This window comes from Gymnoscopelus braueri, assembly GCF_963280865.1.
Source record: "Gymnoscopelus braueri genome assembly, chromosome: 17".
NCBI lineage: Eukaryota > Metazoa > Chordata > Actinopteri > Myctophiformes > Myctophidae > Gymnoscopelus > Gymnoscopelus braueri.
Window position 1 is genome coordinate 51855822 of NC_137617.1, and position 72089 is coordinate 51927910.

The 72089-nt window shown below is 41.3% G+C and overlaps 1 protein-coding gene and 1 long non-coding RNA gene across 2 annotated transcripts; both read left to right on the top strand.

The window, feature by feature from the left end:
• Positions 1-15116: 15116 nt before the first annotated feature.
• Positions 15117-19661, top strand: LOC308104443. Its single transcript, XR_013934823.1, has 4 exons — positions 15117-15232; positions 18159-18220; positions 18587-18740; positions 19606-19661. It is a non-coding gene; the product is annotated as an uncharacterized lncRNA (long non-coding RNA).
• Positions 19662-22085: 2424 nt separating this feature from the next.
• LOC308105229 (transient receptor potential cation channel subfamily M member 5-like) lies at positions 22086-45441 on the top strand (the record flags this gene model as incomplete). The annotated part of the gene is made up of 21 exons (XM_080455865.1): positions 22086-22100; positions 22134-22302; positions 23107-23171; positions 25121-25312; positions 26897-26996; positions 27925-28052; positions 29577-29822; positions 30779-30877; positions 31927-32058; positions 32350-32479; positions 33889-34031; positions 34806-34918; positions 35155-35401; positions 36917-37032; positions 38307-38439; positions 40288-40456; positions 40817-40970; positions 42186-42409; positions 42976-43099; positions 44202-44272; positions 45311-45441. 21 exons carry the CDS (start codon positions 22086-22088, stop codon positions 45439-45441), a joined length of 2901 nt encoding a protein of 966 aa, XP_080311991.1.
• Positions 45442-72089: the final 26648 nt, after the last annotated feature.

Consider the following 72089-nt stretch of genomic DNA (forward strand, 5'->3'; position numbering starts at 1 on the left):
GAGAGAACCTATTTTTCAGCTTCAAATCTATAGGGTTCCAAAAGAAAAGTTGTCACTTCTGACACAACTTGTTTATCCTGTACGAGTTCTCTGTCCTGACTGTTAGGTCATTCTGACCTCTGACCTACACGTATGTTCTGTTTACTAAAGACTGTAAGTCTGCTAAATGCCTAAATTGTAAAGAGCTGGAGAAATGTGGAAATGCCTGTTCTAAACAATCACTTTGTAGCAATGATTACCCAGTGAAAAAACGGTGTTGTAACTGTCCCAGAAGGAGAGACGGTGGTTTCAGTTATAATTATATATATGTTTTGTTTATGTCAAATTCATGTAGGCCTACACACTGGGTTAAAAAGATTCATTTCAACATGAATAAATAGTTCTAAAAGGTACAATACATATATTAAAAAGGTCTATATTACAAGGGTTTAAGGTCAAAATGCTGTGCCCTTTGCCTAGAGGATTTGTGGTAATCACAGAGTCACATGATCAGAGTGAAGCTGTCAATCAAAGTCAGAAGCAAGCTGAGTTGATCCAGAGAGGTCACAGAGAGGTCACAGAGGTCACATTTAAGAAACTCCAGAGAGAGAGAGAATAATATTCTGCACATGGTTCAAGAGGCGCACACGGTAAATGCTTATTGTATTTGTGCCTTTCATTGATTTATTTGTCTATTTGTTGTGTTTTATTGTAATGTACAAGTTAAAGGAGAATTCCGGACATTTAAAGTGTTATCTTTGATGTGTCGTTACTCACCTACTGACGTAAAAAGTGGCCTTGTTTTTTTCCATAGATTCCCCTGTCGTCATATTTTCAACCCCCTCCGTTGTCATAATGGGAGCGCGTGGTTTAGGGAAATTCGTCTATTATAACCGATGCAAAGTTATTTTTTTCACTACTACTACTCATTGTAGAGTCTCATGATAGTCAAACATGCGCTGAAAGTTCCTGAGAGGCTACCGCTAACCGCTAACGATTTAACACTGGTTGCTTGTTTTTTTACCTGGCAACACCAAGTTGCCAGGTTCTGGCAACTTGGTTGGTCTGACTAGTGGCTTCCGCGTGCGGTTAGGGTTAGGGTTAGGATTAGGTATAGGGTTAGTAACCGTCGGAAAGGCAACATGTCGGAAAGCCGACATGTAACCCTTGCAGCCCATTACAGAAAAAAAGCCTGTTTTTCAAGTATCACTTTCTGATAAAGACCCGCTTTCTGTTGATGTAAGTCAATCTAGTTGTATCGCCCCATCCTTTTACTTTTCTTTTTTTTTTCAAGGAACCCAGGGTGGTGAAACAAATATTGATTCAGATGTGGAGGAAATCCCTACCGAGATGTTTGTGATGACGTCAAGGAGAAAATGGTGTGTGTACAGTGTTGTTCATGTATTATTTACTAAATCAAAGACCTCTGACATAAGCCACCTCTTGTTCTTTAGCAAACCTGCCCTGTTTGTGAACAGCAGTTTCCACCATATTTGATCCTCTATCATGCAAGTTCATGTGGCGAAATCTGGCAATACGAGGTAATCCAATCTATTTGTATTTGGGAAGGTCCTCTTAATGTAAAATTAGGGATGGGCATACTGGCCAAAATCATTAAAATACTGTCCTGACCAGTGAAATTCAAATATTAAGGTTTATTGGGAATATGACAGACATGTTTCTTGTCCTCTTTCCATTAATTATTGTGTAGGCTGCCTGAGCTGAGAACTTGTTTGTGTTTGAAGTTGTTCCTCCTTATGTTTTTTAGTACTGCATATGCTAATGTTCTGTATATGCTTCGCCTATTCTACACAAGCAGAAAACATGGCACCTAGGTTACAGTGTTAATTTTGTCGACTGAAACTACGACGAAAAATGTGCTCCTCGGAGCACAGGTCTCCGCCAGGTCAGGTAGGTTATTGTGGCCTCCTGGTGGCGCTACAATAGGCCAATGTGAAAAGGGTGCCATTTGTTCTTAGGTCTTGCACGGCAATCGGACACTGCATTCATGATTTGAGGCATTTTGTTCAAACAAATTGTTTTGCTAAATTAGACCTGCTGGTGGCGCTATAACAGGCCAATGTTAAAAGGTAGCATTTGTTCCTCAACATAGTGTGAATGTGCGTGCAAAGTTTGACCGCAATCGGGCGCTGCATTCATGATGTGCGGCATTTTGTTCTAAACGGGCCACTCCTGCAAACTTTAGATCGGGATGGAATATGAAAAATTAAACAGATCCATCTTGATCACATGACTATAGACATCATGTGTACCGATTTGCATGAAATTTGGATAAAATTGGAAGGAGTAATGTAAAGAAATATGTTTTACATAAGTCGGCCTCCTGGTGGCGCTATAAAAGGCAGATGTGAAAAATGCAGGGCAAAGGTTTTTCCTTGACCTCTAGGGAGTGCGCATACAAAGTTTTACACAGATTGGTGCAGTTATAGGTAAAAACACAAATCAGGCTGTTATAGCGCCACCATGAGGCTGATTAGAAAAATCTCAAGTGGAATTTCTTCCTCGGCATAGTGGGAATGTACGTGCAAAGTTTCACGGAAATTGCATGGTGTGTTCATAATTTGAGGCATTTTGTTCAAAACAGAGCAGTCCTGCAAACTTTGGAAGCCATTTTTAGCCAATCAGGATCCGTTTTGTTTAATGACTATAGAGATACTGTGTACCGATTTGTGTGATGTTTGGACAAAATATGTAGGAGTACTGTGAAAAAAATGTGTTTTGCAAAAAGCGGCCTCCGGGTGGCGCTATAACAGGGCCATATGAAAAAATTGGGGCAGAGGTTCTGAATTGGCATCCAGGGAGTGTGTGTGCACAGTTTCGCTGCGATCAAGCCAACGGTGCGGGAGATTAGCTGTCCACAGACGGACAGACGGACAGACAGACAGACGGACGGACGGACCGACGGACAGGGGGTAAAACATACTCTCTCGCCATGCCTTTCGGCCTGGCGGAGACAATAAAATAAAAACTAAGCTACGATGACTGAGACTAAATATATTGACAATTTCGTCAACAAATAAAAACTAGACTAACATGTTAGTGAGGGATCTAGTGGAGAAGAGATCCAGTAGAACTAAAAGACAAGTCATTTTACGTTTGGTTGCGCTCTGTGTTGCGCTCTGAAAATAGCAGATCTACAAGCTCACAACGCGTCGCAGTTGTGAGCTTGTAGATCTGCTATTTTCAGCACGCAACCAAGTGTAAAATCAGCCATTACCACGCCATCAAGGCGACGCCAAAATACATTATAGTCGACTAAATCAACAGTAGATTTAGTCGACTATAATCTTATGATATTTACTCGACTAAAAGTAGACCAACAGTAAAACATTTCAGGTGACTAAAATATGACTAAAACTAAATGGAATTTGATTCAAAAGACTAAAACTGAATCAAAATTAGCTGTCCAAATCAACACTGCTAGGTTACCTGAGCAGCAGGAGCATGGGGGACCAAGTTGTCACGAAAACCCATAGGCCGTGGGCCGAGTGCCTCTATCTGCTTTAGTTTTTGAGTTGATGGTTGATCCCCATCAAGGAACTGGCTAATGTTTTAGTATTGTGTAGATTCCATTGTTTATGAACACTGTTTTGCCTTCTAGGCTATTGTCTGTCTTATTGTCTCCGCCAAACGTCATGCAAATCGGTACACAGTATCTCTATAGTCATGTGATCAACACGGATCTGTCCGATTCCCCATATTCCATCCTCATTGGCTAAGGTTCGCTTCCAAAATTTGCAGGATTGGTCCGTTTTGAACAGAATGCCTCAAATCATGAACTTGAAATTTCACACGCACATTCCCACTAGGCAGAGGAAGAAATGCCACACTTTTTCACATCGCCCTGTTTATAGCGCCACCAGCAGGTCTAATTTAGCAAAACAAATTTTTGGAACAAAATGCCTCAAATCATGAATGCAGTGTCCGATTGCAGTGAACGACCTAAGAATAAATGCCACCCTTTTCACATTGGCCTATTATAGCGCCACCAGGAGGCCACAATAACATACCTGACGTAACGGACCTCTAGTTTTAAAGTATTTTGTGTGTCTGTTTGTGACCCACTTTCCTTGATTGTATCACCTGTGTAACTAGCAATTGAGGGGTAATCAGTCTGCACCTGTGTGAGGGAGAGAAGGCAGAGACATGTTTGCTGTGCAGAGAGATTTAGACTGTGTGGTTTAACACTACAGAAGAAGCATTGTTTGTAAGTTTTATGTTTATTGAAATGCTGTGATGACAATTATTTGATTGCCTTTTGATGCCTGTACACATCATGCTTAATCCCTGACTCCGGTCTCTTTTTTGAATGGAGTTTGGCTGGCTGCCTAATTGTTGTTGCCTAACACTTCAATGAGGGCAGTACAAACACATTATCAAATGTTTCCAACCTGAAAAGTTGCTCCAGAATAATAAAACTTAGATATAATATCACTAGCTAAACACTACTTATTTTCAAAAACCTGGCAACCCCATGTGAAGTATAAACCAATCAAAGCTTGTCTACTGTATTGTGCAATTCAGTTGGCCAATCACGTTCTTCGTACCACTTGAAAAGCAGAACCAGGAAATACAGCTCAGATGGAATCAAGAAAACAACAGATAGAGGTAATATTTGTTTTGGGATGATTGTTGGACTTATTCTTATGAAAATGTATACAATGGATGCAGACAATAGAATGAGCCGTGTTGATGACGGCACATTATGATATTAAGCATCAATATATTATATCATTATATAACGTTAGTATTGCCAACAGCAGGATGGTTTGCAGATGCAAATTTCGTTTTAACAACTGCTGCAAATGCTTAAGATACTATTAAGCAGTGACCAATCAATATGTACCCCTTTATAAATGTCTCGCTCTGCTACACTATTTTGCCTCATTATTTTATTGATTCCCATCTGGTATCATTTCTGTTAAGATCTCATCACTGTGCATCTGTTGTCAAAGTTGGTGTTTAAATTATAGTTACGGTTGGTGATTTGTTCTTTCTCTCTTGACAAGTTCTAAGCTAAAGTTAACAGTTGTTAATGTATTTAGTTGGGTTAAATTACGTTTGTCTGTCAAGCAAATGTGTGTGCACTCATGCTGCATTCGTTATTTTGTACAGTGTTTGTTATCTCTATCTTATGTTTGTGTGCAATAACCACAAACACAAGCAAATCCTGCTTCATACATGTCCTGACTGTAGGTACCATTTCATAAGACCTTCAAAACAGTAGACAAAAAATATACATAATCAGATGCTAGTTAATGAATCAACACCAGACAAAATCACTTGAATAATATGAATCAGTGTTGTGAAGCTACATTTAGGCAGAATTATGCTCATCACAGAATCTGACTGGTTCTTCTAAACATGTTAATGGGACACAATGTATTGATACAGTATTGAATCTAGATAACACAGTTTTGACTTAAAATAATCTACAGAGCCCAAGTATTTGTGCAGAACACCTGAGATTAAATTCTATAAACCTAATTAGATGTGGCAATGTTTCCTCTTTAGTGACCTTTGATGTGTGTGTGTTGCAGGCTGTATGGAGTGGCTCAATTGCAGAGGTGCAAGAGGTGACAAACAACTGGATCTGGGAAATGAATGTGACATGTTTGAAGAAGAGTGGATTGTGTGTCACGTTTGCAGTCTATGAGAGATGGGTCGACATGATTATGAAGATCTATGTGTTAATGATTGTGTAGAAATTATTAAAATATATTCATAAGCTGATAGAGACTGCCCTCATCGACTTCAATGCATTCGAGTGAACTTCAGGTGCCAGTTTTCCTCACAGTGCGTCCATGATACATGCTATGTTATAGAACATCTGTCCTAGTGGTTATAGGGGAAGTTCAAGGCTGATCTGATATCCACTCAAATGCAGAAAATGTACGTATATGAAGTAATGTAGCTGGGCCACAGACAAGGACCTCATGGCATGTCATCCATCAATGCCACAGTTTGCTGCTGCAATGTGTAATATCTTAACTTTGAATAAATCACTCTAAAAAAAGTAAGAGAGGAGAGGCAGGCGGGCAGGGGTGCGGGCTAGACTCGCAGCGGTACCGTACAAGCCCGCTGTCCCCAGTATCTTCCTTGCAAACGCCCGCTCTTTGGTCAACAAATTGGACGACATTAGACTACGGATGACAGACGGACACAAGGACAGCCGGCTTGAAAGTTGTGTTATGGTGATAACGGAGACCTGGATAAAGGAAAGCACACCCGAAGTAGCGGTGGAGCTAGCAGGCCACACTATCTACCGAGCGGACCGCACAACAGACTCCGGTAAGGGGAGAGCAGGAGGCGTATGCATATATATAAATAACAGTTGGTGCACGGATACTTCTGTTATAGGAAAACATTGTTGCCCGGAAAACATTGTGGAGGGGGAGGGAGATGTCGGCAGCCTTTGTTATGGCTGTCTACGTCCACCCCCGTGCTAATGGAAAAATAGCTATGGCTAAACTGCATGCTGCTATTAGCGCACAACAAAATAAACACCCGGACAGCTTTTTTATCGTGGCCGGTGATTTTAATCACACAAACCTTAAGACTGTCCTCCCTAAGTTTTATAAAAATGTTCACATTGGGACAAGAGGACGCAAAATACTGGACCAAGTATACACGAATATACCTGGAGCCTATAGGGCCTATACATCAGCTGAACTGGGAAACTTGGGAACAGATAAACAATCTGACCATTTATCTGTTGTACTCATTCCAACTTACAGGCCTCGCGTCTGCAGAGCCAAGCCTCAAATCAAAATGGTGCAGACCTGGACAGAGGAAGCTTCATCAGCCCTGCAGGACTGCTTTGAGGACACAACATGGGAGCTCTTTGAACATGAGGACATCGAGCAGTACACCTCCACTGTACTGTCCTACATTAACTTCTGCACTGACAATGTATGCCCAAAAAAGCAGATTACAATACTCCCCAACCAGAAACCATGGTTCAACAATGGGGTGAGAATACTGCTCAGAGCCCGGGACACAGCCTTTAGATCTGGGGACAGGGAGGCTTATAGTAGAGCCAGATCAGCCCTAAATAGAGGCATTAAAAAAGCTAAAAATCAATACAAAAAACGTATTGAGGCCAATTTCACTGACAACAACTCCCGTGATATGTGTCAGGGCATCAGGAATCTCTCAGACTATAAACCGATCCCCAGTACCCCCCCCTTGACTGACCCCACCCTCCCAGACCAGCTTAATGCATTGTTCGCTAGATTTGAGAATAGCAGTAATGCAGGCCCGGACATTAACATCATAACAGAGGGGGGCCATCAGTGTCGACTCACTCTGCAGCCTTATCAGGTTAAACGGGTCCTAAAAAACATCAATGGCAACAAAGCAGCTGGGACAACAAAAATGTCAGTCTTTGCTGACATTTTTAACTTGTCACTTAGGCAAGCGACAGTGCCGACCTGTCTCAAGGAAACCACCATCATCCCCTTACCCAAATCCTCTGCCATCAACTGTATGAACGACTACAGGCCGGTTGCTCTCACGCCGGTTATCATGAAGTGTTTTGAGAGACTGGTGCTGGCCAACATCAAGACCTGCATCCCCCCCACCCACGATCAACATCAGTTTGCCTACAAGGCCAACAGATCAACTGATGACGCTGTGGCACTAGTGCTACACACAGCTCTCTCTCATCTGGAGAGAAAGCCTAATATCTACGTGAGAATGTTGTTTGTTGATTTTAGCTCTGCATTTAACTGCATCAGCCCCAGTAAATTGATCATTAAACTACAGATGCTAGGTATAGAACCACATCTCTGTCTGTGGATAAAGGATTTCCTGACTAACAGGCCCCAAAAGGTCAGGCTAGGCCAGCACACATCCTCCACTATCACACTGAACATAGGCGTCCCTCAAGGATCTGTTCTCAGCCCAATCCTTTACTCTCTTTTTACCAGTGACTGTACTGCCCACCATCATTCTAACACTCTGGTCAAGTTCGCAGATGACACGACTATAGTGGGTCTGATAACAAATAATGACGAGGTGGCATACAGGGAGGAGGTCAGTGCACTGACTGTCTGGTGCAAGGACAATGATCTGTGCTTGAATACAAAAAAAACTAAGGAGATAATCATGGACTGTAGGAGGGAAAAACCCAGTCACAGCTGTCTTAGCATCGGGGGGGAGGAGGTTGAGAGGGTCTCCAGTTTTAAATTCCTCGGCGTGCACATCTCGGAGGACTTGACCTGGAGCCTCAATACCTCAAATCTGGTCAAAAAGGCCCAGAAACGCCTCTTCTTTCTGAGGAAACTGAAGCGCAGCGGACTTCCACAAAACCTGCTTATCAACTTTTACCGTTCTACCATCGAGAGTATCCTGACTTATGCCTGCACAGTCTGGTATTCCAGCTGCACTGATGCAGAGAGGAAGGATCTGCAGCGGGTGACTAAAACGGCGCAGTGGATCATTGGTTCTCCGCTTCCACGCCTGAGTGACATTCACTCAAACCGTCTCCAAAACAGGGCCTTAAAGATCTTTAGGGACCCCTCACATCCTGGACACCACCTGTTTCAGACCCTCCCCTCGGGCAGGCTGAAGGTCTTTAAGGCCAAAACCAACAGGCTGTCAAACACTTTTTTCCCAAAGGCTGTGAAAGTGCTGCTGGGCTCGCATGCGCGCGCGCAGCCACGTGCACGCACACGCACACTCACATGAACAATTTGTGTGAGTTTTTATTGTCCATTTTATATATTATATATCTTATCTTATCTTAATTTATTTTCCTACTATATGCATTATGGATGTCCTTCTTATGAATTTTTGACAGGTGACTATGGACTGAACTGACTGACCTATTGAACAGACTAAGGGTTTTATTGCTCGAACAGTGTTTTATATTTTATATTTATCCTCTTTCTCTTTGTTGCTGATGCTGTTGTTATGGATGTACCAAACAACATTTCGCCGTATGTTGATCATGCAATGACAAATAAACATCTTATCTTATCTTATCTTTATTAATTTAGTTTATATTTATGTTCAGCAAACTACATACTACATGCATAAAGGACTACACACAACCGGTTAAAGGACATACTGTTTATTGCAAGTTTGATGATAAAGTTACTGGCTGGAGGGTACATCCATTAAGTTATTTTGTTTGGGTCAAGTTGTTTTATCAGGAGTCATTTAATTGGTATTCAAGTTTATTTTGTTTTGAGTTATCAGTTCTGAGGAGTGTTGAAGTTTAGATGGCTGGCCATGGAAAGGCCCAGCTGCTTCACATGTCCTTATAAGGAGCTGATTAGTAATTGGACTGCACCATGTCCCCTGTGCATAAGGGGAGGGGCAGAGATTTATTATAAGTTTGAATGTATTACTACACGTGTGAAGAAATGCATTTTGTAATTTCACTTGTATGTAATTTCTTTATTTAATATGAGTTAGTGCTGTAGTGGATTATGTTGTAGCTATTTGTAGTCTGTTTAAATGTTATTCTTTGTCTTCCCCTTTGTGTCAAGAGTGGTCTGATCACCCACTATATGTTCCCCTCATGTCTCATTTGGTTAGTTCAGTCTTGATGTCAAGTTCAGTCCTGTGTATTGTTTTCATTTGTTTTGGGCCAGAATGAATGTCTTGTCTTATATTTATTGGAAAAAGAAAATATAAAAAAAGACATTTTAAAGAAACTACACACTTGTCCTGGTGTCTCTCTTGCCGACCAACTCTGGTCCCTTACAATATCCATGAAATTCGCAATGTCGAATTCAGGGTTACTGGTATTGAGTAGGTTTATTGAACCTCAGTGTAATAGACTGCATTTGATACAAACCATTTATTTGGCTACCTTTCTAGTCTTACATGCTCTTGAAATGTGTTCTTTATTGGTCAAGAGAATGTAACTGGTTATGAATGAACTATTAGTAGCCTATGGTATAGCTGTTGCAAGTTCGTTTTTCGTTATTTTACACTCATTTTAGATTTTTTTGGACCAGAAGTTTCGGTTTTGCAGAATGTTTTCTTCCTGGTTGCCATGGAGATTCTTAGTAGCCCTGCATATTTGCCTGTTTAAAATTGCATTTTTTAAATTGGTCTCTTTCATTCTGGTGCACGAATCGAAGCTGGAAACATTTGTTACAGTACTTAACAGTAAGAATTGTATATGACTACCCTGAAAAAAGAATGCAGTTCCTGAGTGGGGATCAATGGAAGTCAGAATTGGAGCACTCGGCCCACGGCCTACCAGCAGCAAGTCAAGGCAAGCAGAGCGGGAGGCTGGCCCATCTCGTTTGACCACAAATATGAGTGAGTGATGAACTGTTTAGTCTTGCTTATACACAAATCCACAGAGCGCTGCCCTGCGAGCAGCCATTGCTGGGGTGTTAGACTCAGTCAGCTGCAGACACTGACTGTTCACGTTAGTCTTTTACCTGCTTTTTACTAACTTTTACTAACACTAACTTTGCAAAAATGTACAGAAAATGGGGACGAACCACCTAACGCCAGGTGCCAGTAGGCTAGCTAGTCTATGGCTGCTCTGCTAACGTCAACAGACGGGCTGAACCGCAGCAGCAGCTGACTGACGCCGCAGCAATGATTGCGCCCCCTACAGGGCAGCGCTCCGTGGATTTGTGTATAGAGAAAGCAGAAACCATGGCGCTATGTGCCCTGTCATCAGCTTGCCTGGTATTGCTGTGGTGAAAGCAATACTAAAGAACAGGGGAACTGCTGCGCCTTTCTTTGTCCTTTGGTGAAGGTTGACTGCAGGTGCGGTGGTCTCAAAAACATAAAGGTAAACTGACAGACTTTCATTGAATTTAGATAGATTGCTTTATAGCACATGTACTGTACTCCAGGGAACAGTTGATGCTGGACACTAAATAATAAAATGGTAAATGGTGCATTTATAAAGTGCTTTTATCCAAAGCGCTTTACAATGTGCATTACATTCACCCATTCACACACACATTCACTCACACACACATTCACACACACATTCACACACACATTCACACACACACTCCCCCCCCTGTTCTTGTACATATAGTTTTTTTCCCCCCTTTTTTTAAATGTTTTTATTTATTTGTTGTACATAGTGTTATCTTTTTCTGTATTAATTGTATTGATATTTGAACTGTGGTGCCACTATATATGTCTATGAGTTAAATACCAAGGCCCTCATTGGAAACAAGACCGCAAGGACTTTCATGAACGGACCTGTTAGACAAAGTATTTTATATGTAATTGTGCTGTTTTACATTTTAGTGTTCTTCCTCCACAAACCTGTTCGTCCACAAACCTGTTCGTCCACATACCAGTATCAACATGGAATGACCTCACTCTGTCACTACCCTCTGACCTGTCTCTCAACCACAGACAGTCGGGGAGGATAGACTACAGTCCCTGGACACAGCTCTACAGGAACACAAGTGATTACCATCGTCTGGAGAAAGTAAGTTCTCTCAAAGCTACCATATTTATATTATTTTATATTTATTCTAGATGGAAAGTGGGGTCCATGCACATAGGGTGGATTTATTTTCACCACTTGGTGTTTCTTATTCCTTGAAGTGTGTATTTTAAGATTCTGCCAGGTGACAGGCTGAAATAATGTCCCATGGGGTTCATTTTAACCCTTTATTACACATATGTTGTTATTATTTTATACACATTCGTAGCAGGTCAGTGAAGGGTCCTGGACATCACTATATGCTTCAAAGTGAGGCTCTACTTGCAGCACTGATGGACCAAAGTACTTGAGTCAAAGTATAGATACTCCTGGTGAACATTATTCAATTACAAACGAAAGTCGCTCAGTCAAACTTGTAAAGTTAAAGTATTGGAGTATGTGCTTTTAAAAATGCAAAAAGTATTAAAAAGTACATTTTACTAACTAATAGTGAATATAGCAGCTCTACAAGCTTAACTGTGATGCGTTGTGAGCTTGTAGATCTTCTATTTTATATATTTTTTTAATATGGCATAAGTGTCGAAATGTCCCTGAGCAAGCCACTTAAAGGGGAATACCACTCATTTTCAACATTGAACTATGTCTTTAATACACCTTAGAGCTGTTGTGTGGAAATAAGAAAAAAGCCCCCCCGCCCCCTTCTGTGTTGCCTAGAAAAGGATAATTGTTTTAGGTCATGTGATCAGTGACATACGCAGGGTGTACATTTGGCTCCGCCCCCTCAGCCAAAAGTACACCTTGCGTATGTCACTGATCACATGACCTCAAATCAATGATCAAGTTCTAGGAATGCGAGTTGACGTCACACCAGAGCTCACAGCTGCGTGTCTGCTGTAGAAAAGCCCAAAAAAAAAAACGTTTTTCTTTTTTTTCTTTTTTTTGTAATAGAATAATCGAATAGTGGTTTGATAGTCGAATATTCGAATATTCGACTATTCGGTGAATGCCCTAGTGTGTGTGTGAGAGACTTGTGTGTGAGGTGTGTGAGACTTTTACTTGTAACAAAGTATTCCTTGAGGGAGTTCCAGGGGGTCCCCAGCCAAATGATTGATAGTTAGGAACCAAATGGACTTTTGGGTCTTTAAGTCCTTTAACTCTTCATATGGGGTGTGTAATTGATATGAAATAAGTATTTTCTTGCGTGAACTACCTCTTTAAGAAAAACAAGGTGGCGGGAAAAAATCCACCCTATGCGTGTGGACCCCGCTTTCCATCTAGACTAATTATATCATTGCTGTTAACTCTGTTTTATTGTGTGTGTGTGTGTGTGTGTGTGTGTGTGTGTGTGTGTGTGTGTGTGTGTGTGTGTGTGTGTGTGCATCACGACAGCTTGTAGATCTGCTATTTTCTAACATTTTAGTACTTCTACTTTTGGTACTTTAAGTGCATTTTGATGCCAATACTTTCGTACTTTTACTCAAGTACATTTTTAATTCCGTACTTTTACTTGTAACAAAGTATTCCTTGAGGGAGTTCCAGGGGGTCCCCAGCCAAATGATTGATAGTTAGGAACCAAATGGACCCTTATGGGTCTTTAACTCTGAGAGTGTACACATGGAACCAAATGGACCCTTTTGGGTCTGTAACTCTGAGAGTGTACAAATTGATCCAAATGGACCCAAACGTGTCCATTTGGTTCCATTTGTACACTCTCAGAGTTAAATTAACATTGATTTTACAATATAAATTGGGGTCCCAGAGATATAAATGTCATTAAGTGGGTCCGTAGCTTAATGCATGTCAAACTGGGGGTCCTTTGACATGAAAAATGTTTGAGAACCACTGCTAGAGCCGTAAAAATCTTCTCTCATGGGGGTCCTTGAGGCATATCTTTTCAAATGGGGGTCCGCGGGCTAATAAGTGTCAATTTGGGGGTCCTTTGAGAACCACTGGTTTAGACCATGTTAAACCAATAAAACATCATCTCTGTCAACCTAGGAGGGAGAGAGAAGGAGCGAGGGGCTTGGTGGACATTTGAAACGTCCTTGAATCCACCAGGACAACAGAAACCATCATGAGTCACCATGAAGATGGGAGTTCAGTCTGTGTAGAGATGGACCCACTTCTACATGAGAGTGAGGAGGGGCAGCGCCACCATGAGGAGGCAGGAGGCACCAGTGAGGAGGGGCAGCGCCACCATGAGGAGGCAGGAGGCACCAGAGAGGAGGGGCAGAGCCACCATGAGGAGGTAGGAGGCACCAGTGAGGAGGGGCAGCGCCACCATGAGGAGGTAGGAGGCACCAGTGAGGAGGGGCAGCGCCACCATGAGGAGGCAGGAGGCACCAGAGAGGAGGGGCAGCGCCACCATGAGGAGGCAGGAGGCACCAGTGAGGAGGGGCAGCGCCACCATGAGGAGGTAGGAGGCACCAAAACATCTACATCTGAACAGAAGGTGGTTCTTTATGAAGACCTTTAACCAACACACTTTACTGTGTAAATACAAAGTCAATATTTAGAACAAACCAACATTATAAAACCTGCAGTTATATGAATTTCACCATAATTATGCCCAATACATTTAGATTTGTCAAAACTTGGAGTGTTTGTTTTCTTTGCAAGCTGATGACTTTCACTACATTTCAATTATAAATATTGTACTTTTAACTCCACTACATTTCAATATAAATATTGTACTTTTGACTCCATTACATTTAAATATAAATATTGTACTTTTGACTCCATTACATTTAAATATCAATATTGTACTTTTGACTCCAATACATTTAAATATCAATATGGTACTTTATAATCTGGGTGACATAGATTATCATACAGTTCATGGGTGTGAAGCCGGAAGGGCATTGTGTCCTTGTTGCTGTAATAGAGAGTCCTACTAGTCGGGTCACTTGTTCGGCAGACAGGGGAATTTGGTGAGATAGAATGAAAGTTGCATGTTAAGCAGATGTAGATTGTGTTAATAGCATCCTCAATCTTCATACGCAGATCTACTATTATATTGATACCCCTTCTCTCTCTTTTGTCTTTAAGAAAGCAGACACGGATACAAGATCCCAGACGGGAGGTGAAGGTATGTATCTTAACAGAAGACATTAACTACCATTAGGGCTCGAGCACTGCAGCAGTGTGAAGCCCTATTGAAGTTGCAAAGATTATTAATCAGGGGTAGACATTAAAGGGAAATACCACTCATTTTCAACATTGAACTATGTCTTTAATACACCTTAGAGCTGTTGTGTGGAAATAATAACCCCCCCCCCCCCCTTCTATGTTGCCTAGAACTGGAGAATTGATTGAGGTCACGCAGGGTGTACTTTTGGCTGAGGGGGCGGAGCCAAAAGTACACCCTGCGTATGTCACTGATCACATGACCTCAATCAATTACCCAATTGAGAGAGAGAGTCCTTGTCCTTCATTGGAGTTACTTAGCCCCACCATGATATGCGTTTAGTAAAATATGGTCCAATATTTTTTAAATTAATGATAAAGTAGGGTATGTATCTAGGGCTTCTACTGGTTCTACCAAGTGAAGAACCGCCCTCTTTGCGGTAAATTAGCTACCTGCATGGCCTGGTGGAGACCTGTGCTCCGAGGAGCACTTTATCTAGTAATAGACTCAATACTGATACATACTGTACATTTCTCTTGTTTTGTTTGCCAGATCCTTGCATGCGGCACCGTGGAGTGTATTGTGACGGCTGTAGCGGAGATATTTTCGGGATCAGGTATAAGTGTACAGTGTGTCCTGACTATGACCTGTGCTCTGCCTGTCAGTCCACTGGGCTTCATGAGGAACACAGTCTGAGGTCCATCCAGCCCCCACTCCAGGTCAGAATATAATCATTGCTGTTGGCAGAAACCTCATATCTCTGTATGTTAATTGTTATGTTTCCCCTCACCCCTCCTGTAAATTAAAGTCCTACTTCGCCATACTAGTGTCACACAGAGGAAGCACAAATAGCCAACCTGCAAGCTCACAACGCACAGCGTTGCAATGCGTTGTGAGCTTGTAGATCTGCTATTTTACGTGTATTTTTATTTTTTATTTACTGAAAAGTAGCGGTTTTGGACATCAAGGATTACACCCGACAATAAACGTTTTCATCTGAAAACCGTGCAGTTGTAACCTTTAAATAGCTCAGGAAATGTAGAAAAGGAACTAATGTTGAAAAAAAAAATGCAGTCACTGCCATTTCATCCTGTAATGTGGATGATGATAGATCTGTAGGCTACTTGTAACTTCCCTAGTTGCTGATGATATTTATATTTGACTGTCTACTTTATTCACTTGGATAATGTTTATATATATAAATATATATATATATATATATATATATATATATATATATATATATATATATATATATATATATATATATATATATATATATATATATATATATATATATATATATATATATATGTACTGTATGTATTAGAGATGCGCGGATGTGCTTTTTCGTCACCCGAATCTGCATGTAAACGTTCATTATCCATCCGCCATCCAACCGCATTGATTTTATAATCCTATTTATAGTTCCGCACCAACCGCACCACAGGGACGCACATGGGATTATATTCACCTCTGTAGTGACTGTATACAATACATATCCATGGTAACAGCAAGCCCTCCGTCTCCCATCACTTTCTCACATCACAACTTTTCATTAGACATATCTAGTGATCGGCAGGGTTAAGAACTTCACTAAATCACTCCCACACCAAACTGTTATTCCTCCCTTCTTCTTTTTTCTTGTCTCCGCCAGGAGCGAAAGGCATGACCGAGGCTATGTTTTGCACCCTGTCACGCAGTCCGTGTGTGTGTGTGTGTGTGTGTGTGTGTGTGTGTGTGTGAGTGTGTGTGTGTGTGTGTGTGTGTGTGTGTGTGTGTGTGTCCGTCCGTCCGTCGCCCCCTCCGTCTGTGATCAGCTAATCTCCGGCACTGTTGGCTTGATCGCAACTAAACTGTGCACACACACTCCCTGGATGTCACTTCAGAACCTCTGCCCCAAATGTTTCACATGGGCCTGTTATAGCGCCACCAGAAGGCCGCTTTTTGCAAAACACATTTTTTGACAGTAGCCTACTCCTACAGATTTTATCCAAACATCACACAAATCGGTACACAGTATCTCTATAGTCATTAAACAAAATGAGTCTTTCAGATTTTTCATATTCCATCCTGATTGGCTAAGAATGGCTTCCAAAGTTTGCAGGAGTGCTCCGTTTTGAACAAAATGCCTCAAATCATGAACACAGCATGCAATTTCCATGAAATGTTGCACACACATCCTCACTAGACCGAGAAAGAAATGCCACTTGTAAATGTTCAAATCAGCCTCATGGTGGCGCTATAACAGGCCAATTCATATTTTTTACCTATAACTGCACTGTAAAACTTTGTATATGCACTCCCTAGAGGCCAAGGAAAAACCTTTGCCCTGCATATTTCACATCTACCTTTTATAGCGCCACCAGGAGACCAATTTATGTAAAACACATGCTTGGATATTACTCAGGTTTAATTCAGATTTTATCCAAATTTCACACAAATCGGTTCACATGATCTCTATAGTCATGTGATCAAGACAGATCTGTTTGATTTTTCCTGCTTGGCTAATCTAAAGTTTGCAGGAGTGGCCCGTTTTGAACAAAATGCCGCAAATCAAGAACGCAAGGGTCCGATTGCGGTGAAAATGTGCACGCACACTCGCACTACGTTGAGGAACAAATGACTCCCTTTCAACATTGCCCTATTATAGCGCCACCAGGAGGCCGATTTTTGCAAAACATTTTTTAATATTACTCTTACAAATGTTGTCCAAACATCACGCAAATTAGTACATATGCGATCCGATCCGTCCGATTTCTAACATTCCAACCTGACTGGCAAATTCTGAACATTGCTGGCCCACACTAACCTACCTGACCTGGCGGACACCTGTGCGCTGAGGAGCACTTTTTCTAGTTTTGTTTTAAATCTCTCTCACTATAGCATTAGCTGCCTTTACCGGCAAGGGGTCCTCCTCCCGCTTCCAAACAACAATAACACAGTGCACGCAAAGCACGTGTAGGCGGCTAATTTGTGCATGATGGAAGATTACGTAATATTAAAATACTGCAAACACACTTTATAGCTTTTTAAAAGCTATAATAGGCCTATAGATAGATGTCATTCATTTATTTCCCGAATTATTTCACCCACGGTTTATCCAATATTAATTAATAATAATAATTGATTGACCCAAATCCACCTAAACTGTGGTTATCCGCGGCTAAAACCACGATCGGTGCATCTCTAGTATGTATGTTTTTTGCTTGTCCACTGATGCTAAGTAACCTATGCTAGATGGTTTGTAGTTCAGACACATGCTAGGTTTGATGTTTACCTGCTATAGTTACTTTATTTAGCACTTTTTAATTTTTCTTTACACTCCATTTACTTTTACTTTTACTCTTGACTTGTTGTTTGCTGAAGTTTACTCCGGTTTGGCACTTTGTAAATCACTCTGAGTTATAAGTTACATTACATTGTAACACGTTACATTACATTACATGGGACAAACAAACATTGTAAAACCTGCAGTTATATGAATTTTCACCATATGTTCTATATGGATTGGACGTTTGATTTTCCAAAATATAAATGTCCATGTTTTACATGTCTGATATATCCCATGAATAACATAGAAAAACATATTGATTGCAGTGAGCTGTAATAACATCCCATAATGTGTGTCTAATATGTTTTCAGAGATGGAAACCAGCAGACTTCAAGATAAGAGAGTGTAACACCTTCATAGAAGATTCTTCCAGGTAAACAAACCTCCATTATTACAACACACTAAACAGAACAGACAAGTTATTGGAAACAAAGTGAGCTGATTAGAATAGATAATGTGATGATTGAGTGACAGGATGTCTAGTTCAGTGCTACTCAATCATGTTCATGTCACAGCCCCCATGTGTAGCTGAGGCTGAGGACCCCCATCTGAAAATATATAGTGCAAAGTGTTGCGTTTTTCAGCTGTTCAAACAGATCAGCTGTTTTTGAATATCTGAACATTTAATTAGGGTTTAAGAGTTTAAAGTCTTCCTCATTTTGCTGGGGACCCCCTGGAACCCCCTCAAGGACCCCTGGGGGTCCCCAGATATTGATGTATTGTCCTGTTGTGTCATCAGTGATGGACGGTGTCAGTGTGGACGTCCCAGAGATCATCCAACACACATCAACACAGCTGTGGACACTGAGTGGACCAGTGAGCAGCACTCCTCTGAACGGCCCACTGATGCTTTTGGAAAGTTGGACATTGAGGGAGGCAGACGGTACAAACCTGTAAGTGTCTGACTGACAATGTGATGAATGTTCTCTGTGGTTCATGATACTCTGTCTTACATCATCTATTTAGCATTATTCAGTCAAGAGATGCAACATTAAAGTTTTCCACATACTGTAGTACCGTACATCAGAGTAAAACATATTTAGTTTGATCATAAGGTTGTTGTTGCTTTAAAGGAGTAGTTCACAAAAAAATTACTTATTTTTTATCAATCACAAACCCCATGAAGCCTTGAATTCAGGGAGATTATTTAGTTATTGACGCATTCCTGAGACAATATTTTGATGACTGTGTCTCCGGTAGGAGACACAAAGAGTCTCCTACCGGGGGTACATTAGCATCTTTCTTCCGGAACTAAAATTATTGTCTCAGGAATGCGTCAAAAACTAAATAATCTCCATGAATTCATGCTTCAAGTCATTTTTGGGGTGAACTACTCCTTTAAGGTCCCTGAGGATGATGTCATTGAATCCTCCAAATACACCATTAACACACACACACACACACACACACACACGCACACGCACACGCGTCGCACACACACACGCACACGCACACGTACACGCGCGAACGTACACGTACACGTACACATGCATGCACGCACGCACGCACGCACGCACGCACGCACGCACGCACGCACGCACGCACGCACGCACGCACGCACGCACGCACGCACGCACGCAAGTACAATTCAAAGCTGTACCCGCAGACACACAACTTAACTAACCCTAACCCTTTAGAATAGACAATAAGGCTATAAATGAGTGTGTAAACCCCGCCTCTCTTGATATGAAAGATGAGAGTGTATTTATGTTGATCATCATCACTGTCATCTTCTGATTTGTCTCTTTGATCACCTAGTTCCTGCGTCTGTCATCAGACACTGAACCCTCCCTTATCTACGACCTGATGACAAGGAGGAGGGGCCAAGATGATGGGTGGTGTTTGTGGAGAAGGTGGGGTTTGCCCACACCCCACATGGTGGTGTCTGTGGTGGGAGGACAAGGCAGTGCAGAGGTCAACCCCTGGGTTCAGAAGGTCATCAGACAGGGACTGGTCAAAGCCTTGGATAAAACAGGTGTGTGTGTGTGTGTGTGTGTGTGTGTGTGTGTGTGTGTGTGTGTGTGTGTGTGTGTGTGTGTGTGTGTGTGTGTGTGTGTGTGTGTGTGTGTGTGTGTGTGTGTGTGTGTGTGTGTGTGTGTGTGTGTGTGTGTGTGTGTGTGTGTGTGTGTGTGTGTGCCTGAGTGTGCACATGCGTGTGTATGTGCGCTCGTGTGACAAACTCATACAGGATGAACAAGTGAAACAGGAAGTGATGACACAAAGAAGTGAGCAGACAACATTGGATCTTGAACACTATAAAATAAAAAGCTGATGAATGGATTCTCTATCCTGAACTTCTTTGTGTCATCACTTCCTGTTTCAAATGTGTATCCTGTATGAGTTCTCTCTCCTGATTGGATTAAATTCGTATCCCAACCTGTTCATGAAAGAGCTGGAGAGACATGGAGACTCCTGTTACTGAACAAACACTCTATAGCAATGATTACTATCACAATATAGATCTATTTAACACTGTTACTGAACAAACACTCTATAGCAATGATTACTATCACAATATAGAGCTATTTAACTCTTAGTTTAACAAACAATATTGCACCTTTACATATGTCTGTCAGGATCCATATAGAATCTTATATTTATGACATAATATGACACATGTGGACAAAGGTTCAGCCTGAACACGGCTCCATTGACTTCCATTATAAAACTGAAGTTCAACATATAAGTATAACACAAGTGGAGAAAACAACTAGTGAAGCTACTTTATGGTCTGATGGCATCATGCATGATGCTGACCAGACAGACAGACAGACAGACAGACATGACTAATGACAGAAATTGTTATGAAATAGTGAATATTAAATAATGTATTTCACATCATTATCCAGTTAATGAATGGAGTTATAATTGTCTGAAGAGGTCAGTAGAATGTTGATGATGATGTAATGATTGATACAGAATTCATCCTCATTCCACGTATGTTAAAGTTCTGTCTGTCTGTCTGTCTGTCTGTCTGTCTGTCTGTCTGTCTGTCTGTCTGTCTGTCTCTCTGTTTCTCTCTCTCTTTGTCTCTCTCTCTCTCTCTCTCTCTCTCTCTCTCTCTCTCTCTCTCTCTCTCTCTCTCTCTCTCTCTCTGTTTCTACCACCAAAACACACTAACGCTCTCCCTCTTTATCTCATTGACTAACATATTACATATTTCTCACACACACACACACACACACACACACACACACACACACACACACACACACACACACACTCACACTCACACTCACACTCACACTCACACACACACACATATCCAGGAGGCAACAGCTGGATACTGACAGAAGGCTTTGATGAAGGCGTGGGGAGATGTGTAGGAGAGGCGGTGAGGGACATTGACAGGGTCCGTGCGGTGGGCATCACTCCTTGGGGATGTGTGAACAACAGAGACCAGTTGGTCTCTCAGGTATTTATACAAACACACATACACTGTTTACAAAGTGTTTTCCTCCACCTAATTAATCATCTTCATAAAAGTATCATTCTATCAAACTCTACTATCTGTACTGTAACTGTACTGTATCATACTAATATATACTGATATTAAATGTCCTTTTTATTATGTTTCTGCCACTCTCTAATAATAATAAATACTGTTATCATAATGTGATTTCATTGTTTTTGAAAAAATGAGTTAGGATCTAGTTTAGTAAATATGGAGCCTTTATGAATTAAATATACTCTTAACTTCCTGTCTTCCTGATCCATATTGAGTCAATTCAGCCTTAACATGTGACCCCCCCCCCCCCCCACTCCCCCCTCCCCCAATCTTAGACTCACCAGAAGCACATCGTCACCTTGCTAAACTAATGGCCTTTTTTTAGGAAAATGATATATTAGCCTAAGTCAGCTCCTCATGACACTGGCCACCTCTGGTAAATGGCCCATCTCCTTATCTCCTAATTGAAAAGGATCATGCTGTTCCCTCCCCTTATAATGGCCTATCTCCCTAGTGTGACTTAGGCTAAAATAGACAATTTTTTTGGCCTAAGTCACTTGTTTTTGTGTCTTGGGCCAAAATAATTGCAGGTTTAATCCTATTTAAACCTATATAAATCTCTTATGTTACATAATTGACAGACAGTGTTATTTTTATGTTAATAGTCATAATTTGTTATAAACGTTTTGGGTGAAATGATTAAGAAATATCATATAGTTTTGTTTTGGATCAGTTTTGAATTTTTCCTGAAAAAAAATGACTTAGGCCATTAGTTTAGCAAGGTGACGACATGGATAACAAGAAAGTGAGATGTAATTCCTGTTTTCTTCCATCTCAGAGCGGAATAGTTAAGTACTCTGTTGAGAACAGAACCAGTGATTCCTGTTTCCTGGAGAAGAACCATGTTGCCTTCCTGCTGGTGGATGATGGGAGTGAAGGTCACAGAGGAGGAGAGAAGAACTTCAGCGTCAAGTTAGAGGAACACATCTCTACACAACACATCGAGGGTAAGACATGATGGACGTAAAGGATGTGTTTGTTACTGGAATTAAATTAATATTGGTATGTTATATTCATGTTATATTCATTCATATATAACATGGTAAAGTTATATTCCATCGATGAAAGTGACAGGAGGCGTTCAGGCTCCAGTGGAAACTAATGTCTCCACAAAGTGAAGATAATATTTAATGTTTCAAGTCAGAACCAGGTTGCACTGTACACTTCCTCTTGATGCCAGATTAACCATTGAGGTCAAATGTACACTTGAGAAATCTAATAGAAATTACAGAAATATAATAATAATAAGGGTAATAATAATAATAATAATAATAATAATAATAATAATGATAATATTTTATTTATGATTGATGATATATTGATTTATACAGCACTTTTCTAAGTACTCAAAGTCGCTTTACATAAAGAAAAAGAAGGAACCAACTGTATTAAGAGGAAAAACAATAAAAGATAAGTAATAAGCTACATTAAAAATAAAAAAGGTTAAGCATGGGTTGGAGAGGCATCTTAACCAGACATCAGCTGGGAAAAGCTATCTTGAAGAGGTGGGTTTTGAGTGAGGTTTTGGAGGAGATGAGGGAAGGGACATTTCTGAGGTGGTTGGGGAGTGCATTCCAGAGGGGGGGGGGGGATATATATATGGATATATTCACATATGAGATATGTAGAACTATGATAGTGTGATCAGTGTGCTATAGCTATAAATGAACTGTACTGTACATAGAGCAATGAGAAAGGAGATCATTTCCCAGTTGAGTTATGATTTAATCAAATTCATATTTTTCTTACAGAGAGCAGCAGCATTAACATTTCTGTCCTCAACATGTTCATATCAGGAGAGCTTTCCATGCTGGAGGTACATTCACTGCTTCTTAATACAATATTCATTCATCCAATATCATTTACATGACAATTAGGGATGCACCGAAAGGAAAATTCTTGTCCGAAACCGAATATAGGAAACACTTGGCCGAATACCGAAAGGCCGAAAATGATTAAAAAAAAATAATATATATATATATATATATATATATATATATATATATATATATTGTACCATTGCTGTCATGGCTGTGCCTCTGTTGTAGAGCTACATGATTATGGCCAAGTATCATCACTATAATGGGTTTATATTGAGATCAGTTATTTAAAAAATAAATAACATAAAATAAATACAATATGTCTGAAAACATTAGCATGCCATACAGTTGAATGATTGCAAATTAAAGAAATATTAATTCAACACATTAAAACAAATATTGAATAGCCTAACAAAAGGCAATATAATGTCTGCAGCTGCATTAATGCACATAGTCAAAATAAATTAATAATATTAGGCCTGCCACTGAGAAGTTACTTTCAGTTTCATTTCAGAAAGACAGAAAGAGAGAGAGACACACACATTTTAACAATCTATTTATGTCCACACAAAAGGAAATGTATACAAGGACACAAATATTACGGTGCAGCAAAGGTTACATCCACAAAGTCAAGTCATATGTCCTCATGATAAAAACAAGCATGTCATGTGTCCCAGCCAGTGTTGCCAGATTGGGCAGTTTGCTGCCCAATTGGGCTATTTTAAAACTCATTGGGCTGGAATAAATAGCCTTGGGTGGGGCACATCAAATTTGGGCTTGTTTTTAAGTTAAAAACAAGCCCAAATTTAATTTAAAAATGAAATGAAATTAAATTAAAATTGTTAACATATTTGGCGGGTTATTATTAGCCTCACGTCACCAGACTTCGCATAATTAAAGAAATAACCAAATTAAAACCGAAAAGAAAGTACCAAAAACCAAATTAGACCCGAAACATTTCGCACGCGCGCGGGTCATGCACGCACATGCGCCCACCATGTGGGCTAGTTTTTATTGAAGTGGGCTGGTTTTAAGTTGTGCTTGGGCTGGAAACTGTCATTCAGATCTGGCAACCCTGGACCCAGCCATCCATGGGCACAAGCAAATGTTTGATTTACATTTTTTATTTTTTTATGAACGGACCTGTTAGACAAAGTATTTTAAAATGTAACTGTGCTGTTTTACATTTTTTTTGCCTAATAAAATATTCAATCAATCAATCAAAAGCAGCAGTGTCTCCACATGGCGGCTGACAATCATAGCAGAGACATCACAACACTCTGCCAGCCCTCCTGCCTCGTTTCTGGGCATCCCAAGTTTTGGAACCCCGCTCTAACAACCAGTCTGTGGGCATATCCCAGGCTGGACCACCAGAGGAAACAAAAGTTCCCAGTCCACTGGTGTTAATTATCTTGCGCCACGTAGCCTCTTAACTAGCGCTGGTTAACCTACTAATGTTACACCCTCTGACATGTGGATTCTAGTTTGGTTAATTCAAGATGACAACAGCAAAGCTTGGTTACAAAGTTAGTAGGCTATTCCTTCAAGTTGAGACGGTGCTGTCGTGTGTGTGTGTGTGTGAGGGGGGAGGGGGAGGAATGTCAGCTGGGCTCAGAGAGAAGCAGCTCCTCCATACAACAGTGTGTGAGAGAGACGCCACTGATGTATACTTCTCTCTCCCTACAACGTTTTTTTACCTATCGCCGATCGGATTGTGCTGTTTGTGTATGACTTCTACACATTCTGTGATATTTTTTCGGTGATAAAACTTCAGCCAAAAATGCATTTTCTAACCATTTTCGGACAATATGTTTCCATGGCCGAATATTCGGTGCATCCCTAATTACAATGATTGTATACAATATAACTTGACGTTTATGTGCCTGGAGCATTACAAGTGTGTGTGTGTGTGTGTGTGCGTGCGTGCTTCTCATATCTTCATCAGAGGGTGGGCGTGTCTTTGAAGAACTCCACACCCTGGTTGGTGCTGGCAGGTTCAGGAGGTGTGGCTGACCTCTTGAGTGACATCTTGGAGAACCAATCACCTGCCTCTGATAGTGTTGATGTCACTAGAGTGACAGAAGTGATCAGGAAACACTTCCCTTCTGAAGCCCTGACAGATCAACTTGTTGAACAGGTAAGAGCATAGAGTTAAAAATAATAGAGAGGGCACCTGAAATCCCCTCCCATCCACTTGCATTGAGTTGCTCACTCAGCGCATGAAGCGAATTCACCCCTTCTTCCGGGTTGGAAAGTGTGATGGGCGTAGCCTATTTGGGGTTAGTGTTACTGTGACACGTTCTGCGTCACAGAAGTGACGCGTTTTACGTCACAGAGGTGCGCGGCCCCGTGCGCAAGCTCGTGAGTCGAGCCCATTGGTCAAAACAGTTTTCGCTCGTACATTGTGCAGTGGCCCCGTCCGTTTAAGCTGCAGTACCTACGAATGGCCAGCATGTCCATTTCGCTTCAATGCAACCACTGGGTTCTGGGGGCTTGGGTAAGAGCAGTGATTGGTTCACAGTGATGAGGCTGAACCTGTAGCCAATCACAGGCAGATAATTATTTGTAAATCCACTGGGGAGAGCGGAGGCTGGTGGCTTGTCGGGTGAAACGGGCGTTTTGAAATGGAATCTAAATATTCAGAACAGAACTATGTTATAGTGATGGGGGAGGGTCTTAGGGGGGGCGGCCATAGCTGAATGGTTAGTGAGCCTGCCTAGGGAGCCAGAGGCCCTGGTTGCCCCAGGTTCGATTCCAGGCCAGATTAGCATGTGTGTCGATGAAATGAAATTTGTCCCTGAGCAAGACACTTAACCCCTAATTGCTCACAGGTTCTCATTGGAAACAAGACTACAAGGACTTTCATGAACGACCTGTTAAAAGGAATTATCCTTATCCTTAATAGAGTGAAAACAGTCATCAGATGGATAAAGCTCTGGACATTTATCGGTTTAGAGAATGTCCAGAGAAGGGTCAAAGCAGGAAGGAAGTAATAACTGGTGTTCCACTGTCTGTGACACAAGAAACATATCATACATTACATGTGTGTGTGTGTGTGTGTGTGTGTGTGTGTGTGTGTATACTAGGGCTGTCAAACGATACAAAAAATCATCATATTAATCACAGCTTAAACATTAATTAATCAATCAAGAATATACACAATAATACCAAGACATTTCATCGTCTCATTGCTATTCCTCTAAACAAGTGGTCCGGGGAACACCAGTGGTCCTTGAGGGGTTCCAGGTGGTCCCCAGCTAAATAATGGAGAGTTGGTAACCAAATGGAGCCTTATAGATCTTTAACTCTTGAGTGTAAAATGAAACCAAATGGCAGTGGTGTTAAGTAACTAAGTACATTTACTCAAGTGCTGTACTTAAGTACACTTTTGAGGATGCTTTACTTTACTGGAGTATTTCCCATATTGAGTACTTTTACTTCTTCTCCACTACATCTATTGTACTTTTACTCCACTACTTATTTTACAGCTTTAGTTACTAGTTACTTTGCAGATATAAATTGTGTGTGTGTGTGTGTGTGTGTGTGTGTGTGTGTGTGTGTGTGTGTGTGTGTGTGTGTGTGTGTGTGTGTGTGTGTGTGTGTGTTATTACACTAAATGCCATCAGAATATCATAAAGTCTTACAAGTTTCTGTTTACAGTTGATGTAATTGCAGAAATTTTTTATTTGCCCATGCTGTGACCTTTGACCTTGACCCTCAGGTTCAGAGCATCTACCAGAACAGGAAGCTGATAACTTTCTACCATGAAGAGGAGAAACCAGAAGACTTTGGTAGAGTCATGATCAAAGCCCTGATGCCAGGTACAATATAGAACAATAATTAATATGATATTTAATAGTCTTTACTTCTGGGAGGTGAAACACTGTGGGTTACAGCACATTTAGTGCAGGAACAAACACTCAAAAAGGGCCTTTGTTTTATAGATACCTCTCCCCACGGTAGGAAAAAAACTAACAATGTTTCCTTTAGTTCTACCCCTGATAGAAGAGTAGTAAAAGTAAAACAAGTGCCGCGCCATGAGCTTGTACATCTGCTATTTTTTGAAAAATGTGTGCAACTCTTTCAACATGTATACATTTTAAACTCAAATCTTTGCTTCTGGGGGGTCCCTGGAACAAAATATTTTGAGATGTGGGGTCCGTGGCCAAATACATATAATTTTGGGGTTCCTTGACATGAAAACGTTTTGAGCACCACTTATAGCAACGTAAGTTTTTTTCAAAAAACTGACATTTGTAGAATACCCAGAAGCAAAGTTTTGAGTTACAAATGTTCGCTTTGAAAAATATACATATATATATATATATTGAAAGATTTGCACACATTTTCATGATTAAAAAAAAATAGCAGATCTACAAGCTCGTAGCGCGGCACTCGGTGCCGCGCTATGAGCTTGTATATCTGCTATTTTTGAATAGCGAAAGAAATCTAAAATGACACAGATGCGTTCCCGGTTTAAATGGGTCAAAGATATGAAAAAACAATGTCACATTTGTTCTACCCCGGGGAGAGGTAGAGTCAACTTTTGGGCTTTTGGTTCCTCCACTAATTATGATGTTCATTTAACATTGTGTGTGTGTGTGTGTGTGTGTGTGTGTGTGTGTGTGTGTGTGTGTGTGTGTGTGTGTGTGTGTGTGTGTGTGTGTGTGTGTGTGTGTGTGTGTGTGTGTGTGTGTGTGTGTGTGTGTGTGTGTGTGTGTGTGTGTGTGTGTGTGTGTGTGTGTGTAGCCAGTAAGCATCGTGCATCAGGTAGAACCTTCCCTTACAGTAAGGAGCTGTTTCTAACAATGAGATGGAACAGAGTGGACTTTGCCCGCAGTGAGCTCTTCAATGATGACATCAACATCAACTGGACGGTGAGAAACAACATCACAACATACCTGCAATGGTGTAAAGTAACTAAGTACATTTACTCAAGTACTACTTAAGTACAATTTTTAGATGCTTTTACTTAACTGGAGTATTTCCAATTTTCAGTACTTTTACTTCTACTCCACTACATCTCAGAGGCAAATATTGTACTTTTACTCCACTACAATTATTTGAAAACTTTAGTTACTAGTTACTTTGATTATTATTACAAAACACACATTAACCACTTCAGCCCTATACATTTTGTCCATTTGAAAACAGCAGATCTACAAGCTCACAATGTGTCGCATCGCGACGCATTGTGAGCTTGTAGATCTGCTATTTTTAAAAGATTTTTATACATTATTATTTAATTTTTTTTAAATGGGACATTCAGCATAATGAGTACTTTCTACGTTTGGTACTTTAAGTACATTTTGATACCAATACTTTTGTACTCTTACTCAAGTAAATTTTTAATTCTGGACTTTTACTTGTAACAGAGTATTTCTACATTGCAGTATTGATACTTTTACCTAAGTAAAACAAATTGAGTACTTTTCCCACCACTGAATACCTGAATGTTGAAGTCACACATACTGTACAGGTATATTCACTGTATGTGAATACTGCCACCTAGTGGTTCAGATATATTACTACTGTAGATTTGAAATGACTTACTGATAGACACACACACACACACACACACACACACACACACACACACACACACACACACACACACACACACACACACACACACACACACACACACACACACACACACCAGTGGTTCAAAGTAACTAAGTACATTTACTCAAGTACTTTACTTAAGTACACTTTTGAGGATTTTTTACTTTTACTTTTGAGTATTTCCCATTTTCAATACTTTAACTTCCACTACACCTCAGAGGCAAATATTGTACTTTTACTCCACTACAATTATTTGAAAACTTTAGTTACTAGTTACTTTGCAGATATAAATTATGATATTATAAAACATACATTAACCACTTTAGACCTATTGTATACCTAGGCTATTTGAAAATAGCAGATCTACAAGCTCACAACGTGTCGTGAGGCGTTGTGAGTTTGTAGATCTGCTATTTTCAAACATTTTAGTACTTTTACTTTTGGTACTTTAAGTATATTTTGATGCCAATACTTTTGTACTTTTACTCAAGTAACATTTTGAACACAGGCCCTTGCAACAGAGTACTTCTACATTGTGGTATTGATACTTTTACTTAAGTAAAAAATGTCAGTACTTTTTCCACCACTGAGACACACACACACACACACACACACACACACACACACACACACACACACACACACACACACACACACACACACACACACACACACAACACACACACAGAGATATTTTGTGCATATATTTTAGGATAAGGAATTACACAGAAATGTCAATATTGTCTACATATTATTTTCCCTTTTTAGTTTTCTGGTCTACAGCTTAAAAACAGTTAGATAACCTGTCCCTGTTTTGCCTCCACTGTGTCCAACAGGATGAAGACATGAAGGACTGCATGACGTTCGCACTGACCTATGACATGACACAGTTTGTACGTCTGTTCATTGAGAAGAAGTTCAACATCGAGAAATACCTGACTTATGGCCTCCTGGAGAAACTCTACAGCAGAGTGAGTCCAACGACTGCTGATCCACTGATCTACAAGCTGCTACTGGAACGCCTGGAGGAGAGACTGGGATCCTCAGACCTTGACTCTCTGAAAGAGATCAGCCTGTTTGAGGTGGGTTTAGGTTTAGACTAATCTATATTATAATCCTTGATCAGTGGTTCTGAGGAGATGACCTTCACTCACTACTTAACCCATTAAGACCGGGAACGCATCTGTGTCACCACTTTAACCATCATTTTATACTTTAACTTTGGCTATTTAAAAACAGCAGATCTACAAGCTCATAGCGCGGCACTCGGTGCCGCGCTATGAGCTTGTAGATCTGCTATTTTTGAAAACTTGTGAAGATTTGTGCAAATCTTTGAATATTTATATATTTTTAAAGCGAATATTTTTAACTCAAATCTTTGCTTCTGGGGGTCCCTAGAACAACATATTTTGAGATGGGGGTCTGTGGCCAAATACTTATAATTTAGGTGGTCCTTGACATGGAAAAGTTTGACAACCACTGATATTATGACAACATATGTTTTTTCAACAAAAAGAAAAATTGTTAGGATTTAGAAGACATTTGTAGAATCCCCAGAAAGATTTGAGTTAAAAACGTTCACTTTTAAAATCAAAGATTTGCACAATATTTCACTATTTGAAAAAAAATTGCAGATCTGCAAGCTCATAGCGCGGCACTCGGTGCCGCGCTATGAGCTTGTAGATCTGCTATTTTTGAATAGCCAAAGGAATCTAAAAATGACACAGATGCGTTCCCGGTCTTAATGGGTTAATGTTGTAAGTTTGGTGGAGGGGGAATTAATCAACAACAATCTACTTTGAATATAAAGCAAATCTGTAATGTATTGGTGAATAATGTAATCTTTATAATTCTGTTGAACATAATATGTTCAACAGAATTATAAAGATGACATTATATAATATACTGTATGAATATTTTTTTCTGAAGAAAAAAGAAAGAAAGCAATAGTTCAAAGCCACTTGATTTGAGAGGAAATGTGTCCTTTGTGACAGGATTGTCTTATTTCCTCTTCTTTGTCTCTTCTCTGTCTCTCCAGGTGTCAGGTGTGTTGAAGAAGTTAAAGGTTGATGTGAAGCCTTTCTACTACACTGTTCTGGGTCTAGAAGACTTCACCTCTGACAAGAAGGCTCTGGAGGTATTCTTCTGAATATATAATACTGTTATGTTCTTTCATCCTCTATTTAAACATGAACACTAGTGTCCCTGTTCTGGTTGAACCCTCAGCAGCAGATCTACAAGCTCACAACGTGCAGTGTTGTGGCATGTTGTGAGCTGGTAGATCGTCTATTTTCGGTGAAGATATTTAGTGTAGAGGTAAATAATTAGGGGGCTCTAGTAATGACCCCTGGGGGACTCCGGTAATAGGGTCTAAGGGTTAATAGCAGTTTAATAGTTAGTAACCTCTACTATGCTTTAATATTATAATAATCTGTTACACAGTTTGTTTTATTCAATTAAATTAAATAACTGCTTTCTTCAGTTTAAGTCAATGAAGGCCTGATCAGTGATATAAATGATACAATTTCTAACACTATAGACAACATATAAATGATTTCTAAGCTGTGTTTTCTGTATTCTGTTTAATGTTTGTAAACATTGGAGTAAAACATACATATATTTTGATTCATGATGGGGTTAAATATTTGCAAATTTTTCCAATTGCAAATCAAACTGTTTAGGAACACAAGCCTAATATATCAGTTCAAAACAATCCCAGATTGGGCCTTTAACCCATTAAGACTGTGAAGATCTGTGTCACTTTTAGATATGAGCTAAAAAGCATTATTTTACATTTTGGCTATAAAAAAAATAGCAGATCTACAAGCTCATAGCGCGGCACCGAGTGCCGCGCTATGAGCTTGTAGATCTGCTATTTTTGAAAAAACGTGAAAATGTGTGCAAATCTTTGAATATATATATATTTTTAAAGCGAACATTTTAAACTCAAATCTTTCCTTCTGGGGGTCCCTAGCTGGAACAAAATATTTTGAGATGGGGGTCCGTGGCCAAATACATATCATTGTGGGGGTCCTTGACATGAAAAAGATTGAGCACCACTGATATAGAAACATGCAATTCAGAAAACTGTTGGGATTTAGGAGACATGTAGATTCGGCTTCAGGCCTTAATGGGTTAATGCTCATTTTCCATTTCCTCTTCATAGTTCTGTTCTTCTCTCCTCAGGATGTCAGAGAGATGCTGAAAGGAGAACGTTCATACAGGAACCAGCCCTGTGAATCCCCCTGGACTCATCTCTTTATCCTGGCTGTCCTACTGAACCACAGTGACATGGCTGTCTTCTTCTGGGAGCAGGAGGTAAAACACCTGATGCTCACAGAAGGCTGAAGATTTATTTAAAATTATTATTGTAGAGTTGAGAGTCTATAATGAGCCCTTTGTCCCTCTGTCTGTCTGTCTGTCTGTCTGTCTGTCTGTCTCTGTCTCTCTCTCTCCCCCCCCTCTCTCTCTCTCTCCCCCTCTCTCTCTCCCCCTCTCTGTCTCTCTCTCCCTCTCCCTCTCCCTCTCCCTCTCCCTCTCCCTCTCTCTCTCTCTCTCTCTCTCTCTCTTCTCTCTCTCTCTCTCTCTCTCTCTCTCTCTCTCTCTCAGGTAGAGGAGTCAGTGCTGAATGCTCTGAGTGCCTGTAAGATGCTTAGAGAGATGTCAGAGTTGGAAACTCAGACGTACGTCAAACTTTCCATGAAAGAGTCGGCACAGAAGTTTGAGGACCTGGCACATGGTGAGACCTTGAATAAATCATCAAACTGAAGTTTTTAGGTTGTGGCTCCTATGGAGACTATGCACAAAGATGCTACGCACACCAGGTCCTTATAGTGGTGCTGGCTCACGGCAGAAAAATCTAAAGGTAAATTGTCAAAAGACAAAAAGTGGCCGCGCACACTGTTATAACAAAAGTGCAACAATTTATTATAGGACGCAGAGTAAAAATTATCAACGTTTCGGCACAACTGCCTTCTTCAAGGTATACAGAGCAACATGAAAGTGACACTTAAATATGGTGCCTGAGAGTAATACAGCCAATCACAATAAACTTGGAGGACACGGGTTCTAATGGGCCATGTCCCTGTGATGGGCCATCAGGATCAAGTTTTGTCTCATATTCCTGAATAATTAAGGAGGGATTATCCCTCATGACTAACCACTCTACTGGTGAGTGTGTGGAAGGTTAGTTCCTTGCCAATTTGACAAATAAATATATATGCGATTTTTTACCAAATACATACATGTAATAACGAAAATAAAGAAAATAGCACCATATAGCAATCTTTGCAATACACATTAATGTAGGAATCAGATACAGTCAAGGGAGGTAAAGAAATAAACAAATAACATGTCCTGAATTTTATTCATGTCCCCTATATAATTCTGAGCCTCTGAGGTGGGGATAGGCCGCCTGCGAATCAGAGGGGAAAAAGTCATAGGGTTAAAAGCGTATTTATACAAAAGTATTTTTTATTTTTATAAAAATGATTTAAGGTCAAAATCTACATTTAGGCCAAACGGGGTAAGAGTTTTAAGAGACTGAATCCAGAAAGCCTCGTGTTTTAAAAGTAACTGGTCTATCTCTCCCCCTCTTCTTGGTACAGGGACCTTTTCTATCCCAATGTAATGTAAGGAAGCGACGGGGTGGTTGGATTCCACAAAGTGAGCGTCAACAGGGTAGTTCATGTTCTTGCACCTAATGGTGCTGCGGTGCTCTGCTATACGAGCCTTAAGTTCTCGTGTCGTCATTCCCACATTATGCTTTGCCACACGGGCATGTGAGTAGATAGATGACGGCTTTTGTTGTACAGGTGATTACACCTCTGATAGGGATACTTTTACCGGAATGTGGGTGCTTAAACTTGTGGCATTTGTAAGTACTGTTGCATTGTGCACAGGAGCCGCATTTGTAATTGCCATTGGGGATGGGTGCCAATAAACATTGAGTGGGGGGTACAGCAGGGGGTAAATCAGACTTGACCAAAAGTCCTATGGAGACTATGTCAACTTTGGAAACATTGGAACATGGAATGGAATTATATTTTTCATATATAAATATCAATATATTGTCATTCTAATTATTTCCAATAAATAAATAGTATGTCTTTCTTATGATTGTCCTGTGTGCCGTCTTCCTAACCTCAGGTATGTTGAGCTCATGTTACCAGAGCAGTGACAGTTACTCCTTTGAGCTGCTCAAGCTAGAGTCTCCAGTCTGGAACACAAACTGCTTCAAGATGGGCATAGCTGTTGAATCACACCTCTTCTTCAACCATGATGGATTAGAGGTTGGTCCATCTCTGTCTGGCTGGTTTCAGCCACTTTAATGACTTTAACTTTAATCATAATATTACATTTAAAAGAGAAAAGTGAAGATAGTGGAGGCACATATTTCTGTCAGCCTGGAATCCAGACTGAATCTCTACGTTCAGCGTCTGTTTGTTTTTTCACTTCACTTCTCAGTCTGGGACTCTTCCTATGTGAAAGGTTCTGATTGGTCTGTGGGCGGGGCGGGACCAGAGCCTTCCAATGTAAAATTCAAGTAATTTCACTTCCTACTGTGATTCGTTGAGCACTATCCAATCAGCAATGACGTTCCTACATAACAGGTGACGTTCTGAAAGGAAGACTAACAGACTGAGAAGTGAAGTGAAAAAAAAACAAAGAAAAAGAAACACGAATCAGTCTGGATTCTAGGTTATATGACTACCTTTGACTATTTCTGACAACATAATGACCCAAAAATGCACGGCCCTTTGGCGCCCCCTCAGTGGGAAACAGTGCATGAACCCACAGAAAGGGCTAAAAACAGACGCGTCCTCATGCCCCTGATCTTTGGTGTCCCCCAAGTGTGTGTGTGTGTGTGTGTGTGTGTGTGTGTGTGTGTGTGTGTGTGTGTGTGTGTGTGTGTGTGTGTGTGTGTGTGTGTGTGTGTGTGTGTGTGTGTGTGTGTGTGTGTGTGTGTGTGTGTGTGTGTGTGTGTGTGTGTGTGTGTGTGTGCGTGGGGACCATGAACTCATGACCCTACAGAAACCGCTAAAACTGACCGTTCTGCTTCTCAGTCTCTGCTGTCTAAGGCTTGGCGGGGTGACATGGAGAAGGACACAGCAGTGTGGAAAGTCCTTCTCACCCTTTTCTGCCTTCCACTCTGTTACACCAACCTCATCTCCTACAGGTTAGCACCCAGCCCTACATGTTTAACACAATAACACACTTGTTGTCCCATATGCATATTATACTTGTTACTAAAACTATACATTCATTCACTTTGTTTAAGACTAAGGGTGCGTTCGGAAATTGCGCACCGGAGCGCACTCGCCTATTAGTTTGTATTGGCCAGTGTGCTCAGTGCTGTATTTCCGAACGCACCCTTTAAGTTGAGTGGGTTTATGATGATGCTCCATCTTGCAGGAAAGATGAAGATGAAGATGAAGAGGAGGAGTCCAAGCCTTCCTTTGTCGTATCAAGATGGCATCAGTTCTGGAGTGCTCCCGTCACTTCCTTTTTGGGCAACGCAGTGATGTACTTCCCCTTCCTCTTCCTGTTTGCCTACGTGCTGCTGGTGGACTTTAAGCCACCGCCCCCTAGTGGGCCGTCCATCAGTGAATACGTGCTGTACTTCTGGGTGTTCAACTTCTTCTGTGAGGAGATCTATGAGGTGAGCATTTCCTGTGTTAACACACACTCTCCTCTCATCCAATAAATACCTACATAAAGTACAACAGTGGAATGATGTTTGAATTGTGTCATTAAAGGCATATTATGTAACTTTGCCCTATGTTTACAAAACATATCAAAAATAAATCCGATACACAAGCTCTCTCTCTCTCTCTCTCTCTCTCTCTCTCTCTCTCTCTCTCTCTCTCTCTCTCTCTCTCTCTCTCTCTCTCTCTCTCTCTCATCTCTCTCTCTCTCTGTCTCTCTTTTATATATATATATGAGAATTATTTTCTCTATCTAATGTGTATTTTGGTGTTTTAAAGGTAGGGTAAGTGATATTTTTGGGTTAAAACAAAAAGTATTTTTTTAAGGTTAAAGCACTATATTCTGATAATCATTGCTATAGAGTGTTTGTTCAGTAACAGGAGTCTCCCCGTCTCTCCAGCTCTTTAATAAACAGAAAATACATTTTCCGGTAGGTGTCAAAATCTCAGCCAATCAGGAGAAAGTACCCATTTTAAGCTTCATTTTTATAGTGTTCCAGTTCCAATTTTGCATGCTCATTTCTTAGTGTCATCACTTCCAATTTCACTTGTTTAATCTATGTCCTGATTGAGTTCTCTATCCTGATTGGATAAAATTGGAAATTAAACTGAAACTGAAACGAAAATGCATTTTCTGTTTTATAAAGAGCTGGAGAGACAAGGAGACTCCTTTTACTGAACAAACACTCTATAGCAATGAGTACTATCAGAATATAGAGCTATTTAACTCTTAATTTAACCAAAGTAAATCACTTACCCTACCTTTAATTTTTATTTTGGTAAGCAGGATGCATGTGGGCGTTACCTTTTGAGAGCTTCTAAGTTCCAACCAATATTTGAAAAACAGCTTCTTAGCTAATCAGCTTTTTCAGACAATTTTGAATATTTTATTTTTGTCCACACTGTTTAGGGGGATGTAAGTGCAATATGTTCACTGCCTGCAACGTTGCCACAGCTGTAATGTAAGGCAGCCTACATGTGGTTACATGTGACAACTATATTTCATTAGTCTAGAGGGTGGGTGGACCGACCGCGGCAGACCGTGGACCCAAACGTAACATTCAGACCTGCCACATCCAAACTGGACACAAACACTGTTCAGGGGTCTGCCATGAAAATAGTCAAACCAAAAAACCTAAATTGGAAACTACAGCAGTGTTTAACACTTCAAATGTCAATAACTCAGTGACCGTCCGCGTAGCTGACTGAAAATCTAGTTCTTATGAATGTGCTCTGAAAGCTGCTGGTGGGAACAGTTCTGCACACAATAATGCAGGTGTTCATACGAACATCTGGGGGGTTCTGTGAGTCAGTGACTGATGGTGCAGTTGGGGGCCCCTGAGGGAGGCGGGGCCCATTTAAATTGAAATGGGTGAAACATAAATGATAGGCTGCCTGTGCATGTGACACATTAAGTTGATTGTTTATCAGTTTTATTCAGTTTGATTGATGTGTTTATGAACTTTCAGGCATTCATCATGCGTGACATGACTTCACGCGAGAGGATGAAGCTCTACATGCAGGATGTCTGGAACATGTATGACCTCACTGCCATCCTTCTGTTCATTATTGGTCTCATCTGCAGGTTGGTACACATTATTCAGGTATAGTACTCCAGATTGTGACATAAGCAAGGACAGAAAACAACAACAAAAAACAGTAAATATTGTGTGGGTAATGACTTTGGCATCAGGACCCATAATCGTCATTAATGGAGCTCAAGTGTTCATTAGACTCCAGCACCATGTGATCATATTGGTGTGTGTAACACTACAACACAATGAAATACGAGGTAAAGATATTAAACATGAGCCTATGGCTGCCTCTGCCTGTGCAGATACACATGCATGGTTTGTCTCTGCCAGTTATACAGTAGTGATTATTGACTAGTTTATATTTGTGATTTATTTATTTAGATTATTCAGCTGACTCCACATAGTGCCTTCTGGCCTCCTCTTTCGCTAACTGTCCTTCCGTCCATCCGTCCGTCCGTCAGTCCAGCGTAACTCCCCATATAGACCACGTCCATTTCCGCCTGGCACAATTTGCAACTGTTTTCTTCAAAACACACTTTTTGCAACAACACTGATTTTGTCCAACACTCACACACATTGCACACATGATCTCTGTGATCACTTGATCACGACGTATCTGTCAGATGTTTCAGACTCCATTTCGATTGGCTATGATTGGCTTTCAAAGTTAGCGGGAGGGGCCTGTTTTGCTCAAAATGCCACAAATCTTGAACACAGCATTCAATTACTGTGAAACTCCCAGTAGGCCAAGGAAGAAACTCCACACCTTTCTCAAAATGGCCTCTTGTTGGTGCTACCTATAACTCTTGAACCGTAGGTCGTACAATAACAAAGGACCCATTGGTCCTTTGTGCCAGACTAGATTGTCCACTATTTTGTGTTTTCTTCAAAACAGACTTTTTTCTCCAACTCCCACATCTTTTGCCCAAAACTCACACAAATCGGTAGATATTTAAATCTGAAGTCATGTGATCAAGATGTATCAGTCACGTTTCTCATATACCATTCCAGTTGTCTATATAACCTGAATTGGCAATGAAAATACTTTTTTTTCGTTCTAGTCACTAAATTTGACTTTCGTTCTAAAATTCATGTTGATATTTCAGTGTTAAATATAGTCTGCATGCATGGACCACAGAAGTGACACTGCCATCTACTCGATCACATACGTGGAAACATGCCTATAATGCCTGTCCATTAACACCATGAAGTAAATAGAGAACTAAGAGAAATGCCCGGAACAGTCATGATAATCTTGAAATCCTAAAAATAGGAGTTTGGTTAAAATGAGTTAAAATGTATTTATTCTGCTCGTGTGCTTCAGGATGTTTGAGCGGTCCTATGACGTTGGGCGATGTGTCCTGTGTATCGACTACATGGTCTTCACACTCCGTCTCATTCACTTCTTCGCCGTTCACAAAGAGATGGGACCAAAAATCATCATTGTTGGCAAGATGGTAAGATATAAGACAGATTTTAATGTTATTTTGTCACGCTGTGAGGGTCGCATTGGTCACTGATATCATAATGAATACTAGCCCTGTTTGTGACGTCTCCCTCCTCTCGAGCTCCGGGATGAGATCCTGATGTGTCAAGCTCTGCATGGCGGAGGGAAGACAATGTCCAATTCTTACCTTTTTCTGAACATCGATTTCAAAATGTAAATGTAGTCCAGCAATTCTACAGATGTCTGTTTAGTTGTATTTCTGAAAGGGAAGAGGTTATTGATCGGTTATAACAAACTTTTAAATGGCTCATTTAGTCACTACGGTATGTGCTTTGATTTTAAGACCTAAAGGAAGTTGCTGCCCCATCGGCAGCAGTACTCTCACCCCAGGTCGTTTGTTGAACATCTTTTTTTCTCCTAATTAACCTCTCTCTTCACATCCTTGTACATAGATGATGAGTAAAAAAGTAGATGAGTCAAAGTCATTAGCACAAGTCAAAACACACAGGGAGAAGTCGACGAGCTGTGTATTATTTTTTGTTATCGTTGTTTGTGTGTGTGTGTGTGTACGGTATGCAAACTGTAAGTAGGATTGGTTATTTGTCAAAGACAGGAGTGATTCTTCCTTCTTCCAACTAGCAGTGTTATGCTAATTTAGTTTTTCAATGTATCGTCCACAGTTCTAATTTAGTTTTTCAATGTGACGTCGACAGTTCTCAGATAGCATTTAAAACATTACTAAGAAGCCTTTAATATGTAGAGGAGGTGTAGCCTGGCTCCACCCCCTGAATCGTTTGCCTCGCATTCAGGGTCTGGTGACGCTGTCGAAGGCGGGTGTTTCTCGGTTGAAAATCTGTACGACGAATCGGGATCGGGATAATCCAGTATGAACCAATCGCCAAAGAGTCTTTGAAAAAAAAACTTTGGCCACGCCCCCATCTCAGAAATCGGCTGCATTGAGAGGGCTTTCAGACTGAATAATGGAGTGAAACGAAATAAAAATTCAGGCTGAGTGTCAGGCTAGAGGAGGTGTGCTCTGTGACAGCTGAACTGCACTCTTTTATCACTCTTAAAAATAGTGTAAAATAGCGAAAATAGCCGATCTACAAGCTGGTAGATCGGCTATTTTCAAAATGTTTGTGCGACACTCTTGTAATATTGAAGTAGGGCCTTAAAGGACGACTTAACCGATTTTCAACCTATCTTCATATAATTGGTCCTCACTAATACTCATGATAAAATGGTACAATGTTTTTCTACTCGGTCTGTGTCTCAGAGGAGGGCTGTGGACAGTTCAGAGTCCCGTCTACCAGTGACATCATCAATGGGGAATCCAAGCTAATAGAAACTGCAGGCTTTCTATTCCTGGAAAGTTGCAATGCAATAAAAGAAGCCATTGTTCTCGTGTTAATAAAAATCGAAATAAAAAATGTGAAATCTTGTTGGAAAGAAATTCATGCCTAACGATGATGTCACTGGTAGACGGGTTTCTGGACTGTCCACAGCCCTCCTCTGAGACACAGACCAAGTAGAAAAAAATGGTACCATTTTATCATGAGTATTAGTGAGGACCAATTATATGAAGATAGCTTGAAAATCGGTGAAGTCGTCCTTTAATTTATGAAAAAATCATAAAAAGTTTAAATATAAACTTTTCTATAGTTTATATAAAAAAAATAAACTATATTTACGATATAAAAAGTTTGTTTCAACCCATCAATATTTGTTAAAGGATTTGACATTTCCACCGGTCCGTCCTCAGCCAGAACTGGAGACAGTGGGACCTCATCCTGGAGCCAGAGTGGAGGGAAGGTCACAAACAGGATAAATAAACACTAAATGTCTTGTTTCTGTTCAGATGAAAGATGTCTTCTCATTCCTCTTCTTCCTGGGGGTGTGGATAGTGGCATACGGAGTAGCCAATCAGGCGCTGCTCTATCCCTACGACCCCAACCCAGAACGTATCATCCATCGAGTGTTCTACAGACCTTACCTGCACATCTATGGACCTGTTGATGATGAGGATGGTGTGTGTGTGTGTGTGTGTGTGTGTGTGTGTGTGCGTGTGTGTGTTCGTGTTCGGTTACCACAGCTCTATAGCAATGATTACTGTCACAATATAGAGATTTCACTTTTTAACTAAAAACATTTTGTTTTAACTATATATTGTATAAATCACTTACAATACCTTTAAAATGCCATGGACCATAAACTTATCTTATGTGTAAGTTTGAATTTCAGTTTGAGACTGTTGAAATATTCGACCATTTAATGTATTATTATTATTATTATGATTATTATGATTATTATGATTATTATGATTATTATTATTATTGTTAATATTGTTAATATTGTTAATATTGTTAATATTGTTATTTTAATTAAAGTGGGATTAGACTGCACTAACATCACGGAACTGATAGAGGGCGGTGCTGAGCCATGCAGGAGCGTGAACAACAACTGGCTGGTGATCATTCTGCTGGTGCTTTTCCTGCTGGTCACCAACATACTGCTCATCAACCTGCTCATCGCCATGCTCACGTAGGAACCCTGTTGTACCTGTTAGCCACCTTCCTTCTGTCTGTCTGTGACTCCATTAATGTTACTCTGTCTCTCTTTACTGAACTCAGCTCTTCTCTCCTCTCATCATCTCATTAGTGTGGTCCACAGTAACCTTGTAGGCATGTATAATGTCCTTATATGACTCATCATTGCACCATAAATGAAAACCTTGCCATCTCCCACAGTAAGACGACAGCAGCACTGGTTGAAGTTCATTTTTAAATGTATCTACTTTAATTACAAACAGTATCTCAAACAGTATACAGATCATTTTACTTCTAGACACCAACTGAGACATTGTGCACAAGTTTACTTTGATGTTCCAAAAGTATATAATTCAGTTTCCAAAAAATCCTTTAGGTTTAAAGCTCCTTCTGACTGGAACAACCTACCTGTTCATATTCGGTCAATATCATCTCCTCAATTGCTTAAAACGGCGCTGTCCTCTGACCTTGAGACTACCTGTTCATGTTTTCACTAATTATCAGTACTAGACCATACCCATAGGGGGATATGAGCACCCAAAGTGTGCAGTTTGGCTTATCCGCTGTGAACAGACAGTTTATCAGGGATGGAAAGTGACTTTGTACTCTGTAGTGTGTACACACACACACGCACATCCTGTCGCCGCGCCTTGGAGGCACAGAACACACACAAACACCCGCGCATATACAGATGTAACAACTGGAGCCGTCCCCCGTCGCCAACGCACGCACGCACGCACGCACGCACGCACGCACGCACGCACGCACGCACGCACGCACGCACGCACGCACGCACGCACGCACGCACACACACACACACACACACACACACACACACACACCACGGTACATCCTCATGCGGCCAGAGCCGTCCCCCGTCGCGAACACACACACTCACGGCCGTCGCGCGAACACAAATAATGTACATTCTGACACGTGCCTCCCCAACGTGCATGCACACGTACGTGTCCATGCATACACGGCCGCGGACCCGAGTTGTGGTGCGATCTACTCCCCCCCCCCCACACACACACACACACACACACACACACGCACTCGCGCACAGACACACACACCGCCCAGCACCAGTCCGTGATGGAAACCTGTGGTGTAGCTCTTAAAAAAAACACCATATATGATGAACGCAAGATCCAATCAAATATGATTTAACAGTTTGTTGTTACTTTTGTCCCTTCAACCCTCCATGCAGCAAGACCTTTGAGACGGTGCAGGAGAAGAGCGACCACTACTGGAAGTTCCAGCATTACAACCTCATCATGGAGTACCAGTCCCGTCCTGTTTTGGCTCCTCCGTTCATCTTCCTCTCCCACCTTCTTCTCTTCTTCTCTTTTTTAAAGAAGAAAATCCACAGGGAGTCTTCCACTGATTCTGATTCTGAGTCTTCCAGCACAGCCAACTTTAATCAGACGTTTGGTCAGTATTTGATTTAGATCAAATAAAACAGAATAAAACACATGTTATCTTTATTAAAAGGTTATAGTGTGATTTGACCACTGGGTGAAGTCTAGATCAAAAGAGAATCATTGACAACTGTCTATTTTATTGTGACCGCCTGAATGAATGAATGAATGAATGGATGAATGAATGAATGAATGAATGAATGAATGGATGAATGGATGAATGGCTGGATGAATGAATGAATGAATGAATGAATGAATGAATGAATGGATGAATTCATTCATTAATGAATGAGTTAATGTACAGGTTAAAATGATGCATAAATCATGAGTCATTCCCAAGGATTTTTTGTGACAACTGGTCTTTTGTACGTCATTATTTGTGTAACTATGCTTTTAGTACAGCATCTACCAAATATTACATTGATTATTAATCAATTGATTAATTGATTGATTAATCAATATATTGTTTGAATTATTGACATTGTCTACAGGCCCAACCTCAGCTCACAGCTGCTGAGATACTGTGTAAATTATGTTGATGTGCATGATAATAATTTAACCATTTTCCCCAATGGTTAGAGGAGAGGTGGAGGGCGAGACAGGTTAAGGAATGGGAGTTCAAGCAGAAGAAGGAGTTCCTCAAAGCCCAGAGTGAGACAGAGAGAAGCAGTGACTCTGAGAGGATCAAGCTGATTTCTGACAAGTAAGATGATAATGACCAGAGGTGGACACTAACAAAGTACATTTACTTGAGTACTGTACTGTACTTTACTTGAGTATTTGTATTTTTGCATATGGCTGTCGCTGCACGAGGCAAATATTGTACTTTTGACTCCACTGCATTTCTAAGACAGTAGAAAGCAGTGATGTAACTAAGTATATTTACTCAAGTACTGTACTTAAGTACAATTTTGCTTTACTTTACAAGAGTATTTCCAATTGTCTACTCCACTACATCTCAGAGGCAAATATTGTACTTTTACTCCACTACAATTATTTGAATACTTTAGTTACTAGTTACTTTGCAGATATAAATTATTACATTATAAAACATACATTAACTATTTTATACATAGGTTATTTGAAAATAGCAGATCTACAAGCTTGTAGATCTGCTATTTTCAAACATTTTAGTACTTTTACTTTTGGTACTTTAAGTACATTTTGATACCAATACTTTTGTACTTTTACTCAAGTAAATGTTTTATTCCTGACGTTTACTTGTAACGGAGTACTTCTACAGTGCAGTATTGATACTTTTACTTAAGTAAAACATTTGAGTACTTTTTCCACCAATGTTTAAAGTACACTTCTGTCTCGTTTCGGCTGGCGGTCCAGCCCCGCACCTCATCCACACCTTTTGGCCTCACAAAGCCTCTCACGGCCCAGAACCCAAAATATCTCCTGCAAACTTCATATCTCACAGCAAACTATAAACATGTTGTGAAGTCCTGGTGGAGAGAAACAGTCCTCACTTTAGTCTACTGAAACATACACTAGTACTCCATTACTTTATCTTAAGTACACATTTGTAGTAATATTTGACCAGGAGTATTTATACTTTATACTCGAGTACTGGAGTTGAGTTTTACTTTGTCCTAAAACTGCAACACTGAAATGTGTCTGTGTTGTGTTGTGTTGTGTTGTGTTGTGTTGTGTTGTGTTGTAATTGTGTTGTGTTGTGTTGTGTTGTGTTGTGTTGTAATTGTGTTGTGTTGTGTTGTGTTGTGTTGTGTTGTAATTGTGTTGTGTTGTGTTGTGTTGTGTTGTAATTGTGGTGTGTTGTGTTGTGTGTATTTCCACAGTGTGGACACTATGCTGAAACAAGTGACTGACAGCACAGACATTAACCAGAGGATTCAGCAGATGACTGACAGTGAGATAATAAATAATAAATACTTTGTGATTTCACTTTATGTTAATAATTACATTCATCATAAACCTGCACCTTGTATGCATTACATGTACTGAACTGTGTGTGTGTGTGTGTGTGTGTGTGTGTGTGTGTGTGTGTGTGTGTGTGTGTGTGTGTGTGTGTGTGTGTGTGTGTGTGTGTGTGTGTGTGTGTGTGTGTGTGTGTGTGTGTGTGTGTGTGTGTGTGTGTGTGTGTGTGTGTGTGTGTGTCAGAAACCATTGACCAGAGGATTGAGAAGATGACTGACAGGTGAGGTGACAATGACTTCATGTCAATCACTACTATTGCGGCTGATAACAATGAAAGTTCAGCCGGCAGGCTAAGCCTGGGAGATTTAAAACTGTATTAAAGAAAGAAAACGTGCATTAAAAGATTCCAGTTCCAAACGAATGCTCAAGTTAAAAAATGTTTACTGCAGTGTGTCACCAATTATTACAATTTACAATTTACTAATAAATAAATATGTAATAAATATGTGCACAAAATAACTTGAACAGTGAGCAAATAACAAAAGCGGTCAACAAAATATAACTCTCCCAGCTCACCCCACCTCCATGGCCAAATCAGCCTTAGAGTGGTGGTCAATCAATGGTCAATTAATCAATCAATCAATCAATCTGTGTGTGTTTTGGCAGAGTGGACAGAATGGACAAAGAACAACAGAAACAGCTGAAACAACTGACTGAGCAACTGACTGAACAACAGAAACAACTGACTGAACAACTGACTGAACAACTGACTGAACAGTTCACTGCACAGCAGAGAGACTTTGACCAGAGACAGAGAGCTTTGGAGACCAAGGTAACGTCCAGATGTTTATTCAAACCTCTTCTCTCCTCAGTGTCTGTTCCTACGGATAAGCATTGTTCTGTTTGATCTGTAATGAATCCTCATAGAACACTTTACTACACATGTTGTCCACCGTTCTGTCACAGAGTTTTATCATTTAAACGTTGACATTCATGCCTTTATGCTGTTCTTACTGTGTGTGTCCACTAGGTGGAGAATGCTCTCAGTCAGATCTTGGAGGCTTTGACCAAACCCCCCTCAACCTAAACATCCTGGAGGTTGTGGGTTTGAATCCAGCGCCGTGCGTCTGCTCTGTGGAGCGTCTACGACTACATGACTGACCCGTGTTCTGGAGAGGAGGAGGAGGAGGAGGAGGAGGAGGAGGAGGAGGAGGAGGGGGGGAGGAGGAGGAGGAGGGGGGGGTGGGTTTGTCACTGTATGTACTCCTATGGGGTGGGGTGGGGCTGTCAGCAGGGAGTGTTGGGTGGGAGGAGTAGGATGAAGGCTCTAGGTCCTCTCGGTAGGGGCTCCTCACTGGTAGGTGAGTCAGTAGGAAACAACACAGTGACAACACACAGTAAATTGGGGAGAAAAGGGTTAAAAAGAAAAAAGGGTTAAAAAAAGAACATGACACACATACCTGCTTCTCTAGAGCACCGGTTCTCAACCTGTGGGCCGGCGCCCCCTGGTGGGCCGTGGGGATATTGCAGGTATTTAATGTGAATATAAGGTTAATATGTCAAACTAAATGTCATGGTATCTTTTTCCTTTAAAACTAAAAAAAATAGTTTATATTTAGAAAAAGTGTATTTGTAACTTTGACTTTTTAAAAACAACATCTATCTCTATATTACAGTAGGGAGTGGTACGCATGCGTGGCTGTTTGTTCTGCCTGTTTGCCGTGTGTCTCTGTCGTTCATACGGGTCGTACCGAGCCGAGTGCAGCCGACCAGAGCCGAGACAAAACCAAGCGGCGGCCATTGAAATACGTCCGTCTCTCTGGTCCGTCTCCACTGTAGCCCTTTAGCTTTGCTTTCGCTTTACTTTGTTCTCTCTTGAACATAGTCAGTCGCCATAATGTCCGTGTACTCCATTAATCTCAGAGCTAGACCACACTAGGTCTCCACGGACCCCCAAGGGGTCCGCGATGTTTCGCGTGCGCGGCTAGCGTGCCGCTGCCTGTCTGCAACGGAGCAGCCACAGGGTTGCCAGGTTTCCAGGTATTGCGCGACTAACAAGCAATGCACACACACAATTCGTGGCCAGGCTACTAGGGGGCGCCCGGGCCTCTAGTGGCTTATATTTTGAAAAAAACTAAACAAATACTAGATCTGGGGGCAACTATGTAGATGCTTTTATTTTGAAAAACAATGTTTGGGGATTGTTGTTATTGATGTATGGGGGAATTTTTTTACTAGTTTTGGGGATTTAATTTTGAAGAAAAAACTATGTGAGGGGGGTTTATTTTTAAAAGAAAAAAGAGGCTTTCATTTTGAAAAACTATTTGGGGATTGTTAAAAATGTATGAAACTTTTATTTTTCTTCTTTTAGCTGGTTTTGGGGATTTAATTTTGAAGAGAAAACAATGTGAGGGGGGTTTATTTTGAAAAGAAAAAAGAGGCTTTCATTTTGAAAAACTATTTGGGGATTGATAAAATGTATGAAACTTTTCTTTTTCTTCTTTTAACTGGTTTTGGGAATTTTATTTTGAAAAAACTATAGCTTTTATTGTGAAACATGATGTCTGGAGCTTTCATTTAGAAAAACAATATCTGGAGCTTTTACTTAGAAAAACAATGTGTTTATTAAAACTGTCTGGGGCTTTTGATATAAATATCAACCAAATGAGTGAAGTGCTCCTTTAAGCACAATAAAGTGGGCAAAGTGACCTTAAACCAGATGGGGGTACCTGCCACGACATATCTTCAGATGGGGGTCCCTGCCACGACATATCTTCAGATGGGGGTCCCTGCCACGACATATCTTCAGATGGGGGTCCGCGACTCCGTGGCCAAAATGGTATCAATCTAGTGTCCCTGAAAAGAAAGCGTTTGAGAACCCCTGCCTTATAGAAACCATTTGTGCTACAGTATATAATCTGTCTTCTCCTCACAATCATGTTATCATCAGTGGTGGAAAGTAACTAAGTACGTTTACTTAAGTACTGTACAATTTTGAGGTATTTGTACTTTACTTGAGTATTTGCAATTTCCAATGCGACGCGTTGTGAGCTTGTAGATCTGCTATTTTCAAACATTTTAGTACTTTGACTTTTTGTACTTTAAGTATATTTTGATGTCAATACTTTTGTACATTTTGAACACAGGCCTTCTACTTGTAACAGAGTATTTTTGTATTGTGGTATTGCTACTTTTACTTAAGTAAAATATCTGAGTATTTTCTCCACCACTGCTTATATAAACCATTTGTGCCTACGGTATGTAATCTGCCTTCTCCTCACAATCATGTCATCATTGTGTTTGATTATCTATATTATTGTATTCAATAACATTACTTTAATAAAAACCATAAGCATGAGTGTTTTTTCCATGTTTTGTCATGTTGTTGTTGTACAGTAAACTACCCTGTTACATTATGCATAGGTGTGTGGTTTGGGCGTTACAATGATAAAACCAATCACCGTGCCGGTTGTTATTACCTTTAAGAGAAGACTGAGCTAGCCATTATCCACATCTTACTCACTCCTCTCTCCCTGTCTGCAGTGTTGCCTGGTCTGATTATTATAAGCCACTTTGGGCTTGTTTCTCTGAAGTTGCTTGTAAATAATGGTAGAACGGCTGTGAGCTTGTAGATCGTCTATTTTCAAATAGCCAATACATATTAATATGCACATTGTTTAATGGCCGACATATATAGGTTTGAAGTGCTCATGTGGCCTATTATAGTCGCTTCTTTTGGGCTTGCTTTCATAGACCTGGTTGCTTATTTATTTTGCAAATTCTGGCAACACAGCTCCTGTCAGCACACTGTGAGGATTTTACATGGAAACATACACCCGACGTTTGGTTTCTAAGCTCTGGCCTTTGATTGCCTTTCAATAAAACCACATTTCATACACATATACGTATCACCTACATGTTACTGATTAGAGAACATTTTACAGTTTTGTAATCAGTTCATCATTTCCTGCGTAATCGATGAATAAAACTGACGTGTGTAATTTGCGTGACGCACAAATTGTCTTCTTTGAATAGACTATCATCTTATTTAAACACAACAGACAAAAGGAATTGACACTCTCCCTTCTGCTGATTATAGGAACATTTAGAATCACAGAGATGTGTTGACAATGATAGCCTAGTAGAGAGAGGTACGGCGCTGTGCGTCCTGGTCGTCTCCATGACATCCATTGCAGCCTGTGTGCTCTCTACCAAACCAAGTTGGCATTGCAGGTGGTTTCAGATTCCGCTATGTGCTTTACCAAAGGTGTGTGGGCACTGGGCAGAATAGCAATTTTGGGCATATAGCAACAACAGGGACAAGGGAGTGGGCATAATGCAGAGCGGGTATAGCAGGCGCAGAATAGCGTTTAGGGACAGTGCCAGCTCCCTTATCCGTATTTCACGAGTAATGGGCAGAAATTCACGGGTAATGGACAACGGGTCGGGGCTTTAGATTTGCCCAGATTACAGCCGTGAGTCTTTGAAAAATGGTTGGGATAAAGCTCAGACTATATATTGTTCAGAAAGGTTGTTACAATTAGCATCTCTGGAATATTTTTCTATTACAGGCAGTGACAACATAGTGACTATATATGACATAAGATCCTTTGTAAATCACCTAAAGATTTAAAACCATGTTTACATACATAGATTCTAGGGAAATGTATTATGAAATTCAATTAACAGAATATATTGCAAGTGTGTAAGAAAATATCCAAAATTGTACTTTTGATCCGCTTGTCCTAAAATACCTCTGTGTAATACCTCTTTTTTAGGCTTTTCATAATGTGTAGAATCCATTCCTGATGATATTTTTTAATATCAGGTCAATCTCACATGTTAAAGGTCAGGTCAAGGTTGACCTTTTGGAGAACAAATGGAAACAACTTGAGGAACATTCATGGTTCACTTTATTCATGATTTATTTTTTGTGAAAACTGTCATTAACATATCACACGATCTGGTATTCATAATAACATGAATGTCAAATGATATATTATGATGGCAATATGTATCTTTTGCAACTATATCTGTATTCTCCAACTTATAATTAGGATCATACAGTCCACCCATCACATCCTCCTGGCCCACGCCGTCCTGATTGGCACGCACACAATTCTCGTACCCACATCCTGTTCTACCTCATCCTTACAAGTATCCTCCTTATTTATATATATATTTGTTTTTATTTTTTTTATCCCACGATTTTGTAACCCCATTTTTTACACCCAGTGCCAATTGTCTATGTAATCCTGGGCACTACCTTCCCTCTGCCAACCTAGGGAGGCCAGGGCCGAGCTCATGCCTCCTTCAATGCATGAGAGCCAACTGACCTTCTTGTCACCTGACAGGGGAGAGTTTCCCTGGTTGGACGTAGCGCGTGGAAGGAACACGTTATTCCAACCAGTTCCTTTCCCCTCCATCAGGCGCCCCGGCTGACCAGGGGGAGGCAGTATAGAGACCAGGATTACTGCATGTTTTTGTGAGGGTACCTACCCTAGGAGACACGGGGTAAGTATCCTCCTTATTGACATCACTCCTCATCTGTAGTTTGAACATATCATCAGTAACCATCTTCACCAGAGCAGTTACAGTACATCAGTGATGCACTTCTTGCTCTGTGCCCTAAATTGATATTGCACCATGCCACATAGCTCTGACGGTGCCGGGTCTCCCTTAGCAATGACAGAAACAGGGATACTCTCCTGGATCTTCAATCCACATTTTGTGACGTCAAACGACTTGTCAGGTGGAGCTTGGTGGTCTGACACTTTCCACAACATCACTTGAAAATAAGCCCTCAACACGTGGTGCAACAGGTTGGTCGGTGTTGGAGGAAGGCCCATTAACTTGTGGCACCCACCCCACCCAGCACATCAGGGTAGCCTGGGAAGTTCCCTGTCAGCAACAGCAGGGTTAAGCAGTATGTTTTCATATATTGACCCATGTATTTTGTGTTATAAAATAAAATGCATGATAGCACCCATAAAGCTACCATTGGTGCAAGTCTATCACATATTTTTCTAACTCTAGACATGCATAGCTTGACAAAAATCACTATGATCATTATTCCCCTCAGATGATAATGACCAACCTCCCTGGCCCACAGACTAATCTAAATGCCTAAATTAGATCCAGAATGCCGCAGCACGCTTGGTCTTCAACCAGCCAAAATGTTCACATTTCTCCCCTTTTCTCCTCTCCCTCCATTGGCTCCCAGTTACTGACAGTACAAAACACTGAGGTTGGCCTACACAGCAACCAAAGGTATGGCACCCCCATATCTTCCAATCCTACTCCAACCCTACAATCACTCAGATCAGCTAACACAGGGAAGCTGTCAGAACCTTCCCTAAAACATCCGGGACAACGCTCCACACGTCCCAGACTGTTCTCTCCTCTGCCTCCCAAACTATGGAACAAACTCCCCATTGCAGTCAGAACTGCAGACTCACTCCCAATCTTCCGCCGTAATCTGAAGACTCACCTCTTCAGACTCCACCTTAGCCCGTACCACTTGCTGTAGCACTTCTTGAACACTATCAAACTTCTTTTTTTAAGAAGAGAATGCACTTAAGACTTCTGGTAATTGTTGTGATATAGGATATAAGGGCCATGCAGGTAGTTCTAAATAAAGATGGCTGACTGATAACACACAGACCCGGTCTCTCTCATAATATTGCAGTAATTAGTAGTAGTAAGTAAGTAGTAAGTTGGGGATTTCTGCTTATTGGGGGTAAAACAAAAACAAATCCTGCTATTGTGTTGTTTGTTATTCTTAACAAAAATCCCCGTTTGTAAAATAGGAGTACACTGTTCTGTAAAGGTGATTGTTGTTGTTTTTTGTTTCATACATATAGCAAATATATGGAGGCGACATATCTACCACTCCTTTGTTGCCTATCTCTGCACAGTAAAGGATACAGTAAATACAGTAAAGCTACAATGATATGTATATAGTCTTGAAAGATGTAGTGCAGTGGAGATGCATTTCTTGCTGCAGATGCACTCCTGACTTCACTCCTGACTTGTCAGCATTTCCACAGAATCTGGTCCCCTGTTTGATGGTCAGATGCCAACTTGAAAACAATGGCATGACAACAGTGCCTGTCAGTACTAGTAGTAAGAGAGGAACACATTTCCACAATGAGCTCTGTTATTGTTGTTTGTCTACTAGCTACCAAAGACTTTGCCTCAATGAAAGACAAGAAACCCAGGACAACGTGTACAACTTCACAGGGAGAAGTCTTGTTAGCTAGAGCTAGCTAGAGCTTTTGTAAAGATAACAGTGTTGTTGCTGTACTGTATCAAAGAAACAGTTGTTCACTAATGGTGTATGGATACAAATGCACATTTGCGATAAACCTTATGTTTACATAATGCAGTATTTTCTTTAATCACTTAAACACAACAGTCCTATATACTTCAATGACTGGGGTCCCCCAGGGGTCTGTACTTCGCCTTCTCCTTTTCCCCCTCAATACCAAATCTTATCACTGAAAATAGCCAGTCTACAAGCCCACAATGCATCGCATTGCGCGTTGGGTTGTGAGCTTGCAAATGAGCTATTTTCAGTGAATTTTCGCTGAATGTTGGCTTGGTACGCTATATGGATGCATACTGTAGGGCTGACATTTTAGTTGACGATCACATGTCATACAAATAATCGATAATTATAATTTTTTTGGCATTTTTTTTTTAATAATTGTATACTTTAAAAAAGATTTGAAAATAGTGAAAACAGGCAGTTTAGTATCCCAAACTGAAAATGTATTTTCTGTTAGATGGGGAGACCTCTACTGAACAAACACTCTATATGATTACTATCATAATATAGAGTTATTTAATACTGACAAAACCAACAAACAAATCACTTATAGTATCTTTGAAACAGCAGCTGTTGTAACAAATATGTACGGTACATAACGTGCATGGTTTAAGGAAAACATTGATAAATGAGGCAGTTAAAAATGAGGTGACAGGCAGGAAAATAGAAATGGAATGTGGTCAAAATGACACGGCTATAATGACATGCCATCTGTTAACATACTGTTTCATACAGATGAATGGGAAAAAATCTATTTTTTAACTTTAGAAATGTATCAATTCATAATGATTTGCACCAGTGGGGAAAAAGTGCTGTATACAATATTCATAGAAAAGTTATTCATTTCAAGATCTCAAATCAGCCTAGCAAAAGTGTGGCTTTTCTTTACTGAGCCCTGAAGCTAATAAAGGCCATTGCTGTTAAACCCAAAAAGGTGCTATTAAAAAGAAGAAAAACATGGAAGAAAATGTACGCAGGTCCAGATTAAAAGAGAAACATACTTGATTCTATAAAAAAATATAAGTCCATGTCCATGCAGCATGGAGAGACAGAACAGGGCTCTGACCATCTGTGTTCAGAAGTGAGGAAACTTTAGAGTAAAATAAGTAAAAAAATAAATAAAAAGTAAAACTAGAAAAAGTGCTCCTCGGAGCACAAGTCTCCGCCAGGTCAGGTAGGTTATTATGGCCTCCTGGTGGCACTATATATATATATATATATATATATATATATATATATATATATATATATAATAGGCCAATGTGAAAAGGGTGCCATTTATTCCTAGGCCGTGCACAGCAATCGGACACTGCATGCATGATTTGACAAATTTTGTTCTAAAAATGTGTTTTGCCAAATTTGACCTGCTGGTGGCGCTATAACAGGCCAATGTTAAAAGGGTGGCATTTGTTCCTCAACGTAGTGCAAATGTGCATTCAAAGTTTCACCGCAATCGGACGCTGCGTTCATGATTGGCGGCATTTTGTTCAAAACGGGCCACTCCTGCAAACATTACATGTCAATGTTAGCCAATCAGGATGGAATATGAAAAATCAAACAGATCCGTCTTCATCACATGACTATAAAGATCATGTGTACCGATTTGCGTGAAATGGCTTAATATCAAAAAATGTGTTTTACATAAGTCTGCCTCCTGGTGGCACTATAAAAGGCAAATGTGAAAAATGCAGGGCAAATGTTTTTCCTTGGCCTCTAGAGAGTGTGCATACAAAGTTTTACACTGATCGGTGCAGTTATAGGTAAAAACACGAATCGGCCTGTTACAGCGCCACCATGAGGCTGATTTGAACATTTTCAAATGGCATTTCTTCCTCGGCCTAATGGGAATGTGTGTGCAACATTTCACGGAAATTGCATGCTGTGTTCATGATTTGAGGCATTTTGTTCGAAACGGAGTACTCCTGCAAACTTTGAAAGACAATTTTTGCCAATCAGGATGGAATATGAAAAATCTGAAATGAGCCGTTTCTTTTAATGACTATAGAGATACTGTGTACCGATTTGGGGGATCTTTGGCCAAAATCTGTAGGAGTACTGTTCAAAAATGTGTTTTGCACAAATCGGCCTCCTGGTGGCGCTATAAAAGGCCAGAGCAGAGGTTCTGCTCTGGCATCCAGGGAGTGTGTGTGCACAGTTTAGCTGCAATCAAGAGATTAGCTGTACACAAAATGACAGAATGACACACGGACGGACACACACACACACACACACGCACACACACACACACACACACACACACACACACACACACACGGACGGACAGGGGGTAAAACATACTCTCTCGCCATGCCTTTCGGCCTGACGGAGACAATAACCATTCCAATCAATTCCCCATACTTGAATTATGCAGGAAAGTGGGTTAAAATAAGGTTCAAAAGTGTGACAATATAGGGGTCCACATATTCAACGCATGATAGCTGCTAGTCCTCAATGGTCATGCCAAACTGTACACCAGAGGTGTACAGCTATAGTCAAAAAATCAAACCTGGATTTGCCTATCCATTTGATAATCATGGCTCAATTTTGGGACTCTGACTCATGGACTATTACCAAGAAGACAGGATTTCACACTCACAGTACACATACATGATCATAGGGGCTGATTGAACACAAAGCTTTTCCTGTGATAAGAGATTATATATCAATGATATAAATAGGTTACCACTGGAAAAATACGTTCATTTTAAAATAATAAACAAGACTTATCCATGTAATGAATTCTTACACATAACATTGTAATGTATTGTACTTTCTGCAATGCAAGACTGATATTTAATATTAAGAACAGTTAAGGCCCCCGCATGCTACCAAAATGAGGTGGTCACCCTATCACCGCTGTGACCACCGAAACGGTGGTTTGTATACGAGACGCTCATACTCGGTGATAAGGTGATAAGGAATAACCCCGCCTCCCTCTGGTTCAGACGCGCCACCCCGCCCACTCTGAAATCGGTGTTCAGGAAACAGAGCTCAGTGTGCATTTTGCGGGAAATACAACATGGAAGGAGAAGGAATCGCAAGAGACATGGAGGGATTGGGAATGGAAGACGAGGAAGTTGAGATGGCAGCAAAGATCGCAGTCGCATGCAAGTTGTTGGAGGAGGAGGAGGAGGAGGAGAAGAAGCTCCTATGTGAAAAGGAGGAAGCGGAGGACCTCGGTTTGCGGTGCTTGGTGGAGGAGGAGATGAGCGCCGGCACCGAGTACACACAGGTGGAGTGTTCGGCCGCTGAACATGACACGGCCGGAGGAGGGAGAATGGGGTCTGCTGGTGGCGCAAATGCGGGTAATGGACGAGGAGAAGCACTTCATCCATTTCAGGATGTCAGCTAGCCGCTTCGACGACCTCCTGCGCCGCGTCGAGCCGCTGCTGCAACATGCAACCACACACAGCATGCACCCACACACAGCATGCACCCACACACAGCATGCACCCACACACAGCATGCAGCCACACACAGCATGCACCCACACACAGCATGCAGCCACACACAGCATGCACCCACACACAGCATGCACCCACACACAGCATGCACCCACACACAGCATGCACCCACACACAGCATGCAGCCACACACAGCATGCACCCACACACAGCATGCAGCCACACACAGCATGCACCCACACACAGCATGCAGCCACACACAGCATGCACCCACACACAGCATGCACCCACACACAGCATGCACCCACACACAGCATGCACCCACACACAGCATGCACCCACACACAGCATGCACCCACACACAGCATGCACCCACACACAGCATGCACCCACACACAGCATGCAGCCACACACAGCATGCAGCCACACACAGCATGCACCCACACACAGCATGCACCCACACACAGCATGCACCCACACACAGCATGCACCCACACACAGCATGCAGCCACACACAGCATGCACCCACACACAGCATGCAGCCACACACAGCATGCACCCACACACAGCATGCACCCACACACAACATGCACCCACACACAGCATGCACCCACACACAGCATGCACCCACACACAGCATGCACCCACACACAGCATGCACCCACACACAGCATGCACCCACACACAGCATGCACCCACACACAGCATGCACCCACACACAGCATGCACCCACACACAGCATGCACCCACACACAGCATGCAGCCACACACAGCATGCACCCACACACAGCATGCACCCACACACAGCATGCCCATTTCCCCTGCAGAGCCACTTGCAGTCACCGTGTCTCTGCTGGCCTCTGGTGCGTCTCATCAAATGGCTGCAACGAACTACAGGATGGGCCATTCCACAGTTTGTTCCATCGTGGCGGAGGTCAGCCAAGCCATCTGGCTGGCCTTGAAAGACGATTTTGTGGCGTTCCCCTCGGCTCCACAGTTCCGTGAGATCGCGGTGGACTTCTGGAACTTGTGGAACTTCCCCAACTGTGTTGGTGCGATAGATGGCAAGCACGTCAACCTCAAGGTAGGCTACTAGAGTATGTAAATATGTAGATAACTTTTTTTGTTCTCTTGTTTAATCTCCTTTTTTCCACTTGCCCCCCCCCCCTCTTCTTCCTCCCCTTCTTCTTTCTATGGAAATAACGTTACGATGGGAACTATGCACGAAAACGAATTTCACACACTTTTTTACACTGTAAACCTGTGATGTGACAATAAACCTGATTCTGATTCTGATTCTGAAGGCTCCAGGGAATGCTGGCAGTGATTTCCACAACTACAAGGGAAAGTCTTTGGTAAAGCACAATGAATCATTTACATTCCATTGACAATGCAATGATCAAGGCCTTTTTTTATAATGATTCATTCTACCAAACATTCTATTGTTCATATGTTGTTCATGTAATGTGGGAAGAAAACACTGACTATTGATAGGACTTGTGGAAATGATGGACCATGCTGCTTTGATGCAGCATGTATACAGTGAACTTGGACTGTACTACACTGTATACAGCCAGTATGCAGTGAATAGACTTGGTCCATGCTGCAGTGATTGATTCAGAATAGCCACTGATACATTTAAATGTGTTGCACATTGGAATATAGAATAGACACTATGGCACATCAGTAGTCCACTAGTATACATTAATGACCAGGTGCATGTGTGTCTGCTAATAAGATTTTTGACAATAATGTCCATCACAAGCCAGCATGTGATAACCCTTGATAAAGCTTTCTGTTGATTAAATCTGGCTGTTGGTAATACTGAGATTGCAGATTGCAGAAATGACAATGTCCTATCATTATCTTGAGTAATGAAATCATTATTTGATGTTTATAATTTCTCTCACAGGTAGAGAAAGTGACGGTGGAGTCTTCCAGGACAGCGCCTTTTGGTTCAGGTCTTCAGAGCGGCGATATCCAGCTACCCCCTCCCGAAGCCCTCCCTGGACGGACCATAAAAACCCAGCATGTTTTTGTGGGCGACGCAGCGTTCCCCATGCTTCCTAACCTCATGAGTCCCTATTCAAGTAAGTTGCTAATAATGTAACTTGACTTCAGACGACACAGACAAAGTGTTCTAATCCTGCTATATGACATACAATTTTACACCCGAAAAAGGTAGTGCACGCACATCCGTGGCCCAGGTGCAAGACAAACAAAGTATCATAAAATGATATAGAGTCTGCACACTGGTGATGCTGCAAAAAGCTCTGCTTTGTATTTATAGATTTTACACCCACCTTCCTCCTGCCTGGCAATGCAGCACTGATACTGTTTAAACCAAAACATGCTGTGACACATCTAAATAACACATGGCATTTGTTTTGTTTACCTCTCTTATGTACAGGTCGCAATCTCACAGAGGAGAAGCGGATCTACAACTACCGTCACTCCAGAGCTCGAAGGATAATCGAGAATTCATTTGGCATTTTGGCAGCCAGGTGGAGGATCCTGGGGCGGCCACTTGAATGCACTCCAGAGAAGGCCGGACACGTTGTGCATGCCTGTGTAGCTCTGCACAACTACCTGATGTGCACAGATGCGGCAAATACACCGGCTTCAAGGTAATGTGGTGATGTAGCTATAAACCGTTATTTAAAACGGTGGTTCTCAACCATTTTCGGGCCCCCCCCCTAAATCATCATATTTGAACTGGGGATCCCCCACCATGACAAGCACTTGGAATTGTAGGAATTGAGGCATGACATTTAATTTGACTCGGTTCCACAGATAAATATTCAAAAAAATAGCAGATTTACAAGCTCACAACGCCTCGTGTTGTGAGCTTGTAGATCGGCTATTTTCATATATTATTTGACGATTTGGCCAATGTTTGACCAGTTTTTATAGTTTGTGATTACTTGTGATGTATTTTTAACCTCTTAAATGTCCTTTAATTGTCACTTTACTGTCATCCTGGGACCCCCCAAAAATCATGTGGGGACTCCCGACATTGAGAACCACTGATTTAAAATAGTATAAATATGACTTATTTTGAGACTGTATTGTTTGTCTTTTGAAAGGCAACAACTGTAAAAAAAAAAAAAAAAAAAAAAGTTGACAGTTGAAATGTCACCTCAATTTGTGATCATTTTGAAGTTGTGATTATAATCACACCATCAAAATCTATAATTGTTATATCCCAAGGGACGTCCCACCCAACTTCACAGACGTGACCACTGCTGCTGGGGACGAGCAGCCAGGAGAATGGAGGAGACGGGTGGAAGGAGACACCAACCTCATACACCCGGCGAGGATGTCCAATAACCGCAAAACGACTGCAGGGAAGCGAGTCAGAGGGGACTTCACAGAGTACTTTATGACCCCACAAGGGCTTGTCCCGTGGCAGGGAAACGTGGTCCGGCGGGGTCGTCTGAATGTGTAGGGTGATGGTTTGGGTTGAGGATCCTGTGAGGGTATGGAGTGGTGGGTCTTGTTTGCTTATGCTGCCTGCACATGTGCAGGCTGGGAACAGTAGCTAGGGTGCTCTGAGCCATGTGGCTCGGGTGTTAAACATTGGCTAGATGCAGAGCCACCGCCCGGCTCTTCCTAGGATGACCTTTGGCCTCATGATGAGGACCCCCTGCTATGGAATTGCACAAAGACTATGGATATGACAGGCCTTTGACATGGGCTCAGTTGTGACCGCAGTAACCTGTTTGCACGACCCAACCTATGGGTGTTTGTCTTTCATAGATTTACTCAGGACTGTGGAACCACAGTAGAACCTGACTGATATGAGCCAGTATTTCAGAACTCGAATTAACAGTAATCAAATGTTTTCATAAAAAATGGTTTTGATTTGTGTTTATTTTTATCAAGTGATGCCACTGTAAATGAGTAAATACTCATTTAGGGTTTGGGTTTGTTGGGTTTGTTTTATCACACTACGTCATTGTGCCAGAATTTTAAGTTGCGTTATTTGGAACCACCAAAGTGTATCCCGTTGCTGGGCTTTCAGGCCCCACGGCCCCCTTTGCTCTCATGAAGGGACATGCCCCACTCTCCCTCCAGTTTGTAATGTTAAGCCCCTAGCTTGGCAGAAAGGCAACCCTGAGGCCTTCTACACAGGCTCAACATAGGCAACTGGATATATTGATGTATTACTGTGTGATATTGGCATTTAATGTGTTATGCTGATGCAGATTTGTTATGTGTGGCCACCCCCAAACCTTCACATTTTATATTTGTTGTACTGTTTAAATGTGTGTGTGTGTGTGTGGGCCCTGTCTGTAAATAAAACATTCCCATTCAGAACCTATGTTCCAGTGGATCCAATGTAAGTTCTTGTTAATACTATTCAATGTTTAAATGTGCATAAAATCCACAGAGGGAACGTTTTTGTTATAACGTTAAAGCTCTATATTCTGATTGTAGCCCGTCTCCAGCTTTTTTAAACAGAATTATTTTTTATGGTCATCACTTACCAGTTTCACTTCTTTATCCTGTGAGTTATCTCTGATTTCAGAAAATGTATTAATGATTAGAATCATTTAGCCATTTTCAACCTAGCCTTCCTATTGTAGGTATGTGATACACTAAAAATGTAACAAATATTATAGGGAAAATAGCCCATCTACAAGATCAAAATGTCTCATTGCGAGCGGTCTTGAGCTTGTGGATTGGCTATTTTCGCTACTTATCTGTGGCAGTGTGGCAACATAGTGAACGTGAGTATAAAAAGGGGTGTACATTACATATTTCAGAGTTTACTTGTTTGGTCAATGTGTAAATAACACCATGCCGTACTTTTGACTTGACATTTTATTGAACTAGCATAAGAATTATAAATAGCAATCAACTCTGAACATATTTACAAAATATCTATAAATAAATATTATGTATAAATAAATCTTATCAAATATAAAATACAAATGTATACAGTATAAATCATTAGTCTATCAAATATAAAGATAATAAATAAATGTATATAATATAAATAAATGTATATAATATAAATAAATGTATATAATATAAATAAATGTATATAATATAAATAAATGTATATAATATAAATACATCTATCAAACATAAACATTATAAATAAATAATATATAAATACATGTATACTGTACTTTTGACTTGACATTGAACTAGCATAATAATTATAAATAGCAATCAACTCTGAACATATTTACAAAATATCTATAAATAAATATAATAAATACAAATGTATACAGTATAAATCATTAATATATAAAGATAATAAATAAATGTATATAATAAATACATGTATAAATAAATCTAGCAAACATAAAAATTATAAATAAATAATGTATAAATAAATGTTATAATAAATAGATATAACCAATGTAAAAAATATAACAGGAATATTGACAGTGTAGTGCCTCAGTAGACTATAGGGTCACAGGTAAACCAAGAATTGGAACAATACATACAAAACAAAAACATTTTCAATGATCATTTTCCACAACTCTCTCTGCAAGTTCATTTCCCACTGCCTGTTCGGTCTTCCTCATGAGGTTGCAGAGTTGGACTTTAAAGTCAGCCAGATGGGCTGGTGGCAGAGACCTCATGAAGGTTGCCACGCGGAGGCCGTGTCTGCCACAGTCATCCTGCAGTCCCATCAGACTCTCAATGACGGCAGTGCGCCTCTGCCTGCCTGCTTCCATAAGAGCATCTCTGTCAGATGCCCTTTGGTCTAGGGTCGAAAGAATGGTCTCAAAATTGCAAGAGGCCCTCTTCCGCTTCCTAGACCTCGGAGCATCAGACGGAGCAGATGGGGTAGTTGAAGAGCCAGGAGCAGCAGCTGCAGTAGTGGAAGGGCCAGGGCGTGGTGCTGTAGAAGGAGTCAGAGTAGGACGGGTTGCAGAAAAGGGGATGGATGGAGCTCGGCCAGGACGTGGGGCTGCAGTAGGTTTGGGAGCAGGACGGGCGGCAGGAATGGGGATGGATGGAGCTGGGGATGGGGCTGGAGTTGGTGTGTCCAGCACAGAGCTTCCAAAGTCCTCCCAGTTCTCTCCACCTCTTCATCACTAGAAGGGGTAGGAGACATGGGGTAGGGGAGGTGCTGGCCAGTGTGGCCAGTCTGGCCACCACTGGTGGATGGCTGCTCTTCCTCTTGTGTCTAATATAAGACAAGAAAGAAGAAGTGTTCATGAACAAAATCTCAATATAACAAATACTTCAGCCAGAACACAATAGTTTCAAAATATATGTATACTTTTATTTATTACATGTCAACTATGTTAGCAAATGTCTCAATTCCAACATAATCATATGATATAAACATAGGTGGTATGCATGATTATATATTATATAATCATGCATATCATGCATACCATGCATATCATGCATATCATGTCATGTCATGTCATGTCACAAGGTGGCAATGGTTTTCAAAGCATTTGATAATCTCTCATACCATAGCAAGACTTTTTTAAAGACTACTTTAATAACAGTATGTACAGTATGTACAATGATTGTGGATAACACAAAAAAGCTATGTAGACAACTATGTAGCTATGTAGACAACTCCTAAAGTGAGTCCAACATTATTAAAGTATAGCTATTGGAATCAAATCTCATCTGAAGATGGTGGGTTTATTATGTGTTGTACTGTAGTGCCAGCTACAGGTAATGATTCATGCTGTAATAACGTGAACAACATATAACGTAAAACAATAAAAACACTGCAGTGCTTACCCTGGATTGAGAGATAGCCATATTTGTGGTCGTATTTCTGTGCTTTATGTGGGGTTCAAGCCACGTGAGCGGGATGTACAGGCTGGGAACCACTTTCTTCCCACCTGCATCGCCACTTTTGCTCTTCTTGAGTCTGTTGCGAGCCTTGGTGAACCTATCTCGCAGGCTTTGCCATTTCGTTTTGCACGTTTCGCTGGGTGTCTGCAGTGTCTCTCCTATCTCTAGCCATGAATTATACGATCTCTGTGCGTCTTTATGACCCTTCATTGTCGGGTTATAAAGATTTTCATACTTCCTAACCTCCAAGGCCAACATTTCTTCAAACTCGTCCATTGCTTTCTCTCAACCTCTATTCTGTTCTATATTATATTACACGTTTTCTCTCTGTCTCTCTGTCTTCGCTCTGTACCGCAGTCGCTGTCATTTGTCTTTTCCGGGTCTGTTTGTTTGGAAAACCAAGGGGACCGCCCACCCAACTTCTAGGCCAATCACACCGCCCGGAATTCCACACGAGCGACCCAGCGGTGATGCGGTGACGTCGGTCAGTAAAAACAGAGAGATGTGACAGAATGAGCGGTGGTCGATTCACCACCGCGACTCAGTGACGTCATGTTGTAGTTTTCAGACCACCGCGGTGATAGGGTGACCACCGATTTTGGTAGCATGCGTAGGCCTTTAGTGTTCTCTGTAATACTGATTTGTAACAGTGTTCAATAAAGTTCTGATATTTAATATTAAGAACAGTTAGTGTGATTTGTAACAGTGTTCAATAAAGTTTTGAAAATAAAAAAGCCACAAGCCAATCACAATGTGCCACGTCATCGTTCAGACGTACAGCCAATCATAGTGTGTGACGTCGGTCGCAGGCGCAGGACCCCGAACAGATCATGTAGCCGAGCAGATCGTGTACCGACACCTGAAGCACTCCAACACCACCAAGAGCCTCTTAACATGGTCTTTAAAGACAAGGTTCATGGTGTCTGCAGCACTCCAACACCACCAAGAGCCTCTTAACATGGTCTTTAAAGACAAGGTTCATGGTGCCTGCAGCACTCCAACACCACCAAGAGCCTCTTAACATGGTCTTTAAAGACAAGGTTCATGGTGTCTGAAGCACTCCAACACCACCAAGAGCCTCTTAACATGGTCTTTAAAGACAAGGTTCATGGTGCCTGCAGCACTCCAACACCACCAAGAGCCTCTTAACATGGTCTTTAAAGACAAGGTTCATGGTGCCTGCAGCACTCCAACACCACCAAGAGCCTCTTAACATGGTCTTTAAAGACAAGGTTCATGGTGTCTGCAGCACTCCAACACCACCAAGAGCCTCTTAACATGGTCTTTAAAGACAAGGTTCATGGTGTCTGCAGCACTCCAACACCACCAAGAGCCTCTTAACATGGTCTTTAAAGACAAGGTTCATGGTGTCTGCAGCACTCCAACACCACCAAGAGCCTCTTAACATGGTCTTTAAAGACAAGGTTCATGGTGCCTGCAGCACTCCAACACCACCAAGAGCCTCTTAACATGGTCTTTAAAGACAAGGTTCATGGTGCCTGCAGCACTCCAACACCACCAAGAGCCTCTTAACATGGTCTTTAAAGACAAGGTTCATGGTGCCTGCAGCACTCCAACACCACCAAGAGCCTCTTAACATGGTCTTTAAAGACAAGGTTCATGGTGCCTGCAGCACTCCAACACCACCAAGAGCCTCTTAACATGGTCTTTAAAGACAAGGTTCATGGTGCCTGCAGCACTCCAACACCACCAAGAGCCTCTTAACATGGTCTTTAAAGACAAGGTTCATGGTGTCTGCAGCACTCCAACACCACCAAGAGCCTCTTAACATGGTCTTTAAAGACAAGGTTCATGGTGTCTGCAGCACTCCAACACCACCAAGAGCCTCTTAACATGGTCTTTAAAGACAAGGTTCATGGTGCCTGCAGCACTCCAACACCACCAAGAGCCTCTTAACATGGTCTTTAAAGACAAGGTTCATGGTGCCTGCAGCACTCCAACACCACCAAGAGCCTCTTAACATGGTCTTTAAAGACAAGGTTCATGGTGTCTGAAGCACTCCAACACCACCAAGAGCCTCTTAACATGGTCTTTAAAGACAAGGTTCATGGTGCCTGCAGCACTCCAACACCACCAAGAGCCTCTTAACATGGTCTTTAAAGACAAGGTTCATGGTGTCTGAAGCACTCCAACACCACCAAGAGCCTCTTAACATGGTCTTTAAAGACAAGGTTCATGGTGCCTGCAGCACTCCAACACCACCAAGAGCCTCTTAACATGGTCTTTAAAGACAAGGTTCATGGTGCCTGCAGCACTCCAACACCACCAAGAGCCTCTTAACATGGTCTTTAAAGACAAGGTTCATGGTGCCTGCAGCACTCCAACACCACCAAGAGCCTCTTAACATGGTCTTTAAAGACAAGGTTCATGGTGCCTGCAGCACTCCAACACCACCAAGAGCCTCTTAACATGGTCTTTAAAGACAAGGTTCATGGTGCCTGCAGCACTCCAACACCACCAAGAGCCTCTTAACATGGTCTTTAAAGACAAGGTTCATGGTGCCTGCAGCACTCCAACACCACCAAGAGCCTCTTAACATGGTCTTTAAAGACAAGGTTCATGGTGCCTGCAGCACTCCAACACCACCAAGAGCCTCTTAACATGGTCTTTAAAGACAAGGTTCATGGTGCCTGCAGCACTCCAACACCACCAAGAGCCTCTTAACATGGTCTTTAAAGACAAGGTTCATGGTGTCTGCAGCACTCCAACACCACCAAGAGCCTCTTAACATGGTCTTTAAAGGCAAGGTGCATGGTGCCTGCAGCACTCCAACACCACCAAGAGCCTCTTAACATGGTCTTTAAAGACAAGGTTCATGGTGTCTGCAGCACTCCAACACCACCAAGAGCCTCTTAACATGGTCTTTAAAGACAAGGTTCATGGTGCCTGCAGCACTCCAACACCACCAAGAGCCTCTTAACATGGTCTTTAAAGACAAGGTTCATGGTGTCTGCAGCACTCCAACACCACCAAGAGCCTCTTAACATGGTCTTTAAAGACAAGGTTCATGGTGCCTGCAGCACTCCAACACCACCAAGAGCCTCTTAACATGGTCTTTAAAGACAAGGTTCATGGTGCCTGCAGCACTCCAACACCACCAAGAGCCTCTTAACATGGTCTTTAAAGACAAGGTTCATGGTGCCTGCAGCACTCCAACACCACCAAGAGCCTCTTAACATGGTCTTTAAAGACAAGGTTCATGGTGTCTGCAGCACTCCAACACCACCAAGAGCCTCTTAACATGGTCTTTAAAGACAAGGTTCATGGTGCCTGCAGCACTCCAACACCACCAAGAGCCTCTTAACATGGTCTTTAAAGACAAGGTTCATGGTGCCTGCAGCACTCCAACACCACCAAGAGCCTCTTAACATGGTCTTTAAAGACAAGGTTCATGGTGCCTGCAGCACTCCAACACCACCAAGAGCCTCTTAACATGGTCTTTAAAGACAAGGTTCATGGTGCCTGCAGCACTCCAACACCACCAAGAGCCTCTTAACATGGTCTTTAAAGACAAGGTTCATGGTGTCTGCAGCACTCCAACACCACCAAGAGCCTCTTAACATGGTCTTTAAAGACAAGGTTCATGGTGCCTGCAGCACTCCAACACCACCAAGAGCCTCTTAACATGGTCTTTAAAGACAAGGTTCATGGTGCCTGCAGCACTCCAACACCACCAAGAGCCTCTTAACATGGTCTTTAAAGACAAGGTTCATGGTGCCTGCAGCACTCCAACACCACCAAGAGCCTCTTAACATGGTCTTTAAAGACAAGGTTCATGGTGCCTGCAGCACTCCAACACCACCAAGAGCCTCTTAACATGGTCTTTAAAGACAAGGTTCATGGTGCCTGCAGCACTCCAACACCACCAAGAGCCTCTTAACATGGTCTTTAAAGACAAGGTTCATGGTGCCTGCAGCACTCCAACACCACCAAGAGCCTCTTAACATGGTCTTTAAAGACAAGGTTCATGGTGCCTGCAGCACTCCAACACCACCAAGAGCCTCTTAACATGGTCTTTAAAGACAAGGTTCATGGTGCCTGCAGCACTCCAACACCACCAAGAGCCTCTTAACATGGTCTTTAAAGACAAGGCAAACCATTTGCCAGGTCAGTGTTTGATCATTTGTTTAATAGAGGATAAAGGGATGTAGTGAAGTGGTACCTGTAATTCATCAATACTATCCTAATATACACTAGAGAGTTGCGCGCATGCGTGGCTGTTTGTCTGCCTCTCCAAGCTGTTTGTCTGTCTGTCTGTCTGGGTCAGGCTTTCCAGGGGCAGCCACGCAGCGTTTGCATGTTGCACTTTGCTTTCGGTTTGCGAGTCGAAACAAACACCGCTGTTGCAATGAACGTGTACACGCTGTACTGTCACCGTACTGTCTGTACCTCATGACATGTTGATGAGCATTTGATTCAGGCTATATTTCTGTTGACCTGATCAAATCTCTAACAGGAAGAAAGTTGAATGTTGGGTTCACCACCAGGGGAAAGCTCAACAAGCTCTTGGATGAGGGAGACATCACACCAAACCACATGGAGAAATTCCATGAAGCTGCCTTGGCCTATAGAGCAGCGGTTCTCACGTTTTAATACCAAGATACCTTTGTTATGGGGCACAGGTTTTTGTGGCCAGACTTGATTTATAATGCAAAGTTAAAATACATTGGTAGCTTTGAATAGGAAGATTTATTGTGATAGTGCAAGTTTAAAAGCTGCAGATAAGTGCTTCAGCCTTGTTCTAGTCTATGCTTTAAAAATGGGAAGGATAGGATACACTTTTTCAGTTGTCAATGTGTGACCAGACAACAGTCTTAATGTTAGATATTCCACTAAAACACGGTCACCGTTAAAAATGGTAAAAAAAAAATCCCCTAGAGTCTCACTCCTGACTCTTCCTGGAAGTTGGCAGACCTGTGAACAAGGCTTTTTAATCTAACTGCTATTTTATTTGCAATCAAGTCACATGGTCTGGGGCTATGTCAGGTAGTTCAATTCTAAGTGAGTTCCACTTTATATTTGGTTCCAATTGTGCCAACAGTTATATAGTTGCTATATTGACCAATGACCAATTATTGGTCACACATTGGCTCCAGGGGAAGAACACAAAAAAAGTACTTTATAAAATAAATTCATGAATATCTCTATGTTTACAGCACTGATTATACTGTTATTAAATTACTGTAAAATAACTACAAATGCAAATTAGAACAAAATGATCGCGTTCATAAGGTATTACATTCTCCACAACACTTGTATTCCCCCTATCTTGACAAATGGTATATTCCCCGGTTCAGTAGGTCAGCACAGGTGCAATGCATTATTGTTAATTAGCAGCAGGAGCAGGTTTTTTCAGACAATTGTGTTTGTTCTTTTGGTAAAATAATACTATCTACTGTTGGACTAATCATCATGCCTGTTTTCATTAAGTTCATCTTAAGGTAAGACAGCAATTGTCTTTCTTATTTGTTTGCTTCCTTGTTGTGTATGTCTGTGTGACATCAAATGTGTATTATGCTCACTTTTAAGGCATTATAGGCATTATAGGCTTAGGCTACTGCTGGCTTATTCTCTTCAATGTGTATTTGCTGGGTTTGGAGTGAAACTGGTCTGTATCTGGTCTGTTCGTGTGATACTGTTGTGTTGTTGTCATAGTAACTGGTCTGTTCATGTGATACTGTTGTGTTGTTGTCATAGTAGGCTAATGAATACATTCAGTCAAATCCATTGCTTATCAAGACAGGCAGGCTGTGTCTTTGTTCTGCTCTCTAGCCGTGACACTCTGAAAGGTAATTGTGCGTGTTATTGAAAATGACAGTTTGATAAGCACATTGTGTTGGCCAGAAGCATATCCACCATAGAGGCAAGGCAGGCTGCTGGCTGCCCAAGTGAGCTCTTGCCTGCCCTGGCCTGAAAGACTGACCAAAGGGGGGAACATAAATAAAAATGCTTTCCCCCGACGTCTCTGCTTAATGATCAGATAGATGGACGGGGAGCAAATCATCTCCCCGTCCATCTACCCCCCCCCGACAACTATCCAACTGTCCATATTGTTGGATCGTCACAAACTGCGCTGTGGCTGTGATTAGGCGACTGATATTGCTTAACAAAAGACTGAGCAAGTGGGCAGGCAGGGCAGCAATTCACACCATCAACCTTCACTGAAATGAGTCCCTAAAAAGTCTCATGTTAGTGTTTGATTGTGTTATCTTAAGGTTCTCATGCTGTAGAATATACATTTGAATATTATTTGATGTATTTCTGTTTGTAGTAGAGGGATGCGGCTGCATTTGAAAAGGCTTATGTTGTCTCAAGCCATTTGCACAGATTGACATGTTTTGTCAATCTGTAAAAAAAACTTCAACTATTAACCTATGAGTGCTTGGTGGCCTTTGATATTAATGGCAAGGTCATATGACCTTGCCATTAGCTTTTGCTGAACTGACGCCACTGGTCCATTGGTCCCAACCAAGTTTAATTTCTAAACTATGAAGTTTAATTTCACAGTATTTCAATTCTGTCACTAATGTATGAGTGATGAATGACGCTTCATTATCAGCACTATGAATCCTTTTCTCATGTACAAATGATGACAAATGAGGTGCATGGTTTAAACGTCAATAATGAAAGAGAAAAAAAATCATCAATTGTTTAATAAATACATCTTGGTAAAAGCCTGTCCTATAGCACTGTTACAGCTTCACAATGACCAGTCCCTTGAACAACAGTAAAGCAGTAGCCTACATTCAATGGGTTCTAGAATGTTGTATTTATTTTGGAGGTAAAGGCTCAACATAAGTACTACTAATTACATATGTAATGTTTGAACAGTTTCTTTAATAAACATCAGCCAATCATAATGGCAGCAGAGCACGTGTGGAGGAGTATCTTGGGGCAGCTAGGGGGGGGACATGCTAATATTCACTGATAGATATATAGATCCAGTTAGTAGGAGGGCAGGGTTTGGGGTCTATGTAGAGCAAGGGTTCCCAAACTTTTGAGCTCCTGACCCCCCAAAATAATAATATTTGAACCGAGGACTCCCGACCCTGACAAGCAGTTTGACTTGGTTCCACTGATAACTGCGAGGCATTGTGAGCTTGTAGATCGGCTATTTTCACAATGTTTGCCTCTTTCTTGCGTAATGTTTGACAATTTGGCCAATTTGGTATCAAAAAGGTCTTCAAAGTAATTGAATTGTAACTTTATAATTGTGCAGATACCCTGTATACACTTATACTGTATGTTTACTGTTGAGTGAGAAAACAGTGTTTCACATTAGGCTAATCATCTGGAGACCCCCCCAAAATAATTTGGGGACCCCCCTGGGGGTCCCGACCCCCAATTTGGGAACCACTGATGTAGAGCAGCTGGAGTGGAAGTATAGCGTTGGAATATCACATGAAAACTCGTTTTTTTTACCACAGAATGAATGGCAATCCTTTGGGCTTTAAGGTGGGAGGAGGAGGAGAGGCCAAAAGAGGTTGTCATATTATTATCTGACTCTGCAGCAGCACTAGAAGCCTTAAGAGGCGGTAAAAGTAAGGCCCGTCCTGACCTAGTGATGGAAATTCTAAGTGTCATGTGTGTGGAATAGAGAGTATGCATGTGCGTCACGATTCCACTGGGACACGCCCCCCTCTGCTGGCTGAGTGGCAAAACAAAGCAGCATGGCACGGTGTAGTAATGAACAAAACAAAGCAGCATGGCACGGTGTAGTAATGAACAAAACAAAGCAGCATGGCACGGTGTAGTAATGAACAAAACAAAGCAGCATGGCACGGTGTAGTAATGAACAAAACAAAGCAGCATGGCACGGTGTAGTAATGAACAAAACAAAGCAGCATGGCACGGTGTAGTAATGAACAAAACAAACGAGTATTCGGTTAAATTAAAGTCAGTTGGACTCGACAGTGATCCTTATGACTTACCAAAGAACCAGTGGTCCACCACGGACATTAACATGTGGCCAGATATCAATTTTGGTGACATTTATATGTACTTAATCTCGTCGCCGGGTAAATACACACAGCAGAGCCTAGAAGCTTGGAAAAGCCTTGATGCTTGGGCGTTCTTCAAAGCTGGATTTGTTGGCGAAATGAAGGTGACCAGGACACCGAAGGATATTCTGGTTGTATGTGGACAGGTGTGTACTTTTTTAAACATGTAACCTTTTATTGGAAATTTGTAATCTAGCATTCTAGCTCTACTTTTGCAGTAACACGTCTAGTAATGACCACCAGTGGTGTAACTAAGTACATTTACTCAAGTACTGTACTTCTCACAACGCGTCGCCTGATCTCGCACCGTGACCTGTTGTGAGCTTGTATTTGCTATTTTCAAACATTTTAGTACTTTTGGTACTTAAAGTATATTTTGATGTCAATACTTTTGTACTTTCACTCAAGTAACATTTTTAATACAGGCCTTTTACTTACTTGTAGCAGAGTATTTTGGTATTGATACTTTTACTTAAGTAAAATATCTGAGTACTTCTTCCACCACTGCCAAATGACTAGCGTTATGTATTTGTGCAGGTAAAACACAGCCAGCGAATGAATGAGACACCACTGAAGCCTTGGATAGCTGCAAAGAAGACGGGACACTTTTGACAGCCCATTGTAACTGCATGGCAGGACTTTCAGAGACATGTTCACATGCAGCAGCGTTGATGTTTGCTGTTGAGTCCATAGTTATGAGGCGCCATGAAACGCCTTGTACTTCACTGCCATCTCAGTGGCTTCAGCCATCACAAACAAAGACAATCTGCTACTCTAAATTGTCTTCTATAGATCTGACCTCTCCCAAAACACAGCGTAGAAAAGTTTTGAGTGCATTGGACCAGAATGTTGTCTGTGAAGTTGGAAAGAAGTCAGGGCCCTGTCATGTTACCCCTAAACCTACAGACAACGACATTTCAGACTTTCTGGATAAGCTCAAGAATGCAAATCCCAGAGCTGCTGTGCTCTCTGTAGCTCCAAAACACTCCAAAGACTTTGTCCCTAAGGTTCTGAGGGATGGCTATCCTACACCATTAGGACATCTATATGATCCAGAGAATCTTGGCTTGACCTACAGTGAGCTTTCTGACAAATGTGATAAGGTCTTTGAAGATGTGTTGATCACAGGTGATCAGTGTAAGCTTGTTGAACAGGAGACAAGGCGACAGGCTAAAGAAGAGATGTGGTATATCTACAGACGTGGCAGGATTACTGCTTCCAGGTTTGGTCAAGTTGTAAAGAGCAGAGATAACAAGCCTTCCATATCACTTCTGAATGACATATGCAACCCAGAGACAACAAAGTTTAAAAGGTATTATTTTTTTAATTTTAAAATGTAAAGTCAAATTCTTCTGTTTTATGTAGCCCTATCCTTTGTATTTGTGAACAATTTGAAACACACACACACACACACACACACACACACACACACACACACACCAACACAGTCTCATTCCCAAGTCGGCAGATATAGTCTATTTAGCCATCCCCCAAGACTGCACATCTTGCCGCCGCGGGCCGCCGCCGACGGCAAATACGACAAATAGATGGTGCGTGTGTGTGGAGTGTGTGTGTGTGTGCACGACCGCTCCCGGCAGTATGCAGTTGCTGTTCTCATGGTAAGTCCGTTATGTATGCATTTATAAGATATAAATCGTTAAATATACACCACAAAATGATAGGCCATGGCGTCATTGTTCACATGTTAGTATGTAGCAAGTTGTTTGATCTGGACAAGTAAAAGACTATAAGTAAAGACTGCTTGGTTTGGTGACGGTCGGACATTGCTAAGCTAACCAGCTAAACTAAACCAAAACAACGTGCCGCACTACGATGCACCAGTAAATCCCGTACTTCTCCTGTACAAATGCAACATATACGGTGCTTACCCGGTTGCCCCAAATGTTAACTAGCAGTCCGGAGTCTTAGTGCAATGTATTAGTCCATATTTTTCAATAAAGAAGTGTTTTAATCCCGTCTGTGGCCGAACGCCATTTCCCCCCTCGTTTATTCCCGTTTACATTGAGTGTAATTCCGACTTTGACCTGATGCGCTCCGTCACTACCGCCATTGGGATCTTCCAACAGAATCGTCCACAGACGGGATTAAAACACTTCTTTATTGATACTTACGGTCTAATACATTGCACAGAGACTCCGGACCGCTTATTAACATTTAGGGCGACCGGGTAAGCACCATATATATATATATATATATGTGTGTGTTTTGTACATAGATGTACGGGCTTTACTGGTGAATGTCCAGCAT